General features: G+C 35.8%; 1 long non-coding RNA gene across 1 annotated transcript; it reads right to left on the bottom strand.

Moving 5' to 3' along the window:
- Positions 1-23573: 23573 nt before the first annotated feature.
- On the bottom strand, positions 23574-52947 carry LOC120226558. The gene is made up of 3 exons (XR_005527051.1): positions 52876-52947; positions 48678-48780; positions 23574-23641 (listed from the first exon to the last, which is right to left on the bottom strand). It is a non-coding gene; the product is annotated as an uncharacterized LOC120226558 (long non-coding RNA).
- Positions 52948-72089: the final 19142 nt, after the last annotated feature.

Here is a 72089-nt window from a genome sequence, read left to right as displayed (position 1 = left end):
GGAGGTGAGAAGCTCTTCTGTCCCCAAGCATGGGGATAGTCTTGATGCTTCCTGGGAATTCCTTTTGTACTTTTCCTGTCAGTGTGATTAAACAATCTCTCGGCCTCCACTCACGTGGATGTTAGAATGAAGAACACAAGCCACTTGACAATGGGCATGTCTTTGAGGGGAGCTCAAAATGTCTCTCTCTAAGCCAGTCTTAAAGCCACTCCATTGCTCTTGGGTGAAAGAAAGGCAGATGATTTAAAGCAGCCACTCTTGTTGCTATTGTATCTTTGATCTGGGTCATTTAGTAAAGAGGTGTTCACACATCTATGCCTCAGTATCCCCAAAGGCCACTTTAGTATCCTTCTCATTATAGCCATAAAGGTTTCTGAGCATAATCCTGGGTTACCAATGGAAACTAAAATGTTCTTAATATTTTCTATGTAAGGTGTCAGAGGTATATGTTACTGTTTCTCATAATGTTAAATTTTTAAACAAGTCCCTATGCTTGAGAAAACAGCTATTTTCTATTTTATACCAAATATATTTTAGAATGAGTACTTTTTATTTAAAGACAGGGTATGTGTTAAATATGTAACTGAATATATATGTATATATGTGTATACATATGTGTATACATATACACGTGTATATGTATATATGTGTATACATACACATGTGTATTTGTATATATGTGTATGTATGAAATACATACATATTTCAGATGTGCACATACACACAAAATTCAAATGTGTTTCTTGCCCTTAATCCCAAGATTCTCCACTTTGGTGCTTTGAATAATGTAGGGAGTGAGTACTTATGCCCAGCTCTTTGCTTTTGTAATAATCAAGTATGCCTCAGTCTCCAGAATCTGAGCATGCACTCTTAAGGTTTCTGTAGCCTCTAAGGTGTCTTTCTTCTGTGTGCACTATCTACATGCTACATAGTCACGAAATTTAGGAAGCAGCAGTGCTCAAGACGTCTATCTTTGCATTAACAGGTCATAAAGGGCTGGGGTCAGAATGTTATTTTTATTTGTTTTTTTTAAATTTAAAAAACATTTTTAATGTTTAGGGGTATCTGGGTGGTTCAGTCAGTTAACCATCCTACTTCAGCTCAGGTCATGATCTCACGGTCCATGGGTTCAAGCCCCTGTGTCTCCCCCTCTCTCTGCCCCTCCCTGCCTCAAGCTCTGTCTTTCTCTCAAAAATAAATAAACATTTTAAAAAGTTAAAAATATTTTAATGTTTATTCATTTTGGGGAGAGAGACAGAGCATGAGCAGGGGAGGAACACACACACACACAGAACCCAAAGCAGGCTCCAGGATCTGAGCTGTCAGCACAGAGCCCAAGGTGCTGGAACCTATGAATCATGATATCATGGCCTGAGCCAAAGTCAGACACCCAACTGACTGAGCCACCCAGGCATCTCCAGAATGTTCTTTTTATTTTTTTTATTAAATAGTTTATTGTCAAGTTGGTTTCCATATAACACCCAGTGCTCATCCCCACAAGTGTCCTCCTCAATGCCCATCACCCCCCTTCCCCTCTCCCCCACCCCCATCAGCCCTCAGTTTGTTCTCAGCATTCAAAAGTCTTTCATGGTTTGCATCCCTCCCTCTCCCCAACTATTTTCCCCCCTCTTCTCCAACATGGTCCTCCGTTAAGTTCCTCCTAATCCTCCTATATGTGCAAACATGATATCTGTCCTTCTCTGCCTGACTTATTTCACTCAGCATAACACCCTCAAGGTCCATCCATGTTGCTACACATGGCCAGATTTTATTCTTTCTCATTGCCATGTAGTATTCCATTGTATAGATAAACCGCATCTTCTTGATCCATTCGTTCATTGATGGACACTTAGGCTCTATCCATGTTTTGGCTATGGTTGAGAGTGCTGCTATGAACATTGGGGTACATGTGCCCGTATGCATCAGCACTCCTGTATTCCTTGGGTAAATTCCTAGNTCTATTGTTACTTTTTTGAGGAACCTCCACACTGTTTTCCAGAGGGGCTGTACCAGTTTACATTCCCACCAACAGTGTAGGAGGGTGTCCATTTCTCCACATCCTCGCCAGCATCTAGAGTTCTCTGATTTGCTCATTTTAGCCACTCTGACTGGCGTGAGGTGGTATCTCAGTGTGGTTTTGATTTGTATTTCCCTGATGAGGAGGGATGCTGAGCATCGTTTCATGTGTCTGTTGTCCATCTGGATGTCCTCTTTGGAGAAGTGTCTGTTCGTGTCTTCTGCCCATTTCTTCACTGGATTCTTTGTTTTTCAGGTGTGAAGTGGTGAGTTCCGTATAGATTTTGGATACTAGCCCTTTATCTGATATGTCATTTGCAACTATCTTTTCCCATTCCGTTGGTTGTCTATTAGTTCTATTGATTGCTTCCCTTGTCGTGCAGAAGCTTTTAATTTGATGATTAAATAGCTCATTTTTGCTCTTGATTCCCTTGCCTTTGAGGATGTGTCAAGTAAGAAAGTGCTGCATTTGAGGTCAAGGAGGTTGTTTCCTGCTTTCTCCTCTAGGATTTTGATGGTTTCCTGTCTCACATTCAGGTCCTTGATCCATTTTGAGTTTATTTTTCTGTATGGTGTGAAAAAATGATCTAGAAATTTGACTTCTTCTTTGCCAATTCTGATGCCTTTGATTTCCTTTTGTTGTCTGATGGCTGATGCTAGGGCTTCCAGCACTATGTTAAACAACAGTGGAGAGAGTGGACATCTCTGTCGTGTTCCTGATCTCAGGGGGAAAGCTCTCAGTTTTCCCCATTGAGGATGATGTTAGCTGAGGGCTTCTCATAGAAGGTTTTTATGATGTTTAAAGCAAGTTCCTTCTATCTCAACTTTCTTGAGGGTCTTTATAAGAATGGATGCTGTATTTTGTCAAATGCTTTTTCTGCATCTATTGACAGGATGATCTGGTTTTTATCTTTTTCTGTTGTTAATGTGATGTATCACATTGATTGATTTGTGAATATTGAACCAGCCCTGTAACCGAGGAATGAATCCCACTTGATCATGGTGGATCATTCTTTTTATGTGCTGTTGAATTCGATTTGCAGGTATCTTGTTGAGGAGTTTTGCATTTGTATTCATCAGGATATTATCCTGTAGTTCGTTCTCTCTCTCTCTCTCTCTCTCTCTCTTCTGGGTCTCTGTCTGGCTTGGGAATGAAAGTGATGCTGGCTTTGTGGAATGACTCTGGAAGTTTTCATTCAATTTCTATTTTTTGGAATTGCTTGAGAAGAATGGGTATTGATTTGGTTGAAAACTCTGGTAGAATTCCCCAGGGAAGCCATCGGGCCCAGGGCTCTTATTTATTGGGAGATTTTTGAGAACTGATTCAATTTCTTTACTAGTTATTGGTCTGTTCAGATTTTTTTAAGTTTATTTTTAACGTTTTATTTATTTCTGAGAGAGAAAGAGAGACAGTGTGAGCAGGGAGGGTCAGAGAAAGAGAGAGAGACACAGAATCTGAAGCAGGTTCCAGGCTCCAAGCTAGCTGTCAACACAGAGCCTGATGCAGGGTTGAACCCACGTACCATGTGATCATGATCTGAGCTGAAGTCAGAAGCTTAACTGACTAAGCCATCCAGGTGTCCCATGGGTCTGTTCAGATTTTTTATCTCTTCCCGTGTGAATTTTGGTAGTGTGTGTTTTAGAATTTGTCCATTTCTTATAAGTCGTCCAGTTTGTTGGCATATAATTTTTCATAGTATTCCCTGATAATTGCTTGTATTTCTGAGGGATTGGTTGTAATAAGTCCATTTTTGTTCATGATTTTGTCTCCTTGCGTGCTGTCTCCTTTCTCTTTGAGAAGCCTGGCTAGAGGTTTGTCAATTTTGTTTTATTTTCAAAAATCCAACGCTTGGTTTCATTCATGTGTTCAACTGTTTTTTTGTTTTGTTTTGTTTTTGTTTTTGTTTTTTTTGGATTCTATATTGTTTATTTCTGCCCTGATTTTTATTTTATTTTATTTTATTTTATTTTATTTTATTTTATTTTATCCTACTGGGTTTGGGGTGCTCTTGTTGCTCTCCTTCTAGTTCCTTTAGGTGCGCTGTTTCATTTTGTACTTGCGCTTTTTCTAATTTCTTCAAATAGGCCTGGAGGGCAATGTACTTTCCTCTTAGGACTGCCTTTGCCACATCCCATAGAATTTGAATTTTTGTGTTTTTCATTTTCATTTGTCTCCATATATTTTTTAATTTCTTCTCTAATTGCCTGATTGGCCCATTCGTCCCTTAGTAGGGTATTCTTTAACCTCCATATTTTTGGAGGTTTTCGAGACTTCTTCATGTGGTTGATTTCAAGTTTCATAGCATTGTGATCTGAAAGTGTGCATGGTCTGATCTCAATGTTTTTATATTTATTGGGGGCTGCTTTATGTCCCAGTATGTGATCTAGCTTGGAGAATGTGCCATGTGCACTGGAAGAAAGTGAATTCCATAGCCTCAGGATGTAGAGTTCTAAATATATCTGTCAGATCCATCTGGTCCATTGTGTCATTCAAGTCCATTATTTCTTTAGTGATTTTCTGTCTAGTGGATCTATCCATTGCTGTAAGTGGAGTAATAAAGTCCTCTGCTGTTAGCACATTCTTATCCATAAGATTGTTTCTGTTTGCGATTAATTGTTTTATGTATTTAGGAGCTTCCGTATTCGGTGCATAGACATTTATAATTGTTAGCTCTTCCTGATGGATAGACCCTGTGATTATTATATAATGGTCTTCTTCATCCCTTGTTACTGACTTTACTTTAAGTATATATATCAGTTCGTATATATATACATATATATATAAGTTTAAGTTTATATCAGTTCGTCTGATATAAGTATAGTTACTCCAGCTTTCTTTTGACTTCCAGTAGCATGATAGATATTTCTCCATCCCCTTACTTTAATCTGAAGGTGTCCTCAGGTCGAAAGTGATTTTCTTTTAGACAGCAAACAGATGGATTTTGTTTTTTAATTCATTCTGCTACCCTATGTCTTTTGATTGGAGCATTTAGTCCATTTACATTCAGTGTTATTACTGAAAAATATGGGGATAGAGTCATTGTGTTCTTTGTAGGATTCATGCTTGTGGTGGTGTCTCTGGTACCTTGCATTCTTTGTAATATTTCCCTCATAGAGTCCCCCTCAGGATTTCTTGTAGGGCTGGTTTAGTGGTGACGACTTCTTTCAATTTTTGTTTATTTGAAGAGATTTCTATCTCTCCTCGTATTCTTTTTTTTTTTTTTCTAGGAGAGAGAGAGAGAGAGACAGCGTGAGCAGGGGAGGGTCATAGAGGGAGCCACAGACTGAAACAGGCTCCAGGCTCCAAGCTGTCAGCACAGAGCCCGACACGGGGCTCGAACCCACGAACCGCGAGATCATGACCTAAGCGAAAGTCAGACGTTTAACCGACTAAGCCACCCAGGCGCCCCTCTCCTCTTGTATTCTGAATGACAGGCTTGCTTGATAGAGGATTCTTGGCTGCATATTTTTTCTGTTCATCACATTGAAGATTTCCTGCCATTCCTTTCTGGCCTTCCAAGTTTCAGTAGATAGGTCTGTAACCAGTCTGATAGGTTTCCCTTTGTATGTTAGGGCCCTTTTATCCCTAGCTGCTTTCAGAATTCTCTTTGTCCTTATATTTTGCCAGTTTCACTATGATATGTCGTGCAGAAGATCGATTCAAGTTATGTCTGAGGGGAGTTCTCTGTGCCTCTTGGATTTCAATGTCTGTTTTCTTCCCCAGATTGGGGTAGTTCTCAGCTATAATTTGTTTAAGAACTCCTTCAGCACCTTTCCCTCTCTCTTCCTTTTCTGGAATTCCTATGATATGGATATTTTTCCGTTTCATTGTATCACTCAGCTCTTGAAGTCTCATTTTGTATTCCTTGATCAATTTAACTCTCTTTTTCTCAGCTTTATCTTTTCCTATAATTGTGTTTCTAATTCACCTATTTTCCTCTCTGAGTTTTCAGTCTGTGCATTGGATGCTTCCATTTTATTATGCATCTTATGTATAGCATTTTTTAATTCATCACAACTATTTTTATGCTCCATAGTCTTTGTAGCAAAAGTTTCTCTGATATTTTCCATGCCTTTTTCAAGCCCAGCGATTAATTTTATGACTATTGTTCTAAATTCTTGTTCAGTTATGTTGCTTATATCTGTTTTGAACAGTTCTTTAGCTGTCATTTCTTCCTGGAACTTCTTTAGAGGAGAGTTATTGTCCTTCATTATTTTGGTTTGCTTTCTGTCTCTTGTTAGATTTAAAAGCTTGTTATGCACTCTGAACCTGTGAGTACTACTTTATTAAAGAAGGTCTTTGACTCTCCAGGGCCTTCCGTTCAGGAAGTGTTCTTTGAATGGTATTTCTTGGTCTCTCTTGTTGTGACTTTGGTTATTTTATTTCCCTCCTCATAGTGGTATTTGGGACTCTTCATCATGTGTACCTGGGCTTGTTTCTTGAGGTATCTCTGGAAAAGAAAACAGACAGACAAACACACTGGGAACAAAGGCACATAAACTCACAGACAAATCCAACAAACACGCAAACCAAAAGGGAAAAAGAAAAAGAAAAACAAAAAGAACAGAAAAAAAAGAGGAAGGAGGAAAAACAAATAATAAAAATAAACATAAATAAAAAATAAAAAAGAAGAGAAAAAAAAGAAAAGAAAAAACCCCAAAAGACAAAGGACAATCTAAAAGCATAAAACCAGAATTCCCAGTTACAAATAAAGAGCTTAGTGAATGTAGTGCTGATGAAAGAGCATATACAAAGAGAGAAATGACAAGGTGTGGAGGAAGTGAAATTGGAAGAGAAATGACCAGGCAGAGAGACTAAGAGGCTTAATTCAGAGAGAGTTAGAAGAGAATATGGTAAGAGGCGGGGAAAATGAAACGAAGATAATGTTACTCAGAGAAACTATATAGTCTGATTACTCCAGAGAGAGAGAGATAGAAAGGTAGCCGTGGAGGTGTAGAATATACACCTAGAGAATGGATTAAATGTGACTGTTTAAGCAAACCAGTGACCAGAGTGCTCAGTCCCACGGTGGGGGGGGGGGGGGGGGGATACAAATGAGACAAACAAAAAAATATCTGAATAGAAAGAATTGATCTAGAATTAATCATGGTAGTTCATTCATGTTGGTCTTGCCCAGGTCTCTGGTTAAAAAAAAAAAGAAAAGAAAAAGAAAAAGAAAAGAAAAGAAAAAGCAGCTCTCTAGCAGGGATGGGTGTCTTTTTGGTGTAGGTGGGTTTTAGCCTCCACTGGGTCCCGCAGGCCACTCCTTGAGGTCCCACCTTGGTGTTGTAGGGAGAAAAATGGCAGTGCTCCTGTCCCCATTTGAACCAAACATTGCAACTCACTCTTTGGGGTCCAATCTCCCTGTGCCATGGGCATAGCCAAGTTGGACCGTGCTCTTTGTGCCAAGCCATGCCTGGTTTCCAGATCTTAGTCCACGTGCTTCATTGATACCGCCTGAAATATAAACCCTCAGGCTGAGTCCCTCTGAGCAGTTTCAAGCCTCTCGCCTCCCCACTGGGAATCGAGCCGAGCCAGAAGAGCAGCAGAGCAGCTTCAGGAGTGCCGCTTCCCCTCCAGGTCGAGCTGGCAAACAGAGGAGAGATTTCTCCTGGCATCACCTGGGACTAGTGTGTCCCGCTCATGGTCAGCTGGACACCTGGAAACTGGATCCCTCTATGTCCCCAGCTGAAGTTTTTCTCTTCTCCAGGGACAGGATAGTTTCTTGAGCAGTTTTAGCCGCTCTTGCTCTTTCTCTTCCCCTCAACTCACCACTGCTCCCTGCAAAGGGGGCTCCCTCCCCACCTCCATGTCTCCGATCCTGGCCCGTTTTTATCTTCCCCAGTTTGGACTCACACTATAAGGTTTTCTCAGTGGACTCTGTCTCCTTTTCCTCCCAAACTCCTGGATTCTGTAAAGGTTCCTATGTCTTTAGGCCTTCTCCATTTGAGAGATGGGGGTGAGTGAAATGTACGGAGCTCCCTACTTCTCCACTATCTTGTCTCCTCCCCAGAATGTTCTTTTTAGCAGAGAATCAGAAAACCTCTATTTGTCATTAGATTTCAGGGCAGGAAAAACAAAAATGAAAAGGACAGTGGCTCCTATGCGGGACAAATTCATCATACATTTCCACTTACTGCCTCCATTTGTAGGAGTTGGTAGTTCCAATGGTATGACATTGGATGGTAGTTCCATCCAATCAAATGGTAGTTCCCTAGGCATGACAGGCACATATTTGTGTCTCTGCCACCGACTTCAGAAGTTATAGTGATAAAATATAATCTTTGAAGATTATAAGTAACTTATTAGTTATATTGCTTTTATCATCTTATTTGTGTTATCTACAGTTAATGCTAAAGAGCTTCCTCATATCTCCTTGTTCCCAAGATCTTATTTCCTCATTTTCCCTAATGTCTTAAGCTTTATAACTGTCCAGCTATACCAGTCCCCATCTGTCATTGTTGATGACAATTTCAATTTCTTGTACTGAGACTCTACTGGTCACTACAGACTTCTATAAGGTTTTGGGTTATTCTTTTTTTTTTTTTAATTTTTTTTTAATGTTTTATTTATTTCCAGGAGAGAGAGACAGCGTGAGCAGGGGAGAGTCAGAGAGAGAGGGAGTCACAGACTGAAACAGGCTCCAGGCTCTGAGCTGGCAGTCAGCACAGAGCCCGACGCGGAGCTCGAACCCATGAACCGCGAGATCATGACCTAAGCGAAAGTCAGACGCTTAACCAACTAAGCCACCCAGGCACCCCTGGTTTTGGGTTATTCTGAAATACTATTTTACTTAAATCTTGTATCAAGTTTGCTAACGGTATCCCATTACATTGTTCATTGTGTACTTGTCCCAGCTCTGGAATGAGATTATAAGCAAGATTATATATTTTACTTTCTTCATCATCATAACTCTATACCAGAGTTCTAAGAGTATGTCTGAATTGAATCAAATCAAACCCATTTGTGCATGAGAGTATAGGATTTGTGATTAGGGGTGATAAATAGAATCAAAGACTTCCATTAATACATTAAATTTTGATATGATACAAATAAGATGCTATTATGGTCACTCAATGCAGACATAGTACATATTGAAAATAGCAAATGAACTAATATCACTGAGTACCAAACTATGTGACACAGACATTCAGTCCTCTAGATTCTCCAAAAATTGAGGCTACTGAGGAAGACTGTTCACTGAAGGAGGAAGCTTAAACCTTAAGGACTCGATGATACTTTATTTAGGTTTATATGTAAATGGGCAACACCTTGCAGGCAGGCCTTTACCTTAGGGATTCTCTTTTTTAATGTATTTATTTAAATTCAAGTTAGTTAACACACAGTGTAGTATTGGTTTCAAGAGTAGAACCCATCGATTCATCACTTACATATAAAACCTGCAAGTGCTCATCCCAACAAGTTCCCTCCTTAATGCCCATCACCCATTTAGCCCATCCCCCACTCACCTCACTCCAGCAACCCTCTTTGTTCTCTGTCTTTCAGAGTCTCTTATGGTTTGCCTCTCTCTCTGTTTTTATCTTATTTTCTTCCCTTTCTCCATGTACATCTGTTTTGTTTCTTAAATTCCACATGAATGAAATCATATATTTGTCTTTCTCTGACTGACTTATTTCATTCAGCATAATACCCTCTAGTTCCATCCATGTTGTTCCAGATGGCAAGGTTTCATTCTCTTTGATCACTGAATAGTATTCCATTGTATATATACCACATCTTTATCCATTCATCAGTTGACGGACATTTGCACTCTTTCCATAATTTGACTATTATTGATAGGGCTGCTATAACCATTGGGGTGCATGTGCATCTTCGAATCTGCATCTTTGTATCCTTTGGATAAACATTTAATGTAATTGTTGGGTCTTAGGGTGTCTTAGAGATTCTTAAAAGCCCTATCCCTAACCTTTCCATGTGAGGCACTATTTTGGGTTGTTGGGAGTTTTATGATAGCAGTCAAAGAATGGTATGAATACAAGTTGCTGGCATTCGTTTCCACATTCGTTTTTGCTCTGTGATTTCACGTGTTTCACAGAAAGGGAAGAAATCATAATAGCTACATACTTGGGTGTTTTTGATATTCTGACTCTTGCTTAACCATATACACCAATTACTCTGTGATTAAAGGATAGAAATAGACACTAAATGATTTGTATCTGGTAAAAGAGATAAATAAAGCACAGCATCTATCCTCCAAGGATTTCCAGCTTCTAACAGAGGCCCAAAGGCAAATAACAAATTAAAAGCAATACACATGCACATTCACATAGACATGTAGGTAGTATGGATATAGTTAGAAAGGATATAAAGACACAGGAGAAGAATAGTTAACTGTTAGAGAATGTTTCACATGGGAGTGAGGTATAGGCTGTGCTATGTGGAATAAATAGGTAACAAGGTAGACATTATGGAAAAGAGCAAGCACAAAGGCATTTGTTCCTTGACAAAATTTTATTCAGTTCATGCTATATGTCAGAAACTTGCCTTTGAATTGGGGATATAACAGTGTGAACAAAACAGGGTCATTAGCCTGATGAGATCTATATTCTGGTGGGAAAGAAACAGAAAATATACACAAATATATTTTACACCAAGGATAACAGTGGTGCCAGCAAAGGTCTATGAAAAGATGTCTTTAGAGCAGGTAATGGAAGTGAGCCAACTAGGGTATATAGAAGAACCAACCAGGTAGAGGGAATAGCAAGAGCAAAGGCCCAAAAGTAAACTTATCAGTCATTCATGTTTTCAGCAGAAAAATAATTTAATTACATTTTGATTAAATAATAAAATTTCTACTTAATTAATAATTGTGATGTATATAAGTAAATAATGCCTTTGCATATTATATCTTCATAACAGTTCAAATAAACACATTATATTATCTGCATAGAAAAAATATCAAAACTGAATCTACTAATAACAGTATTATGTGCAATATTAGAAGTTATGCACACAGCCAGTACATACAACAATGCAGTAATAATGTCTCTTTTATATTGAAGTATAATTATGTATAGTATTATATTTGCTTCAGGTGTACAAAATACTAATTTAACTTTTTTGTACATTATAAAGTGATCACCACCACAAATGTAGCTGCCATCTCTCACCACACAAAGTTGTTACAATATTATTAACTATATTCCCTATTCTGTACATTGCATCCCCATGTCTTATTTTCTAACTGGAAGTCTGTACCTTTTAAATCCCCTCACCCCACTTGCTTCTAGCAACCTCAAGATTATTTTCTGTATCTATGAATCTGTTTCTGTTTTGCTTTGTTCTTTTGTTTTCTAGATTCCACATAAGTGAAATCATATGGTGTTTATCTTTTTCCATCTAACTTAGCATAATAACTTCTAGGTCTATTCATGTTGATATAAGTGGCAAGAGTTTGTTCTTTTGTTATGGCTGACTAATGTTTTATCATATATTTTGTGTATATATTTACACAAATAGGCAATATATATATATGCACCTATATACATACACATACATTTGATATATACACACCACATTCAGCTATCAGGGACACTTAGGATGCTTCTATATTGCGTTTATTATAAACAGTGCTGCAATAAACATAGGGATTCATATTTCTTTTCAAATTATTGATTTTGTTTTCTTCAAATAAACACCCAGAAATGGAATATTAGATTGTATGGTAGTTCTATTTTTAATTTTTTTGAGGGAGCTTTACAATGCTTTCCAGAGTGGTTGCACCAGTTTACGTTCCCAGCAACAGTGAACAATGATTCCTTTTTCTCCACATTCTTGTCAACATTTGTTATTTCTTGTATTTTTGACACTAACAATTCTAAATGGTATGAGGTAATATCTCTTTATAGTTTTCATTTGCATTTCCCTGATGATTAGCGATGTTCAGCATTTTTCATGGGTCCATTGGCCAACTTTATGTTTCTTTGGAGAAATATTTATTCAGGTTTTCTGCACATTTTTTAAAGAATTGGATTGTTTGGTTTTTGATACTGAGTTGTGTACATTCTTTATGTATTTTGAATACTAATTCCTTATTGGTTGTATCATTTGCAAATATTTTCTCCCATTCCCATTCTGGAAAACAATTTTCCATTTCATGATGGTTTCCTTTGCTATGAAAAGGAGCATTTATTTTAGGTTCATGCAGTCTTATTTGTTTACCTTTGTTTGTGTTACCCTTGCCTGAGGAAACATCCAAAAAAATATTGCTAACATTGATCACTAAGAGCCTACTTCCTATTTTCTATAAGTTTTATGGTTTCTTACATTTAAGTGTCATCCATTTTGGGTTTATTTTTATAGATGGTGTAAGAAAGTAATCCAGTTTTTTTTTTTTTTGCATGTAGTTGTCCAGTTTTATTAACACCATTTATTAAAAACTGTATTTTCCCCATTGTATAATCTTGCTTCCTACATTGAAGATTAATTGATCATATAAGGGTGGGTTTATTTCTGGATTCTACTCATTTCTATTGATCTATGTGTCTGTTTTTAAAAAAACGGCAGTGCCATGCTGTTTTTATTGCTATTGCTTTGTAGTATAGTTTGATATCAAGAAGCTTTGTTCCTTAAGATTGCTTTGGCAGGCCAGGGTCTTTGTGGTTCCATACAAATTTTACATATGGAAATTTTAGGGTTATTTGTTCCAGTTCTGTGAAAAATGCTATTAGTATTTTGACAGGGATTGCATTGAATCTATACATCATTTTGGCTACTACAGACATTTTAACAATGTAGATATTTTCAATCCATGAGCTAGGTATACCTTTACATTTATTTATGTCATCTTCAATTTCTGTCATTAGTGTTATAGTTTTTAGAGTACAAGTCTTTACCTCCTGGTTAAATTTATTACTAAGTATTTTATTCTCTGTGATGCAATTGTAAATGGATTATTGTCTTAATTTCTCTTTCTGATAGTTCATTATTTTTGTATAAAAATGCAACATGCTTATGTGTATTGATTTTATATCTTGCAACTTTATTGACTTATTATAATATTTTGGTGTATTCTTTAGGTTTTTCTACATATAGTATCTGCAAATAATAAGAGTTTTTCTTCTTATCCAATTTGTTTTTTTTTCTTCTTTGGTTGCTGTGGCTGTGACATCGAATACTATTTTGAATAAAACTGGTAAGAGTAGGCAATGTTATTTCTGATCTGAAAGGAGAACCTATCAGAATTTCACCTTTGAGTATAATGTTAGCTGTGGGTTTTTTATATATGGTCTTTATTATATTGAGGTTTTTTTCCCTCTATACTCACCTTGTTGAGAGTTGTTTTTATCATAAATTTATGTTAAATTCTATCATATATTTTTTCTACATCTATTGAGATGATCATATGATTTTTATTCTTCTTTCACATCTTGGTATCACATTAATTGATTTCCAGGTATTGAATCATTCCTGCATTCCAAACTAATACCACTTGATTATGATGTATGATCCATTTAAAGCATTGTTGAATTCGGTTTGCAAATATTTTGTTGAGAATTTTTCCATCTATGTTTATCAGGAATATTGGCTATAGTTTTTATATGTGCATGATGTCCTTTTCTTGTGTTGGTAGCAGGGTATGTTAGCCTCATAAAAATGTGTTTGGAAGCATTTCTTCCTCTCCTTTTTTGGTAATATTTTGATAAGGATATGTATTAACTTTTCTGTTTGTTTCTGTGTGTTGGGTAAATCAGCTATGTCTCCTGATCTTGAAGAAGTTGCTTAAGCAGAAGGTGTTCTGTGGGGCCTAGTAGTGCAATCTTCCCTGGTAACCTGAGCCAAGTGCCTCAAGGGTGTCACCTGAAGGACCCCGGTAGGAAGATTGCACCTTCCATTATGTTTGGACCATGATTAATGCAGACTCACTGGTATGCAGGGCTGCTCCCATGTGGCTGTCTATGAGGAATGGCCATGACTGCTATGGGGGCACTGGTGAGTGGGGCTGGCCCCCAACTTGCCTGGCTGAGAGACCTGGCTGTCATAGCTGTCGACATGCTGGGGAGGGGGACAGGCCTCTGGTGTGGCTGGCTGTGAAGTATACTATGACTACTATAGGTACTCTAGTGTTTGAGGCTAGATCCCTATGGTAGGGGCCACTTGAGAGGGTACTGGTGCTAGCTGAGGCTTCCCAATGGATGTGGCAGGGCAAGGTGGCACTTGGGAAGGATACCTAGCTGGGGTGGGTGGGTTGGGTTGGGTGAATCCACAGGAGGACACTTGGTAGTTGTGAGCGGTGCTAGTAAGGTAAATGGAGTGTGTCAAAAATGGTTCCCACCAGCACCAGCCAGCTAGGTAGAGAGGAAGAAAAATTGTACCAGCCAGTATCTCTGTTCCACAAGAAAGTTTCTACAGAGCCCTGTCTCTCTGGACATGCCCTAAAATTAGACAATAAATCCCCTTCATGTATGGCCCAGGCATGTTTCGAACTGCTATCTCTGTTGAATCTCAGAGCAGGTGAGTTTGTATGCAAGCCTTTTAAGAGCAGACTCTCAGTTTCCTATAGCACTCTAGACCTTCTGAAGTTAAGCCCCACTGATTTTTGAAGCCAGATAGTGCGGTGGCTTATTTTCTCAGTGCAGGTCCCCAGGGTGGGTGTGCCCAACATGGGATTTGAACTCTTTGGTCCTCAGAGAGGACCTTCATGTTCATAATATCTTCCCACCATGGGTTGACACATTGGATGTGGGTCCTGACTAGACTGTGTTTTGCCTCTCCTAATCATCTTAATGTGGATTTTTTATATCCTTGGTTGTGTAAGATTGGTTCTGCTGATACTTTATTCTCAGAGACAGTTGTTAATTCTTTTTTATGTGTAGTTGTCGATTTTGGTGTGTCTATGTAAGGAGGCAAGCTTAGGATCTTCCTACTCTGTCATCCTAATCCCCCTCACTATAATTATTTTCAAGGAACAACAAATAAGCAGGAGAGAATGTTTGGAAAATTATTGGAGATGAGGTCCAGGATAGTAGCCAGGGGCAAGTTCTTAGGCCACAGCTTAGACCTTTGCAAGATAATTGGCTCTACGGTGAGATAAATGGGAAGATGTGAGACTCAAAGAGATGAAGTACATGCTATACATTGTATTTAAACTGACCTCTCTTATTGTCCATCTGAGTAAAGGCTTTAGCAGAGATAAAAGTTTAATAGGGAGTTCAATTAGGCAAGGAAATACAAGAAAACATGGTGTGTGTGGAAAAACCAAGGCAACGGGACAAAGGCAATGAGGGAAGAATCATTGAAAGTCTTGATTTTGATAAATCTTGGGTGCTGTGCCAAAGAATTTGGACTTCTTTAAGCAGTGGAGATCACATACAGATTTTTAAGACAGGATATGAAATGCTTCTGTGGGCACTCTGACACATTAGAATGATATGTTTGTATTATATGTATCAATATCAGAGACAAAAAGATCAGTTAGAAAGTGAACGCAGTAATCTAGAAAAGTGATAAGAAGGGATTAAATGAGTTTAAGAAGAAGCAATGTGGAAGAAGAATCAGGGACTAACTTTAGAGACATTTAAAAACTTGAATTTTTATTATTTAGCTATTGAATAAAAAGAGTTAGAGAGAGTGAACAATGGAATTCTATTTAGGAGTTACCTTAAAGATTTCTCTTCTGACATCTTTGTATCCTGCCCTTAAGCCTCAATATTTATATGTGTTTAAGAGTCTAATGATTTTTGCATACTTTTAGAGTAAATTCCTGTCCCTGGGGTTCATCAGCAGCTAACACAGAGTGATGACTGCTGTACCTATTAGAAGTAGTTATGCAGAAGAAAAAAGTTAGAATGTATAGGAAGCTTTCTGCCTTTCACTCTTCAAACCTCAGTTACAGGCCTATTCTGATCATTTTCTGTCACATTTTAAAGCCAGCTTGGTATTACCCCTCCAGTTAGTTTCCTGTGCTATGTAGATGTTTCTCCTATAATCCTTTGGTTTGATGTATGAAGACACAGTTATTACTGCAGCGGGCTTTACTCACACCCCTTCCATCATAGTTATAGCTGCAACCTAACAGGAACTTCACTGGAAATGAATGTTAGAAATCATAATGGCATTTTGTTTCATGCAGTTTTATTTAGGGAAATGCTATTCGGGACATAAAAAATGGGGCTGACCTAGAAAGAAATAAACAACTGAGCCCCATAATGTCATGATTTGGTGTCAAGAATATTGTTTCCTGGGAAGATTCTGATGATGTTTTTATTTTATATTTCACCCCATCTTCTTTAATTTTGTTTAAAAATTAATTTACAGCCTTCATTACCAAGTTAAAGATTACTGGGGTGATTAAAGTCTTATATTTTATGTGTAAACAGAAGGAATCCTTATTATAGCATAAGGAATGATGCCAAAAGGATGACAACCTTCTTTTTTCTCAATTGAAGTCATTTCAATTCAATGCATATTTACAGAGCATGTTCTATTTGTAAGACATGAATGGTCACTTTATAGATTCAATAAGTAATGAGCCACAGTTCCTCTTAATATTTTACAACTGAGGTGAAACTTGTACAAAATATTACTATAATGAGAAAGAAGATGCATCAAGTGCCATGAGATACAAACCATGTGAACAGGAAGGAGTAAGAGAGTGGTCACTTCTAGTTGCACAAATGGAATAGATGTGAATGTCCCACAGGAATCAGTGGTTGGCTCATGGTATGCGTTGTTAGAGAGTTGCTAAAGATGAAAATCAAAACACTGATAGCTGAAATTGTGGAATCTGAGTCCTGAAACATTTAGTAAGTGGATTAAAGGAATTCCAATTAGTAAGAACCAGAGGTATAAAATTTTAAAAATAGGATCACCGCCACATATTTGAGAATTAAAGGATGTTGAGGAATGCAATGGATTCAGAGTGTGGAAAAGGGTAGTGGTATTACTTGGTGCTGGAGAAGCCAGCACCACACTTGGCAAGGTACTTTATATCTTTCTAAAGTGTGTGTATTTTATCAGCGATGGGAGTCACTGAATGCTTTAGAGTAGAGCATAGACTGGTGGCATAAGAGGGGAGAATGTCAGGGCAGAAGGTGGTGAAGAGATCAGGATGTTGATAAATGACTGGTAAGAGATGATGGGCCTTTTATCTGCAGTAGTGGCAGTAATAGAGGAATCAAAGGTAATATATTTTTGAGCTATTTCAGGAGTAAAATTAATAAGGCTCAGTAATTGCCTGGTTATAGAAACCAAGGGTGAAAATGGACTTGAAGAGGGTAGAGTCTATGGTTAGAAATTAGCAGTTGTTGATTCTTAGGAGAGAAAATCCACTTAGTGAACTAAAGCCCATTCATTTGATTGGTCAATTCATAAAATAGCTGCTCTCATGCATTTTAATACATTTGGAAAAGTGGATTTTAAGAAAATAATTCAAAGATCTCTTAAGGCATATTTCTCTTTATTTTGTCTCAAAATGTAGCATCAATGATGACAGGCTTTTAACCTTCTTTTTGGGGCTTAATAAGGTGTGCTGATGGACGAAATTTATTTGCCTATCAACTTTATAACTCCAAAGTGTTTCCTCCAGAAAGATAAACCAGAAACCCTTTTTAAAAAATAACAAAAATTATTGGCCCTATGGATATTGAGATTTCAGGTCTTTGAGGGGTAAACTGCAAAATCATCACTATAATCAGCTATTAGTGGCACTCTACAGTCAGTGTATTCATTCGATTGTTCTTGAGCAACTCTGATTAATCAGAAAAGACATTGATTCCACTTCATCTTAGCTCATAGAATTTAGGGTTATATATTTTAATTAGTTGGTACTAATACAAGGTTTTTAAAGCTTCTCTAGCTCATAAAGGAATTCTAATTTCTAATAGCACATGCAGTAGAAATAAAAATCAACCTCTCTATATAACATCTTCACTTTTACTTTTTGTAAGAGAAGCAAAGTAATTTTCCCTAGTAGATTAGATTTTTCAGATGAATAAATTCCTGTCAATATGTATCAGGAACAATCTCCTCCAATGCCATGGGATTCCTATTTATTTCACTTATTAAGTAATTGTGATTCCTTTAGCCTAAAGGTCCCTGCTCTTCTCTAAAAGACTGGCTTGTTCTCAGGAACCTGATTACTCTCAATGAACCCCTCCCTCTAGGCGTTCAAGGTAGCTCCCTTGTGAAACCAAAATTACGTTTTAACAATCCTTGGCACTTTAGAATTTACAAAGCACTTTGAAATATCTTGTCTCAATGTTATTCTCTTAATATTCTCTCAACCCTATGGTACAAAGCAAGTATCTATTATAGGAAAAGCATCTTTTTCAATAGGCTACTGAGGCAAAGAGCAATTTGAAAATTGAGGCCCTTATATGAACAATATTGATTCAGAATAGAAAATGCCTTGGGTGTATGACTGTGAGGGAAAAATAAAAATCTTTTGGAAAATAGGTCACGTGAAGAATTAGGGAATGGGTCCTGAGTAACACCATTTGCGTTCAAATTCTGGCTTGCCACTTACCAGTTGTATATCTTCTCAAGGCTTCCATGTCCTCAAGGGTATAATCATAGAATAACTGGATACACATACAAAGCTTAGAACAATGTTTCACACTCAGTTTTACAGTCCGCCCAGCCCCAAGGGGACCTCTGTAATTGCAAAATGCATGGGTGTTCACAAAGGAGGCTTTGTAATATTGTCACAATTCCTTCAAAACTAGTTCCTTGATATCTCTGTCCTCTCTAACTAATCCTCTAAGATTTTTCTTGAAACCCTGCTGACTGAAAACCTACCTCTCCAGATGTGCCCAGTCTTAGCCTTGGGTTTCTATTCTGCTCTGAGAAATCAACATTAAATTCCCAAACTTCTCTTCAGTCTTCATCTGTTCATGCTACTAAAGACTGTTTTATCTCCTGGAATTCTTTGATGTTTGCATAGTAATGGTTTATTCTATATAGCTTTGCTTCTATCTATTCTACCTGAAGATAACATACAGAAGTGAGGGGCGCCTGGGTGGCTTAGTCGGTTAAGCGTCCGACTTTCGCTTAGGTCATAATCTCGCACGGTTCGTGGCTTCGAGCCCCGCGTCGGGCTCTGTGCTGCCTGCCAGCTCAGAGCCTGGAGCCTATTTCAGAGTCTGTGTCTCCCTCTCTCTCTCTGACCCTCCCCTGCTCATGCTGTCTCTCTCTCTCTCCNACCCTCCCCTGCTCATGCTGTCTCTCTCTCTCTCCTAGAAATAAAAAAAAAAAAAAAAAGAAGAAGATAACGTACAGAAGTGAAAAACCACTAGATGAATTAACATATCTTTCTTTTGTTCTTAAATTTTTATCTTCTTAGGAGCACCTGGGTGGCTCAGTTGGTTGAGTGTTTGACTTTGTCTCAGGTCATGATCTCCTGGTTCCTGAGTTCAAGCCCCGAGTCAGGCTCTGTGCTGACAGCCTAGAGCCTGGAGCCTGCTTCAGATGTTGTGTCTCCCACTCTCTGCCCCTCCCCCACTTGCACTTTGTCTCTCTCTCTCTCTCTCAAACATAAATACAACATAATTTTTTAAAATTTATCTTCTTTATGTTATAATTTTCTGATTGGCTACAAGATGCTGCAATGTTCTTTTTAACTTAAAATATTGAACTGGTTACATGCCTGTAATAAGATAAGTAATGGACTAATTACATGTTCTTGTTCTTGTATAGGAGCTTTAGATAAATTCAAATAGATATGATATTCTGGATAGTTATGGAACTTTATGGCATCTTCTGGTGCCTATGTACAGTTTAAGCAAATGGAGGCTTCTCCTCCCCTATTGGCTGGAGGTGGAAGGGGCTGAGTGCATGGACATTTTTGGAGGAGAGATAGAGCAATAAAGACAACAGCAAGGAACACATGGTATCTGTTCCTCTTCTCAGTCTGAGTGACTTTGAGTTCTTATGGCAAGAAGGATGATAGCCACAGCAGGGCTACTGTAGGGACCCAAAAAGTTTGAACACAGACTTTAAGAGAGGACATTCTAACACATATCTCTGCCACTCAAATATATACACTCTATTAGAGACCAGAGTGTAGAGCCGGCACCCTGAAGATTCAAGAGCACACCAAAAGAGAAACAGGCACTTATTTAAAAAACTCTCCCAAGGAAAAAGATAGTGGAGAGTATGAATCTTTTTCTTGCTGAAGTCATTTGCAACCAGTTTCTCTTTTATCTTTTTTTTCCTCAGACTAACTTTAGATTTACAAAAGAAATGCAAAGATAGTACAGTTTCCCTCCATTCTTCACTTAGCTTCCTGTATGTATGTATGTGTGTGTGTGTGTTTGTGTGGCTGTCTGTGTGTATGTGTGGGTATTTGTGTTCATGCATTTATGCTGATGTCTCTGATTGTCTTCCAGCACTGCAAACTTCATTCTGTTTTTTTACCCTTTGTTTATTTGTAACTTCTTTCTCTGACAGAACCCTGACTCTCCTTATCTATAATTTAATTGTTTTTCAACTTCAGTATATATATATAGCTTTAGATATTTTAATCTGTATCCTAGTGAGAAACATATTTGCTAATTAGGATATAATGTGCATATGTACAGTAATTTTGGTCTCTAGGCAGTTTCTAGTAAAACATCAACTCCCTTTTTGTTTACCTTTTCAGTTGGTTATGTCATCCATTGATAATAAGATAGATTTTGTCACAGTGTACATATCCATCCTGGAATTCCCATAGCATTCCAGGGGCTGCTGTCCTAACAGTAAAACTCACTCTATATGGTGTAGAAGGTATGTGGGTTTTGATAAAGGTACCATCATATGTTCAAATCATATTAACATAGAAACTTATTTTAATCACTATAAAAGTTTCCTGTGTAGCCTCTTTGTAGTCAATTTTTCCCAATATTTGGCAACCACTGATTTGTTATGTCAATGGTTTCCCCCTTTCCAGATTATCACAACAGTGGAATCATGTAATATGTATCCTTTTAAGTCTTTTTCAGTTAGCAAAGTGTGTTTAAAATCCATAATTGTTTTGTTGATAAATATAATTCTATGCGATGGACATGCCACAGTTTATCCATTCACCTTTGAAGAAGATCTTGGCAGTTTCTAGTTTGGAGAGTTTATAAATTAAGTGCTTTAAACATTTATATACAAGTTTTTGTGAGAGCACACATATTTGATTCCCTTGGGTAAACCTCTAGAGGTATTATTACTGAATCCTATGTATCTTTAACTTGTAAGAAACTGGTAAGAGGTTTTACAAAGTGGCTCCACCATTTCTATCGATACTAGCAATGAAAAAAGAGGTCCTGTTGCTCTGCATCTGTACTGTTTGGTATTGACAGTTTTGTCTGTCTGTTTATTTTACCAGACACATGGTGGTTTCTCATTGTAGTTTTAATTTGAATTTGCCTAATGACTAAATACTGAGCATCTTTTTATATTTCTTTTCCATCCATATATATTTATTGAAGTATCTGCTTAGATCTCCATCATTTTTTATTGTTTTATTATTAAAATTGATTAGTCCTCATATGTTTGAGAGACAAATCCTTAATATTCTTGTCAGTGTGTAGCTTGTCTTTTTATTCTCCTAATAGTGTGTTTCATAGATCATAACTTTTTAATTCTGAAAAAATTCAATCTATAATAATTATTATTTACTTTATCAATTGTTTTTGATGTCATATTTAAAAATTTATTGCCAACCTCAAAGTCATACATATTTGTCCTACAGTTTCTTCTAGAAGTTTTATGGTTTTAAATTAAGGAAACCTCATGCTTTTTTGGTGGGGATGAAAACTGGTGGAGCCACTGTGGAAGACAGTATGGAGTTTCCAAAAAATTATAAAGAGAACTACCCTAAAACCCAGGAATTACACTACTGAGTATTTGTGAAGAATACTCATGTATCCCTTTGTTTATAGCAGCATTATTTACAATAGCCAAATTATGGAAGCAGCTCAAGTGTCCACTGATAGATGAATGGATAAAGAAGATGTAGTATATATGTATATGTGTAGTATACATATATTTATATAAAGAAGATGCCATATATATGTATATACATACATATACATAATTATATATATATATAATGGAATATTATTCAGCCATAAAAAAGAATAAAATCTTTCTATTTGCAACAACATTGATAGAGCTAGAGAGTATAATGTTAAGTGCAATAAGTCAGTTAGAAAAAGACAAATATCATATGATTTCATTCATATGTGGAATATAAGAAGACAAAATGAATGAACAGAGGAATAACAAAAAGAGATAAACCCAGAAACAAAATCTTAATTATAGAGAACAAACTGATGGTTATCAGAGAAGTGGTGGAGGGTTGAGTGAAAATAGGTGATGGGGTTTAAAGAGTACACTTACTATGATGAGCACTAAGTAATGTATAAAATTATTGATATATTTTACACCTGAAACTAATATAACACTGTATGTTAAGTATCCTGGAATTAAGATTAAAAACTTCAACAAATTTTACAGTTAGATCTGTTAATTTCAGTTATTTTTATGAAGATGTTTCATTTGTTTATACATAAAGATATTTGTTTTAGCACCACTTATTGAAAGATATTATTTCTAAATTGAATCGTCTTTTTAAAAAATTTTTTACAAATGTTCTATTTATTTCCGAGAGAGAGAGAGAGAGAGAGAGAGACAGACAGACAGGGTGAGCAGAGGAGGGTCAGAGAGAGAGGGAGACACAGAATCTGAAACAGGCTCCAGGCTCTGAGCTGGCTGTCAGCACAGAGCCGGATGTGGGGCTCAAACCCACGAACCACGAGATCATGACCTGAGCTGAAGTCGGACGCTTAACTGACTGAGTCACCCAGGTGCCCCAAATTGCCTCTTCTTTATCAAAAACTAAGTTTGTATGGGTCTATTTCTGTATTTTCTATTGTTTTCTATTTCTAATCTTTCAGCAATCCCATACTGTCTTAATTATTGTAAATTTATAGTAATATTGAAATTGGCACTGGGTCTTCTCCAGCATTTTGCTTCTTCAGAATTGTTTTTGGCTATTATAGTTCTATTTCTCCACATAAAGTTTTAAATTAGCTTAATAATATCTACAATATTAATGCTGAGATTCTGATCTGGATTGCATTGCATCTATAAAAACCACTAGGAAATTAATAATACTGAGTCTTCCAAACCACAAATGGGGTATATCTTTCCATTTATTTTTATCTGCTTTGTTTTCTCACTGTTTTTCAGTTTTCAATATTGAGAACTTGAACATATTTTGTTATATCTATACCTAATCATTTGAGGTATTGTGTTGTTATAAGTAGTGCTGGTTGTTTGATTTCAATTTCCAATTGTTCAAATTAATACATAAAAACAATATTGATTTTTGTATATTTACCTTGTATCCCACAACCCTCAAAGTGTCTGTAACCTTCACGATAAAATAGCCTGTTCGTTTATCAGCAAAATGAATTTATTTGGGAATAGCAGATGAATAGCAATTTGAGAGATGCAAACTACAGTGAACCATAGGCAAGACTAGACAACAAAGAAGAGGGGCTTGCTTTAGAGAGGAAAGGGAATTGGGAGATACTTGCAAATGAAAGTCAATTGGAGGAGAGCAAGTGTTCAGGTTGTGGCAACTTCTCATGTCCTGAATTGTAGTGGTTCTCATTGTCTGAGTTGTTACTGGGTAAAAAACAAAACAAAACAAAAATTAAGCTTCTTCCCATTGGGAAATACAGGATATACTTCTTGCTATTGGGATCTGCAAATGACAGTAGGTGGAAGTATGTGAGACCTCCCTCTTCAGAGCTTCCAGACTCCATTTTAAATGAGGCTTCTTTTATTCACCTTCATATTTCCCCCTTTTGATCAAGGTCTTTACTCAAAAGTACCGCTGAGCTAAAGTCAAGTTTTCTGCATTTAGTGGTTTCATCTCTTGATGATAGGAAGGACTTTTCCTGGTTGTCATGTTCCAGGTCAGAGGAAAAATACACAAATTGGAAACCATGGAGGCCACATTCAGTTTTGGAAATGTAGGAGGGATAATTCTCAGGCATTTCTCACCTGAAGTCTGTATCTTATCAGAGTTGTAAGCATTGGAGATTTTGAAGCACTGAGCTAGCATCACCCTATTGGGCACATCACTTATGCAGAGATTTGGCAGGCAAGAGCTACAGTACTTTAAAATAATTATGCAAAGCAGAGTCAAAAGCAATATAAGAATTATAGCTTGTACAATAGTTCTAAACCAGAGCCCACACCTGAAGTAATGAAAGAACCATGGATTGTTAGTTGAAATTTGTTGTAGCCAGTGTGCTCATTCCCTAATCTTATGTAATTAGGTTTCTACTTCCCTAGAGGAATCATCCATGTGTAAGAGGTGGTATTGACTATTGCACAAATTCCTCCTTGCTCAACAAATAGGTAACCAAGGGCTAAGCAATTGTAAAAACTAATGTAGTCAATGAGTCAAGTGATTGTTGTTGGGTTGCAATGCCTTGTCTGTGGAATCAGCAAGCTTTCCTAATGTTGGAAGACGTTTCTAATCATACATATATTGGCACTCACAACAACCCAAGGGAGAAAGTCTCTCTCTATGGAGGCAAACCCAAAAGCATATACACCTCTAAAGTTCCTATTTGAGGTGGCCATGGAAGTTTAATAGTATGGATCGATGGGAAGCTTATAATTTGTTATGGATGTTAATAGGGACAGTAAATGTCCCAATAAACATTAACTTCCAATTCACCAAACATTTTAGTATTCATATACCCATGGGAAATACTTTGTACTGAAGACAAAATTAAACCAGATGGAGAGCAGAGGACTCCAGCTAAGTTGTGATTATTGATAGATCGATAAGCTGGAATTTCCCAAATGATCCTTTCAAGCGAGGAATCAGTCATTTTGTGAGAGACCATCTTATTCTAAAGAGACCTTGTCTAAAAGTCTTACAGAGAGGAGTTAACCCATTTGTATTTTCCTTGAGTGCAAAGAGATCAATCACACTTATAGAAGAATCATAAGGGAGTAAAAATTGTATGATTAGCAGAGTTGGAAATACTTAGCTGAGTTGGTATGGTTATGATTGGGGAAAGGTTAAAACAAGGTAGGAGGACATCTGGCCATAATATCCTAACACAGTAGGCAACATCCATAAACTTACAGGTGTAATCAACAGTGGCATTTGGGATTAAGAAGAATTGGTTACAAGTAGAACCAAGAGGTCTTCAACTTCAACACTGTGAACAGATCAGTTTCTGGTGACAGGCCCAGCAGTCAGAAAGGTTTCCTCTGTGTGCAATAAATTGCAAAATGTTGTTAAGAGCATTGTCTTTCCATGAAAAAGAGGGAGAAAATAAGTTAAGAAATAACAGCAAGAAAAAGGCATACTCTTCCAGCTCTTGTCTGCTTCAACTCCTGGAAATCTTTACTTTCAGGCCACAAGCTGGTATGCAGGTCCAGTCAGGGTTTGGTGCTTTCTTTAGATGAAATACATGAAATCCGAGTCTAGTCTGTAGATTTGGGCAGCACAAGCATTGGCTATCTGATAGGGGCCTTTTCAGTGAGGTTGAAGAAAATCCTTTTGGGAGATCTTTCCCAGTAGTTGGTATCTCTGGGTTGCAAGGAATGAGGCTTAAGGTCTTCATCTCTCAAGAGCAGACTGTGGAAAGATTACTCTACTAACGCATGGTGATTTTTAATATACATTATTAGACCTTTGTAATTTGAAGTTTATCTCCTTTTACCAGCTGTGAATCAAATGAAGCAGCGGCTAGATGCATCAGGCATCCAGTAATTCGTTCAAAGACTGAGACTTTATGCATCTTAAAAGGGGCAGTGGTTTGGGACAAAATATTTGAAGATATTGTACAAGAAATTCTACAAATTTTGACAATTGAATCTTTTTTTTTCTTTTTACTTTAAATTTATTTATCTAAATTCAAGTTAGTTGACACACAGTGTAGTATTGGTTTCAGACCTTAGTAATTCATCACTCACATATAACATCTGGTGCCCGTCCCAAGTGTCCTTCTTAGTGCTCATCACCCATTTAGCCCATCCCAGCAACCCTCAGTTTGCTCTGTCTTTAAGAGTCTCTTACGGTTTTTCTCACTCTGTTTTTATATTATTTTTCCTTCCTTTTTCCTATCTTCATCTGTTTTGTTTCTTATATTCCACATGACTGAAATCATGATAGTTGTCTTTCCCTGACTGAATTATTTCTCTTAGTATAATTCACTCTAGTTCCATCCACACTGTTGCAAATGGCAAGATTTCAGTCCTCTTATCTCTGAGTAATATTCCATTGTATGTATATACCACATCTTCCTTGTATATTCATCAGAAAATGGACATTTGGGCTTTTTTTCATATTTGGGCCATTGTTGACTGTACTGCTATAAACATTGAGGTGTGTGTGTCCCTTTGAATCAGCATCTTTGTATCCTTTGGATGAATATCTTGTAGTGCAATTGCTGGGTCATATGGTAGCTCTATTTTTAATTGAGGAAACTCCATGCTATTTTCCAGAGTGACTGCACCAGTTTGCATTCCCACCAATTGAATCTTAATGATATTGTTAATGAATTTGACCAGCCCTGAGAACTGACAGTGCTAAGCATAATGAAAGTGTTGTAGAATCAACAAACAACACATATATGTCAAAGCACATGACTAGTGAAATGAGTTTCCCAGTCACTATGAGGTTTAAAGGCATTTCCCCAGGTAGGGATAATTTTTTCTAATAGAGTTTTGGCCACAGAAGAAACAGCACCTAGCCTACAAGGGAAAGCTCCAGTCCAATGAAGAAACATGCAAACCATCACCAAAACATGTTTATATGTATGAGATGGGGATATCTGTATGGAATCCATTTCTCAAAACTCGAATGTTCCACTGGGCAGTTTAAAGTTATTTGGAAGAGCACCGACAAGTTTTACTGAATTTTATTTTAGGCAGATAGAGCAAAGTAGATACTTTTTGTGGTCCTATTGATATTTCCTCACCAGTAATGATTAATAAAGCTTATTTTATGAATAGGCCAGTGATTTGATGCATATACAGTGATCATTAATGGGAATTTCAAAATCTCTGGCAGTACAGGATTGTTATTTGGCCCAAACCAGAGTTCTCTCTTTTGATCATACTGACAATTATTAGATTTTTAATGTTTTTCATCTTCTGTGACCAATTGTTGGGCATCTCTAGTCAGTTTTTCTAGATTGTCATTTGGGGAAACATCCCTTTGGACCATGACAGAAATTTGGTCTTGGTTTCTTTCAAAGCATCATTCTTGGCAAAAATATCAGTAAGTTTTGCTATCTTCAATCTTTAGGGAGTCAAGCTAAATGGAATGCTGAGGAGCCTCAAAAATAGCCAAAATGGCTGGTAAGAGTATGACATCTAATAAATTTTGGACGTAAGAACCATTTTTAGTTTTTTTTCCCCTGACTGGAAGTAAAAAGCCTTGATATTTACATATCATTCTCAAGTCATGAGCTACTTCAAAGTCTTACTATCAGTATAAATGTGATTTTGTCCTTAGAGTATAAGCTGAGTAAGAGCACATAACAGCATGTTGGACTGAGGTAGCCAAAGGCAAAGGTGAAACTTCAAAAATGTCATAAGGAGTTACAATAGCATACCTGGCACAGTATTTACCACTTTCACCCCTTAAATAAGAACCATTAATAAGCCATGTGAAGTCAGTATTATCCAAGTGAGTTTCTTATAAGTCATCATGGGGAGTCAGTCAAAAGGTGAACTGTCAAAGTCAACAGGCAGGAGGTGTGTCATCCATAAAGGAAGGAAGAAGTGTGGCAGGGTTAAGATTATCACAGTGAGAAAGAGTTATACGAAGGACAGTTAGCAGAAGGATTTCATAGGAGGTTAGGTGACTATCTAAAAGAGGTTGAGTATGATAAGAATTCAGTAGGGCTTCAGTATGGGGAACAAAGGTTGTTAAGAGAGATTCCATGACTACTCATGGGACAAAAGGACAGTGGAAAGAATGGTTCTGAGGCAAGGGAGGTATCCTTGTAGCACAGGGTCTAGCTGTTGGCTAGAATGTGCTATGGAAGTGATGACAGTTCCCAAGTGTTTAGATGAGTACTCCAAGGACATTTCCTTTTTCATATAGAAAAAGGAAAATGGGAAGTTCATTATTGAGATTTCCAAGGGCAGAGAGATTTCTTTAGCTTTCTTTTAAGTCCTTAAAGGCTAAGTCATCCTGATCTTCCCAAATATAAAGTCAGTTTTTTAAGTAAACCATATAGGGATTAGGCCATAAGAGAAGTCTGGAATCTAATTTCAGCACTAGCTGCTGGTCTGAAAAAACTTTACAACTGACATTTAGTTTTGGGTTTGGGGAGGTTTAAGATGTCATTAAGCCTATCTGTGTCTAAACATAGCTCTAGAGACTTTTCAAGATTATCCCAATTGACAGCCTTCATTCAGTGCTGGACCTGATCTTCACTGAAATATATGAACTAGCTCTGATATGTCAGAGAAACCAGGTTAACTTTGAATGACTATATTAAATTCCTCAGCAAATCTGTATGGACTCTTTGATTATTTGGGAAAATATTTACTTATAGCTCCTGGTCCAGCTCTAGTCCAGGATATATAAGAAATTAGGGGCTTAACATTTGGATCCTCAAAGAGTCTGATTTTTAAAGAGGCAGACTTTAAGAGGCTCAGGGAGGAGAAAGTAGGGAGAAATTCAGAGAAAAGGGGGAATTTAATGAGGTTTAGAATCAGGATGCAGAGGTTATAGAGGAAGTGGGTCAGCACAAAAGGCAAAAGGGAAAATGGTGCTAGTGGTGAAGCCTTGGCACAAAATGGTTGCCACACACCTGGAGACAGTGGAGACAAAGCAGACAGAAAAGACAAGATGGCACCCGAGACAAAAAGGATAGAGGAGAGAAGTACAGAGACTTAGAAGCTTTCTTATTTTCTTTCAATTATTTAACTTAGAAATGGCATTTTGTAAAGATACACCTTTAGAATTAAACAAGTTTAGAGCTTCAGCTTTCTAATTTAGTTCTGAGAAAGACAAGTGAAGGTCAAAAGTTCCCCATAATGACAATTGGAGTTCTAAATTACTTTTTTGTTAGGATGGTCCATTTAGTTATAAAATTTCATGAGGAGGGAAATAGTTTTTAAAAAACAAAACTTGCCAGAATTCTGGAAGGAGGGTACTCCTGATAGAATTTAGAGGATTTGGAGCCTATAATCTTAGTTTATAGCTCAGGAAATCAAATGACTACTTGTCAAAAGGATGATGCCTTCATGAAAAATAAAAACATACCCCAAATAAAGAGTTCAACCAAAGGAAGTGAGGCTGAATCTGAGAGGAGACTTATGAAAGTGAAAGGAAAAAGACAATTCACAGAAGCAGAGACTACAATCAGGGCTCAAGTGGGTAACTCACATGATTCCAAAGGTGGCTAGGTTCTCAGGGATTTGATGCCCTTAGATCCCATTTCTGACACCATGTAATATCAAGCTTAAAAATAGCCAGTTAGCTCACCAACAAAATGATTTTATTTAGGAACAATAAAGAGATTGCAATTCAGGACATGCAAACAATAGTGAACCATAGTGTCCTTTAGAGTACAAAAGGGAGGAGGGGACTTGTTTCTGTAGAGGAAAGGAGGAAGTTGAAAGGGGCGTTTTGGAATGAAAGTCCATTGAAAGAGAGTGACAGTTATGGGTTGTAGCAACTTCTCATTGGGTGTGTTGTGACAGTTCTCATTGCTTCGGTTGTTGCTGGGCAAGGAGATAATCTTCCCTCTTGCTGCTGGGGTTTAAAAAAAAAGTTTCTTCCTGTTGGGAAATGCAAGGTAATCTTCTTGCTAAACTCTGTAAATGGAGGTGCATGGTATTGTATGAGAGCTCTTCCTTCAGGGCTTTCTGACTCCATTTTAAATGTAGTTTTCTTTATTCATTTTCAGATTTCTTATTAATTTGTACATATAATTTTATTACTTCCTTTGTAACATGTATGCCTTTGATATTGTTTTATTACATTGGCTAAGATTTCTAGTGCAATTCTCAATAGGAGTAGTGAGGGTAAAATGCCTTGTCCTTTATCCAGACTTAGTGGGAATATGTTCAGTCCTTCCTTGTCAAGTTTGAAATTAGCTGAATTTTTGATGGATGACCTCTATCCACTTCAGAATCTTTCAGTTTCTAGTATTCTGAGAGTTTTTCTGATGAATAGTTTTGAATTTTGTCCAAAGTTTTCTTCTGCATCTATTGAGATAATCGTGTAGTGTTGAGTTTATTGATATGATAAATTAATTTTTTTCTTAAATATTTTATTGTCAAGTTGATTTCCATATAACACCCAGTGCTCATTCCAACAAGTGTCTTCCTCCATGTCCATATGATGAATTAATTTTTAAATGTCAATTCAACCTTACTTTCTCAGGTAAATTCCCACTGAGTTATGTATTTTTACTTTTAAGTATTGAATAATTTATAAAATATCTTATTATCAAGTTGAAGATCTTGGTGTCTGTGATCTCAAAGAATATTTGTGGAAGAGTTTTTGTAGAATTAGTATTGTTTCATCTTTAAATATCTAGTTGAATTTACCAGTAAAGTCATCTGAAACCTTGAGTGTTCAATTCTTCTCCTCCTCCACTTGCTCCTCCTCCACCTCTTTTATTCCTCCTTCTCCTCTTCTTCTCTCCCTCTTTCTAAATTGAATAGCTGACATACAATGTTACCTTAGTTCAAGTGATTCAAGAAGTTTATACGTTATACTATGCTCACCACGAGTGTAGCTACCATCTGTCACCATATGTTGCTATTATGATACTATTCACTATATTTCCTATGCTGTGCCCTGTATCCCCATGACTTATGCATTCCATAACTGGAATCCAGTATCTCTCACTCACCTGAACGCATTCCTCCCATGTCCTCACCCCCACCCCTCTGACAGCCACCAGTGTATTCTCTGTATTTGTGGTTCTCATCCTGCAATTTTTAAAAATATTTTTAGATCCCACGTAAGTGAAATCATATGGTATTTGTGTTTCTCTGATTTATTTCACATAGCATAATATTCTCTAGGTCCATCCATGTTGTTATTAAGTGGCAAGATCTCATTCTTATTATGGCTGAGTAATATTCTATTGCATATATATATCTATCAGTGGACATTTGGGTTTCTTCCATATCTTGGCTATTATAAATAATGCTGCAATAAACATATGGGAGCATTTATCCTCTCAGATTAGTGTTTTCATTTTCCTTGGGTAAATACCCAATATTGGAGTTACTGAATAATATGCTATTTTAATTTTTAATTTTTTAAATGTTTGTTTTTGAGAGAGAGAGAGAATGAGAGAGAGAGAGAGAGAGAGAATGAGAGGGAGGAAGAGGGGGAAGAGAGAGAGAGAGAAAAAGAGAAAGAGAGAAAGACAGAGGCAGAGCATGAGCAGAGGAAGGGGCAGAGAGAGAGAGAAGGAGACACAGAATCCAAAGTAGGCTTCTGGCTCTGAGCTTCAGCACAGAGCCTGATGCAGGGCTCAGGATCACAAACTGTGAGATCATGATCTGAGCCAAAGTTGGATAGTTAACCAACAGCCACCCAGGTGCCCAATTTTTAACTTTTAAAAGTTTTTGTTTGGGGCACCTGGGTGGCTCAGCTAGTTAAGCGTCTGACTTCAGCTCAGGTCATGATCTCACAGTCTGTGGCTTCAAGCCCCATCAGGCTCTGTGCTGACAGCTCAGAGCCTGGAGCCTGTTTCAGATTCTGGGTCTCCTTCCCCCTCTCACACTCTGTCTCTCTCCATCTCTCAAAAATAAATAAATGTTAAAAAAAATATAATAAATAAAAGTTTTTATTTATATTACAGTTAGCTAACATACAGTTTATTCTAGTTTCAGGTATACCCCTCATACTAATTTCCACACTGGCTGCACCAATTTATGTTTCCACCTACAGTGCATGAGTGTTCCTTTTTCTCCACATCCATGCCAACGTTTGTTACTCCTTGTCTTAATTCTAGCTATTTAACTGGTGTCAAGTGAAATCTTACTGTGATTTTGACTTGCATTCCCCTAAGGATTGGTGATTTTGAATATCTTTTCATGTGTGCACTGGTCATCTGTATGTCGTCTTCAGAAAAAATGCCTATACAAGTCCTCTTCCCTTGGTTTTTCTTTAAATTATTTATGTTTTTGGTGTTGAGATGTATAAATTCTTTATATATTTTGTGTATTAACCTCTTATTGGATATATCATTTGCAAATATCTTCTCCCATTCAGTAAGTTGCCTTTTCATTTTATTGTTGGTTTCCTTTACTTTGCAAAAGCGTTTTTGTTTTGCTGTAGTCCCAATAATTACTTTTTGCTTTTGTTTTCGTTGCCTGAGGAGATATATCTTTAAAAATGTTGCTAAGACTGAAGTAAAACAAAAAAATACTGTCTATGTTTTCTTTTATGAGTTTATGATTTTAGGTCTCAATTTTAGGTCTTCAATCCATTTTGAGTTTATTTTGTGTACAATGTAAGAAAGTGGTCCAATTTCATTCTTTTGCATAAAGCTGTTTTCTTATCCCATTTCTTGAAAATATGGTCTTTTCCCCATTGTATATTCTTGCCTCCTTTGTCATAGATTAATTGACCACATACGCATGAGTTTATTTCTGGGCCCTCCTGTTCTACTGATCTTATGTGTCTATTTTTGTCTCAGTAGTATAGCTTGAAGTCTGGATTTGTGATACCTCTAGTTTTGTTCTTTCTAAAGATTGCCTTGGCTATTTTGATTACATACAAATTTTAAGATTTCTTCCAGTTCTGTGAAAAATGATATTGCATTTTGATAGGAATTGCATTGACTATATAGACTGCTTTGAGTAGTACTGGAGATTTAAAACATATATATTAATTTATCTAATCCATGAACGTATAATATCTTTCCATTTGCATTGTCTTCACTTTCTTTTCATCAATATTTCATAGTTTTCAGCATGTAGGTCTTCAATCTCCTTAAGTTCATTCCTAGGTATTTTATTCTTTTTGGTGCAATTGTAAGTGGGATTGTTTTTCATTTTTCAAATTTTTAAAGTTTTTTCTGAGAGAGAGAGAGAGAGAGAGAGAGAGAGAGAGAGAATCTCAAGTAGGGTTCCTGCTGTCAGCACAGAGCCCAATATGGGGCTCAAACTCTCAAACCATGAGATCATGACCTGAGCCAAAACCCAGAGCTATATGCTTAACCAACTGAGCCACCTAGACACTCCATAATTGGTATTGTTTTTCTTAATTTCTCTTTCTGCTACTTTATTGTTAATGTATGGTACACAGTCAACTTCTATGTGTACTGATTTTGTAAACTCCAACTTTACTGAATTCTAACATTTTTTGTGAAGTTTGGGGGGTTTTATATGTAGAGTATATTATCTAGAAATAGTGACAGTTTTGTTTTTCCTTACTAACATGGATGAACTTTATTTCTTTTTCATGTCTAATTTCTGTGGCTAGATAGTGGAAGTTCTAGATGAATGCAAGTGTTGAGATTTGACATCCTTATCTTGTTCCTGATTTTAGACAAAAAGCTTTCAGTTTTTCACCATTGAGTATGATGTTAGCTGTGAGTTTTTCACATACGGCTTTTACTATGTTGAAGTATATTCTTTCTAAACCCACTCTGTTGAAAGTGTTTATCATGAACAAAGTTTGAATTTTGTAAGATGTTTTTTTCTGCATCTATAGAGGTGACCATATAATTTTTATCCTTCCATCTGTTAATATGATGTATCACATTGATTGATTTTTCAAATATTAAACTATCCTTACATCCCCAGAACAAATACCACTTGCTCACGGTGAATGATCCTTTTAACATATTATTGGATTCATTTATTAATATATTATTGAGGATTTTTATGTATATGTTCATCAGAGATCAGATTGTTGAGGTTATATATTTCATCTTCAGTGAGCATTGCTTATTTATACGAATATTTTTATAGTTGAGCAGTTTGTAATAGTCCAAAACTAAAGATAACTCAAATATCAATCACTACTAGAATGGATATATAAATTGTGGAATAATCATATGAAGGGATACTATTTAATAGAATATACCATTGTCATAGAAGATACATGCCTGAATATCCCAAACATAGCAATGAACAAAAGGCAAACAAAATAGTATATCTGTACTCTTCTATTTATATTAAGTTTAAAACTGTCAACACTAATTTATACTGTTAACTCTCAGGATATTATTTTTCTGGGGAAAGGAAGTGACTGTGAAAGGACATGAAGAATGCTTCTGGTGTCTGGTAATATATTTCTTGATTGTTTTTCTGGTTTTATAAATGTGCATAATTTTTGAAAATCATTGAATTGTACACTTACACTTTGAAAAATTACTCTATATACTTTAGTTTTTAATAATTACAAAGTAAATAATATAATTAGTATATTACTAAATATACTAAGTAAATAATTTTAAAGTAATCTTTAAAAAGTCTGTTTCCATGTGAATATAAGATAACCTTCAGACATCCCAAAAAGTTGCTGAATAAAAGTTGAGAGTACGATAAGGAAGAACTCCAAAAGCTGAGAATATGATTAAGGAAAAATGAACTCATTGTACACACATTAAATGGGATGGTCTAGGAGAATCGTTTATATAGATGCTTAAAGAAATTAATTTTTTATCATTTGATCAATTTATAATTTATCATCCCTCTCTCTCTCTCCATCTGTGTGTATGGGATTTTTTCCCACCCCTATCAAATGTCCAGAAATTTGGAGTCATACCATTATAGTCTTTCCTGATCTACCAATCAAAATTTCTATCCAACTATTTTTTATGTCTAATCATTTATTTTGGGAGAAAGTGAGAGCATACATGTGTAAATGAGGAATGGGAAGAAAGAGAGAGGGAGAGTTAGAATCCCAAGAAAGCTCCACACTGTTAGTGCAGACCCCAATGCAGGACTCCATCTTAGGAGCCATGAGATTGTGACCTGAGCTGAAATCAAGAGTCAGACATTTAACTGATTGAGCCACCCAGGTATCCTATCCAACTATTTTAGCCAGTAATGAAACAAGTTGGGAATAATCATGTTTTTCCAGAACCTAGGAAACTAATACTAATCACCCCCTCTTTCCTATCTAGCTATATGAATCTGTTCAGCAATTCAACCCAAGGTTATGCCAGGAGTTTTACTTATTGTGCTTCCTTCTTGTCCTAACAGTTTGTACTTTACAAAATCCAGTAACTTGTTCTGCCCACATTTTTTGGTATATGGGTATTTTGGCCCCTATATCAGTTTCCTGATACCAATTTTAATTTCTATAATTAATGAGGGATCTTTGGTCATATTTTTATAATTGCAGTTGCAAAATTTTTTGTCTAACATTTAACTAATTTGTTCTGGAAACCAAACTTACTTGAAGTTACTAAATAACCACTTACTCTCTGTTTGATTCTTAAGTCAGTAGTTATCATATTTATTTTATCTTATCTAATTAAAGGAGCCTCTTCCATGAGTGAGAGTACAGAAGATAAACTTGAAAGATGATTCTTATTCTGGTATTTATTAACATGGTACCATCTATTGCTAAATAGTAGACTTTATCTTTTATGTGTCCTTTCATTTATTCTACTTAGAAATTTGAGTGGGTTTCAGGAGCAGCCAATCAAAATGCCTTTCAGGAGGTGATAGATAAATAAATCCCAACAATAGAATATTGATCGGAGCTAAAAAGATATGAGGCACCAAGACTTAAAAAAACATGGAGGACATTTTGTTGCATGTTGCTAAATGAAAGAAGCCAACCTGTAATGGCTGCACACTGTGTGACTCCAAGGATGTAACATTCTCCAAAAAAAGGCAAATCTACTTAGACAATAAAAGAATCAGTGGTTGCAAGGGGCCAAGCATATGGAGGGATGGTCAGCTGGAGCACAGAGGTTTTATATGGCAGTGGAAGTGTTCTGTCTGATTCTAAAATGAACACATATCATTGTGTATTTCTTAAACCTGTTGAATGATCAATGTCAAGCGTGAGTCTTGCTGTTGTCCATACTTTAGTATGGACTTTGGGTGACAATGACTTGTCAGTGTTGGTTCATGGTTTATAACAAGTGACCACACTCATACTAGAGTTGAATGATGGGAAAAACAAGGTGGCAAAGAGGGTTGGTGTATTTGGGAACTCTGGAATTTCCACTAAATTATTCTGTGACAATAAAACTCCTCTAAATCAAAAAAATAAAATAAAATGCACATAATACATTAGCACTGTGGTAAACACATATAACTTATAAATAAATAAACATAATGGGGAAAAAGAAATTTGAGTGGTTTTTAAAAAATTACACTTATTATTTTCAGAAGCCCAAATTCATTTCTTTTTTTTTTTGTCTTCATGACAATTTACTACCATTTTATGTCATTCTTTTTTTGTGTCTTACATATATGTTGCTTTTCTTTCTAAGATATCTCTAGGTGATCATAAAATTGTATGTGAGAGGCAATAGTGTTTATAAAAAGAAAATAACTTTTTCAAGAGCAAGAGGTATAGTTATGAGACTTGGCTTTGTTACCCAATGACCTTGATTTGGTCCTTAATTTCTTTTAGAATCAATTACTCAATTACTTCATCATATACATATATATGTATATATGTATCTCAATCTACATATAAAGCATTGTATACTCTACTAATACAACATGTAGTGTGCATAATATATAATGTATACATACTTTATAAGAATAGTTTATGTAGTTTAAAAAATTTTTTAATGTCTATTTTTGAGAGAGAGACAGAGCATGAGTGGGGGGTGTAGCAGAGAAAGAGCCAGACACAGAATCTGAAGCAAGCAAGCTCTAGGCTCTGAGCTGTTAGCAAAGAGCCCAATGCAGTGCTCAAACCCATGAACCATGAGATCATGATTTGAGCCAAAGTCAGATGCTTAACATATTGAGCCACCAGGGCACTCCTTATGTATTTAACAATACACTAATTATTAAATTAAAATTTCCCCTTTCATGCCCTTATATTGGTAGCTATTTGCTTTCTCTTTCAGAGACCATGATCTATGTAGCTGTTTTCTTGACAGTACCAAACTGTCTTGATAACTACAGCATTGTAATACAGTTTGAAGTCCAGAATTGTGATGCTTCCAGCCTTGGTTTTCTTTTTCAACATTACTTTGGCAATGTGGGGTCTTTTCTGGTTCCATACAAGTTTTAGAATTACTTGTTCTAGTTCTGTGAAGAATGCTGGTAGTAATTGATAAGGATTGCATTGAATGTGTAGATTGCTTTGAGTAGTATAGACATTTTAACAATATTTACTCTTCTAATCCATGAGGATGTAATGATTTTCCATCTTTTTGTCTTCTTTCGTTTCCTTCAAAGCATTCTATAGTTTTCATGGTACAGATCTTTTACCTATTTGGTCAGGTTTATTTCTAGGTATTTTATGATTTTCAGTGCGATTATAAATGGGATCAATTTCTTGATTTTTCCTTCTGCTGCTTCATCTTTGGTGTGTATTTATCCAACAGATTTCTGTACATTGATTTTATATCCTGCGACTTTGCTGAATTGATGTATCACTTCTAACAAATTTTTCTTGGAGTCTTTCACATTTTCCACTTAGAGTATCATGTCATCTGCAAAGAGTGAAAGTTTGACTTCTTCCTTGATAATTTGTGTGCCTTTTTTTCTTTTTGTTGTCTGATTGCTGACAACAGTACTATGTTGAATAGTGGTGAGAGTGGATACCCCTGTTGTATTCCTGACATTAGGGAAAAACCTCTCTTTTTTCTCATTGAGGATGATAGTAGCTGTGTGTCTTTCATATACGGCATTTATAATGTTGAAGTATGTTCCTTCTATCCCTACTTTCATAAAGGTTTTTTATCAAGAATGGATACTGTATCTTGTCAAATGCTTTTTCTGCATCTATTAAGAGGGGTTGTGTGGTTCTTATCATTTCTTTTATTAATGCAGTGTATAACATTGATTGATTTGGGGCTATTGAACCACTCCTGCAGCCTAGGAATAAATCCTACTTGATCATGGTGAATAATTCTTTTAATGTATTGTTAGATTTGATTTACTAGGATCTTATTGAGAATTGTTGCATCCATGTTAATCAGGGAAATTGATGTGTAATTCTCCTTTATAGTGGGGTATTTGGTTCTAGTTTTAGAATCAAGGTAATGCTGGCCTCATAGAAGGAGTTTGAGAGTATTCCTTACATTTCTATTTTTTGGAACAGTTTGAGAATAGATATTAACCCTTCTTTAGAAATCCCCTGTGAAGTCACAGGCCCTGGACTCTTTTTGTTAAGAGATTTTGATTATTGATTCAATTTGTTTACTGGTTATGGTCTGTTCAAATTTTCACTTTCTTCCAGTTTCAATTTTGGATTTGAAATTTTGGGTCTTCCAGTTTATATAGTTTAGGAATTTATCCATTTCTTTCAGAATACAGAATTTGTTAGCATATAATTGCTCATAATAATCTTTTACTACTGTTTGCAGTGTTGGTTGTGATCTTTCTTCTTTCATTCTGATTTTATTTATTTGAGTCCTTTCCTTTTTCTTTTTGAGTTTAGCTAGAGGTTTATAAATTTTTTAATTATAACAATCTGCTCCTGGTTTCATTGATCCGTTCTGTTTTTGTTGTTGTTGTTATTATATATATATACACACACACACACACACTCACACATATATATACACACATATATATGTATAAATATATTTATTTATTTATTTATTTTTGCTCTAATCTTTAGTGTTTCCCTTCTGCTGCTGGCTTTACACTTTATCTGCTATTCATTTTCTAACTCCGTTAGGTATAAAATTAGGTTGTGTAATTGAGACATTTCTTCCTTCTTTAGGAAGGCCTAAATTGTTATATACTTCTCTCTTATGGTAGCTTTTTCACATTCCAAAGGTTTTGGACTGTCTTGTTTTCATTTTCATTGGCTTCAATGTACTTTTTATTTCCTCTTTAATATCTTGGTTAACCCATTCATTCATTAGTAGGATGTTCTTTAACCTCCAAGCATTTGTGACCTTTCCAAAATTTTTCTTGGGGTTTATTCCAAATGTATATAGTGCTGTGGTCTGAAATTATGCATGGTATGATCATCATCTTTTTTTTACTTATTGAGGGATGTTTTGTTACCCAGTGATCTATTCTGGAGAATATTCCATGTGCACTTGAGAAGAATGTGTATTCTACTTTAGAATGAAATGTTCTGAATATATCTGTTAAGTGCATTTAAAGCCTTTATTTCCTTGTTGATTTTCTGCTTAGATGATCTTTCCATTGCTGTAACTGGAGTATTAAAATGCCCTATTGTTGTATTTGTTATCAATGTGCATCTTTGTGTTTATTTATTGATTTATATATTCTTCCAAGTTCGGGACATAGTATTTACAATTGTTAGATCTTCTTGATGGATAGACCCCTTAATTATGATACAATGCCCTTCTTTATCTATTCTTACACTCTGGTTTAAAATAGTTTCTCTGATATAAGTATGGTTACTCCAGCTTTCTTTTGATGTCCATTAGCATGAGAGATGCTTCTCTATCCCTTCACTTTTAATCTACAACTGTCTTTATGTTTAAAATGAGTCTCTTGTAGGCAGCATATAGATGTACCTTTTTTTTTTTTAATCCACTGATACCCTTGTCTTTTGATTGGAAAGTTTAGTCCATTTATGTTCAGAGTGATGATTGAAAGATATGCATTTAGTGCCATATGTTGCCTGTAGAGTTGGAGTTTCTGGTGATGTTCTCTGGTCCTACGTAGTCTTTGTTGCTTTTGGTCTGTTTTGTTTTGTTTTGTTTCTGTATTCAAAGAGTCCCCCTTAAAATTTCTTGCGGGGCTGGTTTAGTGGTCACAACCTCTTAGTTTTTGTCTGTCTGGGAAACTCTTTCTCTCTCTTCTATTCTGAATGACAGGCTTGCTGGATAAAGAATTCTTGGCTTTGTATTTTTCTCATTCAACACACTGAATATATCCTGCCACTGCTTTCTGGCCTGCCAAATTTCTGTGGACAGATCTTCTGCAAATCTTATCTGTCTTCCCTTGTAGTTTAAGGATTTTTTTTTTTTTTTACCCCTTGCTTCTTTCATGATTCTTTCCTTGTCATGTATTTTGTGAATTTGACTATAATATGCCTTAGTGATGGTCGAATTTTGTTGAATATAGGAGTTCTCCATGCTTCCTGGATTTTGATATCTGTGTCCTTCCCCGGAGTAGGGAATTTTTCAGCTATAATTTCCTCACATAAACCTTCTGACCCCCTTCCCCCCTTTTTTTTCCCTCTCTTCATCTTCTGGGACTCCTGCAATACAAATATTATTTCTCTTTAATAGGTCACTGAGTTCTCCCTAAGTTTTGTATTGTAATTTTTTGCCTTTGTTTCCCACTTCTTTTCAACTTCATTATTTCTGATAAGTTTTTATTCCATATCACTGATTTGCTGCTCTGCTTCATCCATCCTTGCCATCATGGCATCCATTCAAGGTTGTATCTGGGTTTTAGCGTTTTTAATTTCACCCTAACTAGACTTTATTTCTTTTTATCTCTGCAGAAAGTGATTCTCTGGTGTCTTCTATTTTTTTTTAAACTCCAGCTAATATTCTTATAATCATGGTTTTAAATTTTAGTTGAGACATCTTACTTATATCTGTTTTGATTAAAGCCCTGACCATCATTTCTCCGTTATTTCTTTTTGAGTGAATTCCTCTTCCTTGTCATTTTGGAGGAAAGAAAAAAGATAATAAAATTAAATTAAAAGTTTAAGTTAAAAGGAAAACAAAACAAAAATAATGGAAGTTAGATCCTAGTTGTGTTTCAGTCTGCTTGTTAAGAGAAGCTTGAAAGAAAAAAAAAGAAATTTTAAAACAATTTTTTAAAAATTTAAAAAGAATTAAATATAAAAAGTTTGCTCTTTCTGTATCCAAGAAAGGGGAAAAAAAAACCACATAAAAACAGAAGCAAAATGAATGAAGAGACAAAAAAACAAATGAGGGCACTTGGGTTTTTCAGTCACTTTAGAGTCTGACTCTTGATATTTGCTCAGGTCATGATCTCACAGTTCCCGAGTTTGAGCCTGTGTTGGACTCTGAGCTGACAGTATGGTGCCTGGTTGGGATTCTGGCTCTTCCTCTGATTCTCCCACACTCAATTTCAATCTCTCTCTCTCTCTCTCATAAACCTTAAAAAAAATAAAATCCCAAATTAAAGTAGATCCAGTTTCCCCTAGAAATGAAACCTTGTAGCACAGTATAATCCATAGATTAAGCGGGTAGAAGGTATTTATATGGGTCTTCTGTGGGAGGAGCCTGTCGCACTGGGTCTTAGGTCAACTTGCTCTATTGGAGAAGTGTCTAGAGGTCACAGGTGGGCAGGGCTTGGTGTAGGCTCATTGTCCACTTGGTGGCACTGCTTAGCTTACTGGGATCAATTGATGTGGGTGGGCTAGAGGTGAAAATTGCCTCACCACACTCTAGTCTCTAGAGAGGGAATTTAGTGCCTCACAGACATGCCATCAATCATCCCTCCTTTGTCTCAGGCTTCTGTCTGCTCCCTGCCTTTACCCTGTCTGTGTCCAAGCTGTCCACCTGCTGAGAAAAACCTCCCTCCAGAGTTCTATCTCAGATGGGACTGTGTTTCAAAGTTCCACACTTCAGAGACCCTGTGACTTAGACCCATACTGATCCTCTGTGGGAGGCTCTTGTCAAGCAATGGCCGGGTACCGAAAATGTTCCAATTTTTTGTCCCAGAAAATGTTCATGTGACCACAAAACAGCAGAGGCTCAGAGTTTATGTTAAATCACAACACAAATGATGCCAGGGTTTGCTGTTCTCAGCTGGTGTCTTTGTTCCTATACTGGTAAAAATGGCAGCTCTTTGGAGCCAACCCGGACTTTGCCGGCAGACAGGCAGCATCATCTCCAACCAAATTCACTCAAGGAGGGAAACTGCTTCTCCCTGTGCAGCACAGGGAGACCCTACTGCCTGTTTGTAAGCATTCACCCTGCTTCCTCACCAGAGCACCACCTCATATGGAGCCCTGAAATTTCAGACTCTGTGCCTCACTGTTTATTAAATACTGGTGGTACTGAAACACTCCCCTTTTTATCTGTCAGTGGTTTTGGGTTTGCAGATATCTTATCCGGTGCCCTGCAAGTGTTTCACTCTCTCTAGCTACTTTCTGGAGGAGTACTTTTCTTGCATGATCCCAACATGCTTCACTCTCTCCTCCTTTCTCTTTCTCCCCTCTCCCTCACAAAATGGCTCCCTATCTTCCTTGCGACTGTGGCTTTTCTCTCCGTCAGTGCACCTCTCCACACCATGTACCTACCAAGATCTCTCATTCAAATTACACAGATGGTTGCATTAATCCTCAAATCAATTTCCTGGATGTTCAAAAACGGTTTAATGTTGATGGAGGTGTGTTTCAGGGATTAGAGAAGCTCAGGGTCCCCATACTACTCCACCATGTTAACTCCTCTCAATACATTTTCTTTATTCTATAATCAATAGTACTTAACTATTGTAAACAAGGCTGCAATGAACAAAAGTGTGCACATATCTCTTTGAATAGGTGTTTTTGTTTTCTTCAAATAAAGACCCAGAAATGGGATTGCTGGATTGTATAGTAGTTCTATTTTTAACTCTGAGAAGAATCTCTGCATTGTTTTCCAAAGTGGCTGCGCCAATTTACATTCCCACCAACAGCGCATAAAGTTTTTCTTTTCTCCACATCCTAGCCAACAGCTAATTTTGCCTTTTTGATAAAAGCCAATATGATATGTATGGGTGAGGTAACATCTCATTATGGTTTTTTTGCATTTTTCTGATTAGTGATGTTGAGCATCTTTTTATATGCCTGTTGGACATCTGTAGGTCTTCTTTGGAAAAATGTCTATTCAAATCCTCTGCCCATTTTTAATCCGTTTTTTATATTAAGTTGTGTAAGTTCTTTATTTTGAAAATTAAACCCTTATCTGATATATGATTTGCAAATATCTTCCACCCACTCAGTATGTTACCTTTTTATTTTGTTGATGGTTTCCTTCACTGTACATTAATTTAATGTAATCCCATTTGTTTATTTTAGATTTTACCTTCATGGTTTCAAGTCTTACATTTAGGTGTTTAAATAATTTTGAATTTATTTTAATATATGGTATAAGATAGTGATTCACTCACATTCTTCTACATGTAGCCATCTAATTTTACCAATATCATTTAATAAAGAGATTGTCTTTTCCCCCTTGTATATTCTTGCCTGACTTGTCAAAGGTTGATTGATCATATATGTATTGGTTTATTCCTAGGCTTTTTATTCAGTTCTGTTTACCTTTGTGTTGGATTTCATGCCAGAATCATACTGTTTTGATTACTATAGGTTTGTAGAATAATGCGAAATCAGGAAACTTGGCAACTTTAGCTTTTTTCTTAAGACTGATACACTCATCTGGGGAATTTTATGTTTCTATATAAATTTTAGGATTATTTGTTCCAGTTCTGCTGCACTGAGCCTGTAGATTGCTTTTGGTAGTATGAATATTTATTATATGAATTTGAATCCACGATCACAGTATAGCTTTCCATTTGTTTATGTCATCTTTAATTTCTTTCAAAATGTCTTACTATTTTCTCAGCACAGGTCTTTCACCTTCTAGATTAAGTTTGTTCTCAGCTATTGTTTTCGGTGCAATTGAAAATGTTTTTCTTTTTAATTTCTCTTTCTCCTGCTTCATTATTTGTGTATAGAAAGACAACAGGTTTCTGTACATTGATTTTGTCTCCTGCAGCTTTACTGAATTCACTTATCAATTATAATAACTTTTTGGTGGTATCTAGGGTTTTCTATAATAGTATCACGTCATTCGCTGATAGTGCCAGCTTTACCTCTTCTTTACTAATTTGGATAATTTTTATTTTTCTTGTCTGATTGCTGTGGCCAGGACATCCAATATTATGTTGAAGAAGAGTAGTGAGAGTGGACCTTGTCTTGTTCTTCATCTGGGAGAAAAAAACTGTTTTTCACCATTGAGTGTGATGTTAGTTGTGGATTTTTCATATATGGCTTAGGTATTTTCCTTCTATACCTACTTTGTTGAGAATTTTTATCATGAATGGGTATTGGGCTTTATCAAATGCTCTTTTCTGCACCTATTGAGATGATCATGGGCTTTTTGTTTTTATCTTTTATATTGTTAATGTGATGTATCCTGTTGCTTGATTTGCAAATATTAAGCTATCCTTGCATCCCAGGAATATATCCCACTTGATTATGGTCAATTATTTTTTTAATTTATTGTTGCATTCAGTTTGCTAATAGTTTATTGAAGATTTTTGTATGTATGTTTGTCAGAGATTTGGACTGGCAGTCTTCTTTTTGTAGTGTCTTCTAGTTTTGGTATCAGAGTAATGCTGGCTTTATAGAATGAATTTGAAAGCTTTCTTTCCTCTTCTAGTTTTTGGAATAATTTGAGAGGAATAATTTGAGAATAATAGGTATTAACTCTTCTTTAAATGTGTAGTAGAATTCATCTTTGAAGGCATCTGGTTCTGGAATTTTGTTTGTTGGGAGATTTTTGATTACTACTTAAACTTCATTGCTAGAAATTGCTCTGTTCAAATTTTCTTTTTCTACTTCAGTTTTGGTAGGTTATGTTTCTATGAATTTATCCACTTATTCTAGGCTTTCTGATTTGTCAGCATATAGATTTTCATAATATGCTCTTATAATCCTTAGTATTTCTGCGGCATTAGTTTTTATTTCTCCTTCTGATTTGATTTGGGTCATCCTGTTTTCTTGAGTCTGGCTAAAGGCTTATCAATTTTAGTGATCTACTCAAAGGTAGGGTTCACTGAACTTTTTTTTTTTTGTCTTTTTCATTTATTTCTTCTCTAATTTTTTAAAAATGTTTTCCTTCAACTAGCTTTAGGCTTTATTTATTCTTTTTCCCCCTAGCTCTTTTAAGTGGAAGGTTAGGTTGTTTATCTCAAAACTTTCCTTTTGAGGCAGGCCAGTATTGCTATAAATGTTTCTCTTGGAACTGCTTTTGCTGCATCCTGCAGATTTTGGAACAATTTTCTCTTTGATTTCTTGGTTGACCCTTTCATTACTTAGTAGCATGTTGCTAGTTTGCATGTATTTGTGTTATTTCCAGATTTATAAATTGTAATTTATTTCTAGTTTCCTACCATTGTGGTCAAAAAGGTCCTTGATATGATTTCAATTGGGACTTTTATCTTGGAGGAAGCTTTTAAATTACTGATTTAATTCATTACTTTTAATTTATTCTTTTTTGTTTTGTTTTGTAATTCAGTCTTGGAAGACTGTTTCTAGAAATTTGTCCATTTCTGCTAGATTTTCCAATTTGTTAGCAAACATTTGTAGTAGTTTCTTATGATCCTTTGTATTTCTATACTATCAATTGAAACTTCTTTCATTTAAGATTTTATTCATTTGGGACCTCTTGTTTTCTTTCTTAATGAGCCTGGCTAAAAGTTATCAATTTTCTTCGAACAATCATCTTTTAGTTTCTTGGATGTTTTCTATTGTTATTTAAATCTGTATTTTATTTATTTCTGCTCCAATCTTTTTATTTCCTTACTTCTACTTATTTTAGCCTTTGTCTTTTTCTGGTTCCTTTAGGTGTAAAGCTGGAATTCTCTTCCCCAGATTTTTCTTATTTCTTCAGTCAGGCTTGCATTGCTGTGAAGTTCCTTCTTAGAACTGTTTTTGCTGCATTCCACAGATTATGTTTCCATTTTAATTTGTCTCAAGGTAGTTTTTAATTTACTTCTTTGATTTCCTCATTGAACTATTGGTTTTTCAGTAATATGTTATTTATAGACCATGTTTTTGTTTTTTCGAGTTTCTTCTTGTGATTGTTTCATACTGTTGTTTGAAAAGATGCGTGATATTATTTCAGTCTTCTTGAATTTATTGACACTTGTTTTTTGTGCAAACATCATCTATCAGGCAGAATGTTCCATATGCATTGCAAAAAATGTATATTATGGAGATTGGAGATGAAAAGTTCTGTATAATAAATCTGTCTGGTCTAATGTGTATTTAAGGCTACAGTGTCCTCAGTGTTTTGGGTGTGAATGATTTATCCCATTGATTTAAGTGGAGTATTATAGTGAGTCCCTATATTATTGTCTTAACATCTATTTCTCCCTTTATTAATCTTTGTTCTATGTAATTAGGTTCTATTTTGGGTGCATTAATATTTACACATTTACCATCTTCTTTGATCTCTTTTTTATTATGTAATTTCCTTGTCTTTTATTATAATCCCTGTTTTATAGTCTATTTTTTCTTATATAAGTATTTTTAGCTTTCTGTTTCAATTTGCATGGAATACATTTTTCTATCTTTTCACTTTCAGTTGTTTTTTTAAATCTGAAGTATCTTTTAGATATCATATGAATGGTTCTTGTTTTTTTATTCACTTAGCAACTCTGTGCTTTTTGATGGGAACATTTAGTCCATTTACAATTCAAGTAATTTTTAACAAGTGTGTACTTATAGACATTTTTCTGTTTTGTTTTCCAGTTGTTTATGTAGTTCTTCTTTGGTCCTTTCTTCTCTTGGATTCTTCCCTTATGATTTGATGTGTTTCTTTATTTTTTATGTATTGAAGTTTTGGGTGTGGTTATCATTAGGTTCATATATATATTGACCTTTATCTGTGGCAGTATGTTTTAAGCTGATAGTTGCTTACGTTTGGTCACATTCTAAAGCACTACATTTTTACTCTCCCTAATATATTGTATGTTTTTGATGTCTTATATTACATCTTTTTATCATTCTTGATTGCCTCAAATGTATTTTTACTTCATTTATTGTATTTTTAAACTCTGATTGGTTCTTATATTTTTAAATTCTTTGTTGAAGTTCTCAGAGGCTTTATCCATTTTTCTTCCAAGTTCAATAAGCGTCTTTATAATACATTTAAAATGTTTGGTATAATTGACACACTATGTTAGTTTCAGGTGTACAACTTAGTAATTTGACAAGTTAATACATTATGCTATGCTCCCCCAAAATATAGCTACCATCTGTCTCATTACATCATTATTACAGTATCCTTGTCTCTATTTTTTATGCTCTGTTTTTTATTCTCATGACTTCTTCACAAATGGATCCCTGTATCTCCTCCCCTTGATTCATTTGTCCACTCCCCCCACCTTCTCAACTGGTAACTTTCAGTTCTCTGTATTTATAGTTCTGATTCTGCTTTTTGTTTATTAATTTTTTAAGATCCCATTCATGAGTGGAATCATATGGTATTTGTCTTTCTCAGAATTATTTTACTTGGCATAATACCCTCTAGGTCCATTCCACATTGTCTCAAATGGCATGAGGCCACCCTCTTTATAGGTGTGTAATATTCCATTGAATATGTGTACATAATTTCTTTATTCTTTATACATTTTCTTTATTCATCCATCTGTTGATGGACAACTAAGTTGCTTTCATTTCTTAGTTATTGTAAATAATTCTGCAATAAACATAGAGGTGCATATATCTTTTTGAGTTAGTGTTTTTATTTTTTCCTGATAAATACCCAATAGAAGAATTACTGTATCAGATGGTATTTATGTTCTTAATTTTTTGAGGAAACACCTTACTGTTTTCCACAATGACAGTACCAATTTGTACTCCCACCAACAGTGTATGAGGGTTCCATCAGTATGTCTTCTTTGATAAAACATCTATTCAGGTTTTCGGCCCATTTTCTGGTTGGAGTTTTTTGGTGTTAGGTTGTATTAGTTCTTTATATATTTTGGGTATTAACCCATTATTGGGTATATCTTTTCTCATTTAGTAGGTTGGACTTTTTTTTGTTGATGGTTTCCTTTGCTGTGCAAAGGATACATCTATTTTGATGTATCCCAAATATGTTTATTTTTGTTTTTGTTTCCCATGATTAGGAGATATATCTAGCATAATGCTGCTATGGCTGATGTAAGAGAAATCACTGCCTGTTTTCTTAAATTTTTAAAGTTTTATGGTATAGTTTAATCATTACTTTAAACTTTTTATTAGGTAAATTATCTTTTTCCTCCCTGTGGTTTTATCTTATTCTTTCATTTTGAGCATATTCATTTGTACCCTCATTTTATTTGAATTTCTCTATTTCCATCAATTAGGCAGAACATCTATCTTTCCTAACCTTTAAGAAATGGACTTAGGAGAATCCTGTTTAGAATGTGTGTGTCTGAAATATTTGGCTGGACTGTTGGACCTGGAATCAGTATGAGCTGTCCCATGGTACTATGGTGGCTCCAGAAGGCTGGCAAGAGTGGTATGATCTACAGACTGAGGCTTCACTTGGATGGCCCTAGCAGTCTAGCTATAGCACTTGGGTCCTGCTCCTATCCACATTATCAAAGTGGAGGAGGAAAGTAAATGTAATAAAAAGGCCTTTATCTGTGGCTTTGACCTCAGAAAGAGTTGTACTAGTTTCCTACCTGATTGGTGGATGGATTTCCTTTGTTTATAGTTTTCACTATTTAAACTACTTTTTTTTTCTGGGTTTGCACCTGGATGGGCAAGTTGTCACATCCTTGGGGGTGTTCCTATCATCTCTGTGTCTTTGTCTTTCCTACACTTTTCTATATGGTCCCTCTTTCATTTGTTGTACTAAAGCTATCTACTCACAACTCAGTTCTTCAGAAGAAATTGCTCTCTATATAGGTGTAGATTCGTTGTGTCCATGACAGGAGATTTCAGGGTTTTCTGTGCTGACATCTTGCACAATACCCTAGGAGCACAATTTATAAAAGTGTTAATTGGTGACTGCACATATGATCCTATATTATTTCACTTATTCCCCTTAACAACTTAACAAGATGGGTACTAATATTATACCCATTCTGCATTTGGAAAAACTAAGACCTAAGTTGGTCACAAAATTGACTATGTGGTCACCCATTTGACTAAACAAGTGCTGAACTGGGATCTGAACTCATGGACATTTCTCAAGCCCAGATAAAGAGCTGATGAAATTACCTGCCCATAATAATTACTACTATTTATTACTGTCAACTAGGATACATTTCAGGTTCCTTACAATTAAAACAGTTTAACTATATAGTCATCAGTGGGTTTGATAGTACACTTACATCTCAGTTACCCATGTCAGAAGCATTTCTAAATCTGAGGAGGAAATGACCATATTTTTTGTATATCTCATCCTTCTGGGTAGTAAAAATAACTCTGGTTTTCTTTGACATCGTTAAATTCTATTATTCTTTAGAATAAGAACAGCTGCATTCTCTTCAGCTTCAGATCTGTTTTACACCTCCTATGACTATGAATCTGTACTACTCATTCTCTCATGATGGGGTATCTTCCTTTTTGATCTTGACTGTAATCTCCCTCTCTCAAAATATTCCTGTTTTGCATTCTTATTTGGCATCTTCTTTTATATATTAGAATTCTTCTGGCTTCTTAATAAGCCAGAATATTTAAAAAATAGCTCTCAAATGTCTTCACTTGAGGGGAGATATCAGTGGTAGTTACAAAACGTGTTTTATTCCTAAACCTCTGAGATTTCAAGCATTGCTGTAGACATTTTTTGCATTAGAACTTTCTTGTGCCTAGGAAAACACATGAAGCAGAGGTAGAACACTGCTGAGTAATAGAAGTTAAATGTAGACAAAGCCATTACCCCATCACTAAAATTTGGATTCTCTGCTGATCAGTTTGGTTTTGATTTAATGGACCAGATTGGGAAACACAACAAGCCCATGAATCACTAGGAACTGAATGTTATTCTTCTCTCTTTGCCCCCATGGAATTCTGTCTCATAGCTCAGACAAGGTATAGAGGAGAATTCCTTCAAGGCTGCAAAGCAGTCCATTTAACTCTAGGCCCTGAGAGAGCCTTGAGTCAGCTTGCTGCAGATTCCACCAGTGAGCTTTGACTTCTCAGCAATCTCTCTCTTGAGAGGCTTCCCAGAAATCCATCCGTTCAGCTCACCCCTGAATGCACTTTGAGCAACTGGCTGCCTCTCCTGTAAGCACGTTATTAATGGTCTCTTTTCAAAAGCAGAGATAGTGCCCTGGAAAATGTGATATTGATTTTCCCCTCCTTTCTCACTGTTTCAATCACTGCTCGTTTGAATGGCTTTCATTTTTAGCAACAACAAGAGAATCTTCGAAGAAAAGTGGTTTATAGGATCAGCCTGAAATAAAATCACTGCTCAATTTAAGCTCTGAAAAATACTATTGATATTTTAATAGAAGTTTGGCGAGCCTATTGCCAGCTCAATAATAGCTACAAGGAGTTTATACACAGAAATCATACTTAGGGATCGTTTTATTTCTTAGGCAGTATGTGTTAACAGCAAATAACGGTTTAAACCTTCACTCACTTCCATACTGTATACATCAAGAGCCTCAAGAGTGTGGAAATGTTCAGAGTACTTCAAAAACGGGTGAAAGACTTTCTACAACTCAAATGATTTGTCTCTAATTGGCCCTTGTTGAGGAAACCTTGGTTGGTTTTCTCTTAAGCTCTTTATTTTCCTATGTTGGCATCAGGAAATCCCAACAATTTTATAGCTGAAAGACATAAGGATAGTGTCGTAAATGGGTTTGGTGTATGGATGAGAAAAGCAAAGCTCATTTCACGGTGTGATTTAATGGAGGTGGCACAGTCTCAAATTCCTGTCCAGGACTCCCTCTCTGTGGGCACCTGGAATTCTACCTACCTGAACTTTGTTATAGTTCTGACTTCTCTCCTCCATTTTCCTCCCATAGTCTCAAAAATACCCATGGATCTTCTCCATGTTTAATCCTCATATGCTGTACAAATATACTCACATATGAGACACACTAGTGATAAAATATTATTTGGTATATTACTTAGAATATTACCTTCAAGGATCATGTCAAGGACCACCTCTTCCAGGAGACTCATGTGTGACATCAGTCCCTATCAATGTCAGTCTTTTCTGTCAGCCCCTGTAAATCCTTGAAAATGCCTTGATTTGCCCTTAATTATTCTATGTGTGAACAAAGATTTCTATTGAGGTATTTAAAATAAACATTGATTGGGGCGCCTGGGTGGCTCAGTAGGTTAAGCATCCGACTTGGGCTCAGGTCATGATCTCACGGTTCGTGGGTTCGAGCCCCGCGTAGGCTCTGTGCTGACAGCCAGCTCAGAGCCTGGAGCCTGTTTCAGATTCTGTATCTACTTCTCTCTCTGATCCTCTCCTGCTCATGCTGCCTCTCTCTCTCTCTCTCTCTCAGAAATAAATAAAAAACATTTAAAAAAACTAAAAAAAATAATAAAATAAATATTGATTAAATGAATAGATTTACTATACACTATTTACTATGTGACTAATAAATGTGTAAGACACTATGCTGTGTGTTAAGAGGAATACAAGTAACAATAAAACATATTTTCCTCTATGTTTAATGCAGATGCATGTCTTAAATGTAGAAGAATTTTCACAGGAAGAGATTGGTATAGAAGATAGTAATCAGAAGGAAAAACAAGAGCAGAAGAATTTAGGGCTTGTCAATATAGTGGAATTAGGATATTTGGGAAAATGTAATGAGATTTAATTTCAAATATGTGATTAATGGAGAAGAAATAGGATGAGAAATAAAATGTTTCTGAGTTTGGAGGATCACAGCTATGCTTTTAGTATATTATACAGACAGGGGAAAAATCTTGATTAGGATATCCATTCATTCAGTCATGCAATAAATATTAATTGGGAACATCCTATATGTAAGGTACTATTCTAGGCTCCAGGGATACTTTGTTTTTGTGTTTTTTTTTAAATGTTTTATTTATTTCTAGGAGAGAGAGAGACAGTGTGAGCAGGGGAGGGTCAGAGAGAGAGGGAGTCACAGACTCTGAAACAGGCTCCAGGCTCTGAGCTGGCAGTCTGCACAGAGCCCGACGTGGGGCTCGAACCCACGAACTGCGAGATCATGACCTAAGTGAAAGTCGGACGCTTAACCGACTAAGCCACCCAGGCACCCCAAGGCTCCAGGGATACTTTGAAATGATAGGGTTAGGAAGCTATTACATCGAATAACAGACTAACATGATTGTTATGTAAATAAAGAGCAAGAGTTAGATTAATTAAATGTTGGAGAAATTGTGCCTGATTGAACATGAAAGCAAAAGAGCCAGTATTACATAAAACATTAGAATGTCATTAATAGGAGGGGCAATGAGAGGAATTTACTGGAGGTCTATGTAGGTAGAGGACAAACACTGGTGAATTATATTTGGGCCATGGTACTAGGGATAGGATATTGGATGGAAAATTTCTCTTTTAGGATTTTCCTTTTTATTCTTCCATAGAGTTGTTTGATTAGATAGGTCTGTAACCAAAGAAGCTGCCTGACCTGCTTTGTGCTGGCATTAATGCTTAACTTCTAGGAAGATGTAGAGAGCCACTGTCATCAGAAACCAGGCCAACTCCCATGGGAAAGGAAGTGCCTTAGTCTCATTAGAAAAAGTCTTGCAAGTTCCACATGGCCAAGCACCTCCTACCAGGAGCCTACACTGACTGAGGGGATATCCTTATAGTAACAAATGGTACAGGATTTGCCTGGCCTTTTCTTCTTTGTGCATATCTTTCTTGGGGACCATGAAGGAAAATAGTTCTGGCAACTAGTCAATCTCATTTTTTTTTCCCCAGCAAAGGGGAGCCTAATATAATCTGGCTATTAGAAGCAGGGTTCCTGCTTCCTGTTTCCATAGTTAGCCAGATCTGATACAGGACCTAAACAACTCACTATCAATAGGCCCCACAAAATTTTTTTCCACCCAGTAACTAGGTCAGTACCTAAAATGTGGACAAGTAATCATAGGATAAGTTTCTTACCTTTATGAAAACCACACCCTTGGTGTAACTTAATACACTGGTTGGGAGGAGATTTGATGGCTAGGAAGACCAACACAAATTTAGAATGGCCACTTCATTAATTACCTGAAAACAAACTGGAGGAAATATATTAAATCCAAACTATTCTCACCAATAGAAAATAAATTCAAATTACATTTCTTCCCTATTTGACATCTATGATTACAGACATTATGACATTGATTCATGAACCTGAGAAGTAGAATTTCTGTTGTTTTAAAGTCTCAGGACATGAACTCAGTATTGAATTTTTGAGCTTATTTTTGTTATTTTCCAAGATAAATATGAATAACCTCATTTTTAATTATTTTTAATTATACTTTTCTTCAGGGTATTGACTTATCCTTAAATGGATAGCTTCTCATTGCCTACAGAATTTGTTACAAACATCTTACTTTAACTGCATCAAAGGCCTTATAATATTTGAGCACGATCTGTATTTCACTTATTACTATGATAAATATTTATTGATGTAGATGTCATAAATATCTTTTCTCACAGACCTCAATAGAATCATTTCATCTTCAAACATTTTAAATATTGGGCTGGCTGTGGAGTAAATGGAAACTCTCTGCAATATTCTTGCAACTTTTCTGCAAACCTAAAACTATTCTAAGATATACAGCTTATTAGTATAAACTTAAAATATAAAATATAAAATTTATTAAATATTAAAAACAAAAACTGTATGAATTAACTTGAGGCAAGCAATCTGTTACAAAAGCAAAAATGTCCCTAACCAAATTTACTAAGCGTGTAAGGATATGATGATGTGTGTAATAGTCAAGACAGCCTAGGTTAGCAAACCAGCACCAAACCTTAATGCTTATTAGAAGAAAAGGACTTTAATATGTTCAAAATAAAGACAAAAATAAACAAATGGATTAAAAGAAACTACATTTCAATAGTAACTAATATCTATAGGAATAAGATATGTATTTTATAAGTGAAGAATATCATATATAAGATAAAAACCCTACAAATTGATCTCATGGCATGTTGGACACAGTAGGCATTTGAAAGTTAGTTTAATTAAAAACATCTAAAGTGAATTGCAGATAGGAAAACATAAAAGGAGAAAAAGAAACAAATGGAGGCATTAAACACATTCAAAATTTAAATCGTATATGAAATTGGAGTACTAAAAGTGAACAAGAATATGCAGAAGTAGTAAGCAAAATGGAAAATGACAGAATTTTTCAATGTTGATTAAGTATAATCTTGAGTCTTATTGAACCTCCCCCCGCAAAAGAATATAAAGAAAATCAGCAGGTGTACACATACACACACTCCTTAGTAAAACTGATGAAACCCAAAGGAAAATAAAACAGCATCTAGAGGTCAAACAAAAGGCACTTGTTTTCATGAGAATGTAATAAGTCTGTTAAGCCACAATAAGAGGGTTACATTATTAAAAGAATCATTGAAAGTATAAGACAGTTGATTAGCATCTTTAAAAGACTAAGAAGGAATAAAACCTGCTAACTTACACTTCTATATTTAAGGAAAATATAATTAAAATAATAAACAAATGGAAAATTTTAATAGTGGACCAGAAATAATGGTAACACTAAAATAAGTTTGTCAAACAGAAAGGATCCCAGGCAGAAAGATGGATGTACAAAATGGAGAACACAAATTAAATACATAGGTAAAAATATTAACTGCATAAAACCAAATTAAATAAATATAGGTGGAACTAAAATTCATGACAATATAAAGCTAAAGGAGGTGAACATGTGAGATTAAATTTTTATATATTATACATTATTTAAAAGGCAGTAAAAGTAAATACTCTATTAGGCAAAAAAAGTTAAAAGTATGTATTTTAAATTTTGGGTTAATCAACAGAAGAGTAATAATACCAGGTTTGAGAAACCCAGTCTTAAATGCAAATATTGGAAAATAAAGAAGGCTGAATGTCAATGTGAATTAGCAGCTAATTAAAAAGAAAATTAGAAGGAAAATGGGAAGGAATCAAACTGATAATGAAATAGAATATATTTCTATTTCAATAGGTTATAATAATGAGAATCAAGAGTCAAATATTGGTTCTTTGAAATGATTGATAAAATTGAAAACCTGCTATTAGGAGTGATCAAGAAAAATTTCAGATTATATACAAATAAAAAATATAACTAATTCTACGTACCTTAAATAAGAGGTTATGATGAATAGCATTTACTAATACATTTGATAATTTGGATAAAAGGAATACATTTCCCAATTAAGTGATCACACTTAATGATCACAGAAGAAAAAAACAGAAGATCTAAATAGCCCAATATCCATCAAAGAAACTAAAACCGTTATTTAAAATTTCAAAAAAATCCTAGGCTCAGATAACTTTAAAGGTGAATATTAAATATTTTAGGAAAAAAAATAACACTTGTATTACATAATTTCTTCCACAGCATAGGGGACTACATCATAACTTTTTATGATATAAGCATAACCTAGATATCAAAACTAGACAAACAGTAAAAGAAAGGCAAATTATATAACTGTCTCTTATAATCATAATTATAATCATAGATTCAAATATCCTAAAAATAATGTAAACACAAACAATTCAGAACTATAATAAATATATAACACATCATCAATTAAGCTTCATTTTAGAATTTTAAGGGTATACATGGGGGTGCCTGGGTGGCTCAGTCAGAAGCATCTAATTCTTGATTTTAGGTTACGTCATGATCTTGCATTTTCCGAGTTCAAGCCCAAGTCTCCTTGGGATTCTCTCTCTCTCAAAATAAACAAACATTAAAAAAAATAAAAAGACTTGTAAGGGTGTTTTAAATTCAAAATTAAGGTAATTCAGACACTAATATGAAAAGAGAATACTTGCATGATTATCTCTGTAGACTCATAAAGAAGACCTTTAGCTAAAATATCTATTTGTGATTTTAAAAACTTTACCAAAGAGAGGGAATATAATTAACTGATAAAGGACACAAAAATTTATGGTAGACCTATTTAATGATAAAATATTGATAGCTTTCCTCCTGAGATTGGAAATAAGATATGAACACAAATTATCCCTTCTCAATATGTTAAGACTTTCTAACAAAGTGATAAAACAACAACAAATGAAAGTCATGATGATTGGAAAGAAAAGTGTCAACAATTTGGACAAGGTAACTGCATATGTAAAATATTCGAGAATCTACAAAATACTATTAGAATTACTGATTTATCTAGCAACTTTGATAAATTCAAAGAATTGTACTCCTCAATATCAACAAAAAGAAAACCAAGTTAAAAACAATAATATAATTTATAATTACAGAAAAATCAACATCCCTATTCTGAAAACTATATTATAATAACGAGCAAGTCAAAGAAGACTTATATTAATACCATTTTCACTTCTTAGATAACTCAAAATGATAAAGTTGTCAGTCTCAGCCAATTTATAGCTTTAGAACAATCTCAATACAAAAAGAAAGAAAACTTGGAGTGACATAACAAGTTTTGAAAATTCATATGGAAATGCAGCGCCCAATAACTGGTGAAGCAATCTTAAAGAACAAAACTGGGCGAATTAAATACCAACATATCAAGATGTGTTATAAAACTAACTTCAACAAGGTAGTATTGGTGTTGGTTTAATTGAGTATAAGGTAAAAATGTATTTTGATCTCTACCTATACTCAAAAATTCCTTGTAGTTCAATCTCAAATTATAAGAGTTAAATCAAGAAATTTTTTAGAATAAAACATAGGAAAACATTTTATTGTTAGATTCAGAAGTTTTCCTTAAAGAGTGCATAGTATGTTCTCATTAATGGAAAATAAAGATTAATTGTGCTTTATTAAAATGTATATTCAACAAAAGATTTGAAGTTAGAGTACATAAAGGGATTCTACTTCTCAGGAAGAAAAAGAACAACCAAATAAATAGTGGGGAATACATTTTAAAATAGATTCTTCATAAAAGAGGACATTTAAATGTCCAACAACAAATTACAAAGTTGCTGAACTCCATTAGTCTTCGGAAAATGCAGATCAAAAGTACACTGAAATACCCCTGACACATGCACAGAATAATTAAAGTAAAAAAGGCAATTCTCTGTATTGAAGATAAGGAGCCCCAGAAATCTCATGCACTGCTAGTGAGACGGTAAATTGGTATACCCACTTTAGAAAACTCATTGATAGCATCTAAATACACACATTTTCTATAACAGTACAATTTAACTCCTGGTTATATTTTCAACAGAACAATGAACATTTGCTTAATAAAAGATATGCACAATAATGTACATAGCAGTGCTATTTATAACAACAACAAAAACTATAAACTACTAAATGCCCTTCAGCTGCAAAATGGATATGTCTATTTTGGCATATATATACAAACTAATAATATCCTAGAATAAATAAATATGTACATATACATAGAACTATAGATGAATCTCACAAACATAATGTTTAACAAAGGACTCTCAGGACAAATAGTATGTATGGTACAATTCATTTTACATGAAATACAGCAAATAGAAAAATTAATTTCTGGTATAAGAAGTCAGGATATTGGTTACACTGAGCAAGAGAACTTGTAGGATACTGGTACTATTTTCTTTGTTAATCAGGGAGCTAGTTTTTATGAATTTGTTCAATTTGGAGAATTATATTTTCTCTTTGCATGTTACACTTGAATAAATGTTAAAGGTATAATATAGTACACAGAAGGCAAAATATATATATATGGACAAATACCAAAAAAGAAATTAAAACAGACAAATTAAGCGGTGGCTGACTGGCTCAGTCAGAGCAAGTGGCTCTTGATCTTGGGGTTGTGAGTTTAGCACCACATTGGGTGTGGAGATTAATTAAAATAATTTAAAAAAACAGGCAAATTATATACTATGCAAATAAAAACAACAGTGGGATGTCTATATTTCTAACTTAAAATATGAGCAACAGTGTGAACAAAGATGAAAGTATTTCTTGTGGTGTGTGAGTGGCTCAGTCAATTAAGTGTCTGACCCTTGACCTCAGCTCAGGTCATGAACTCATGGTTCATGAGTTGAGCCCCACATTGGGCTCTGTGCTGACAGTGCAGAGCCTGGTTGGGATTCTTCCTTCTCTCTCTCTCTCTCTCTCTCCACCCTTCTCCCCGCTCACACACACACTGTCTCAAAAATAAATAAACTTAAAAAAATGTATTTCTTAATGTTAGAATCAATCAACCAATGGATCTACAGAGTATAATGCTAAGTAAAGTGGTAAAGAAAGGCAAATGATATCACTCAGATACAGAGAGCACACTGATAGTTACCAGAGGGGAGGTGGGTGAAATAGGTGAAGGGCTTTATTTAAAAGTATACTTACCATGATGCGTACTGAGTAATGTATAGAATTATTGAATCACAATATTGTACACCTGAAACTAGTATAATCACTATATGTTAGTTATACTGGAATTAAAAAATTAAAATAAATAAAAATCTACCAACCAAAAATGCATAATGGTTATAAATAGGTCTGTATCTAATAACAAATTCAAAATACATAAAACAAATATAAAAGAATAGAGAAATCCATAATCATAGCTGAAGACTTTAATGTGGCTCTCAGAGCTATTTATGTAAAATCTAGACCCAAAAAAAAATCATTTCAAGACAATCTGAATAATAGAAGCAGCTCCTTTAACAAAATTGATATTTATGGAACAGTACAACCTACAGGTGCAGATTACATATTTTTTAAGAGCACATGTAGCATTAACTAAGAGATGATCTGCTGCATTATAGAACAACTCAATTTTAAGAGAATAATATTATAGATTTGGTTCTCTTAAAACAATGAATTTAGAAAATTTTAAAAATTAATAAATGAATAAAAGCTTCATTTGTACCCCCACTCACCATCCTCATAGAATAACCCAGGAAAACCAGCAAGCAACCCAGCCCTGCTGCACCATCCCACAAGAATCAATGGGCCTGCTCAGCCCACACACACAGGGTGCACACCTTGAGTACCCGGCTTAAGTTGCCAAGGAAATTGTGTTTCTTGGACTCACAAGTTTGAAGCCATAGAAAAGACAGTACTAGAGACAATTCATAATTAAAGCAAGGTTAAACAATAAACTTTATGACCTAAACAAAGTTTAGGTCCCCTAAATCATAGATAATTGTTATGGAAAATACATGGAAACAGAGGAGTATGTTCCAAGTAAAGGAACAACATAAAGCCACAGGGGGAAAAAACAGAGTTAAGTAATGTATCTGGCATAGAGTTCAAAGTAATAGTCATAAAGGTGATCACCAAACTTGGGAGAAAATGGATGAATACAGTGAGAGCTTCAACAAAGAAGAAATATCAAAAAAGTATAACCAGAACTCATAGAACTGAAGAACACAATAAATAAAATGAAAACATACACTGGAGAGCTTTAACATGGAGCTTAGATGTTACAATAGAACAGATCACTTATCTGGGGGACAGAGTAATAGAAAACAGCCAAGCAGAACAGCAAAAAGAAAATAATTGTAAAAAAAAAAAATTAAGGATATTTTAAGAAAACTCTGAGAAATCAAGCATACTCACATTCACATGATAGGGGCCCAGAAAAAGAAAAGAGAAAGCAGAGAACTTATTTGAAGAAATAATGACTATAACTTACTTAACCTGGGAAACATCCAAGTCCAAGAATTACAGAGTCCCAAATGAAGTGAACACAACGAGATCTATACCAAGACATTATAAGTATAATGTCAAAAGTTAAATATAAAAGCAGCAAGAGAAAAACTTATAGTCAGACACAAGGAAAATCCCATAAGACTATCAGCTGATTTTATACCAGACACTTTGTTGTCCAGAAGGCACTGACAGGATATATTTAAAGTGCTGAAAGAGGAAAAAACAAACAAGAATACTCTAAGAAGGTTATTATTCAGAATTGAAGGAGAGATAAAGAGTTTCTCAGATAAGCAAAGGCTCAGGTAATTTATCATCACTACTCACCTGGCCTTACAAGAACGTTTAAAGGGACTTCTTTAAGCTAAAAGGAAAAGGCTATAAATAGATATAAGAAAATATATAAAAGAAACAAAACATTTTTATTTGGTCCATTGGAGCCTGAGTCTGGAAACACCCGTGAAGAACCATCCTACAGGGATGAGGAGTGACAACTGGTAAAATAGTCTCTGTGTCAGAAGAGCTGGCCATATATACAGAGTTAAAAACATTCACAGCTCAGAGTAGAAGGGAAGTGGAGTGCTTCCAGGTGTTTCTCCAGGGGTAAAAGCCCCTCCAGGGCTGCTGCTGACTGGGAGCTGCAGGACACCGAGGCTGGCGGGGAGGGAGGGAGGAGGTGCAGGAAGCTGGCCTCAGATGTCTGCAGGCAACTGGAGGGCTCTGGCCTGAAGGCAGCCTCAAGGGAGGGCAGCCGGGTGGCCAAGTGGCTGCTCAGCTCCCTGGGCTTCTGAGGTGGGGGAGGAGCAAGAGGGGCCTAGACAGGGAGCCTGCCAGAGATCTGAACACCCAACAGCAGGGCTGGACCTGGACCTGACCTCCAGCCCTGGGGGCATGGCTTTGATCCTGGCAGGCTCTCCAGAAATTGCATAGTGTCACCAGAGGGGCAGCTGGGACCCTCTCCATCCCTGGCCCTGAGCCCAGGGTCACCAGGCTCCTGGGCCACGCTGCTGGGACTTCAAGGACCCCTACTTGCCTTGTGGGGAATAGGGGCAGGGAAATGTGCTCTGGGGGTAAGCTGGGGCGAGAAGGCTCCAGAACTCATGTCCCATGAGGGGGTGATCCCTGCTTTCACCCCAGGATCCCAGCCTCTGACCCCCACAGAGGAGGGTGGTCCCTACTCACCGTGGAGTAATTACTTAATCACATTAATTAGGTAAAGGATACTCAAAATAAAATATGTGAAATGATGGGATGCTTGGGTGGCTCAGTTAAACATCTGACTCTTTTTAAATTTTTAAAGTTTGTTTGTTTATTTTGGGAAAGAGCAAGAGAGGGGCAGTGAGGGGGAGTGGAGAGAGAGAAGCAAGCTCAGTACTGTTAGCACAGAGCCCGATGCATTGTTCGAACTCAGGGAACTGAGTTTCCTCAGTGGAAACCAAGAGCCAGACACTTAAACAACTGAGCTACCAAGTCACCCCTATTGACCAACTTTTTATCTTGGCTCATGAATTTGATCTTTACATTGAGTTCTGCTCTGATGGCATGAAGCCTGCTTGGGTTTCTGTCTCTTCTCTACCCTTCACCTGCTTGTACTGTCCCTCTCTCTCTCTAAATAAATAATTTTTAAAAATATGTAAAATGACATCAAAAACATAAATGACTATCAAAAAATATGATTATTATAACGAACCTCATAGTAATCAAAAACTGAAAAAACTATCACGATACATTTAAGAGAGAGAGAATGGGATCTAACTATAACACTAAAGAAAATTATCAAACCACATTGGGAGAGAACTAGAAAAGAAGAAAGGAACAGAGAAAACAGACAAAAATAGCCATAAAACAATTGACAATAAATACATACCGATCAATACTTAATTTTAATATGAATAGATTAACTTCTCCAATCAAAAACTACAATGTGGCTGAATCAATTTGAAAAAAGATCACTACATACACTGTCTATAAGAGACTGACATCCCATCTAAAGACCAATGCAGACAGAAAGTGAAGGGATGGAAAAAGATATTCCATACAAATATTTATATCAGACAAAATAGATTTCAAAACAAAGATTATAAGACAGCCATTAAGTATTGATAAAGGGATCAATTCAAGAAGAGAATTACAGTTGTAAATGTTTATACACCTGACATAAGAACATGTAAATATACAAAACAAATATTAACAGATAGAGAGAAACGACGATACAAGAATAGTAGGGGACTTTAATACCCCACAATGGATAGATCATCTGAACAGAAAAACAGTAAGAAGCAGCACCAAAAAGAAAATACTACCTAGAAATAAATTTAACCAAGGTGGTCAAAGACCTATACTATGCAAACTGTAAGACATTAAGTGAAAGAAATTGAAGATGACGCAAAAGGAAATATATTCCATGCTCATAGATTGGATACATTGATATTTTTTTAAATGCCCATACTACCCAAAGAAATCTATGGATTTAATGCAATCTCTATCAAGATACCAATAACATTTTTTTTCAAAGAACAGAATAATCCTAAGACTTGTATGGAAAACAAAAGCTCCCATATAGCCAAAGTATTCTTGAGAAAAAAGAATGAAGGTGGAGGTATCACAATACCAGATTTCAAGATATACTACAAAGCTCTAGTAATCAAAACATCATGGTATAGACAAAAATAGATCAATGGAACAAGACAGAGAACCAGAAATAAGCCTACACTTATATCATCAATTAATCTCTGACAAGAGAGACATGAATATACAGTGAGAAAAAGACAATCTTCTCAATGGTGCTGGGAAAACTAGACAGCTATGTGCAAAAGAATGAAACTGGACTACTATCTTAAAACATATACAAAAATAAACTCAAAAAGGATTAAAGACATAAATGTGAAATCTAAAATCAGAAAACTCCTAAAAGGAAACATAAGCAATAATTTCTTGCACATTGGCCTTAAGAACCCACTTATGAATAGGTCACCTTGGACAAGGGTAACAAAAGCCAAAATAAACTACAGTGACATCAAAATAAAAAGCCCTTGCACAGCAAAGGAAACAATCACCAAAACAAAAACACAATCATTGAAAGAAGAAGAAATTGTTATCCAAATATTTTGGATATGTTAGGTTATTCAATATATATCCAATATATTATATATGTTACATATTTTATATAATATATCCCAATATATTATCCAATATTTTGGATAAATATCCACTAAGGGATTATTCAAAATATATAAAGAACTCCTACAACTCAACACCAAAAATATCCAATTAAAAACTGGGCAGAAGATCGGAGTAGACATTTTACCAAAGAGTACGTACAGATGGCCAAGAGATACATGATGCTAAACATCACTAATCATTAGGAAAATGCAAACCAATACCATTAGGTATGTATACTAGTCAGAATGTCTATTGTCAAAAACACAGAAATAACAAATATTACTAAGGATGTGGAGAAAAAGGAAATTTTATGTACTGTTAATGGAAATGTAAATGGTGAAATCACTGTTGAAAACATTACGGAGGTTCCTCAAGAAATTAAAAATAGAAATACCATATGATCCAGTAACTTCACTACTGAGGATTTAACAAAAAAAAAGTTAAAACAATAATTTGAAAAGATATATGCATTCCTATGTTTATTGCAGAATTATTTACAATAGCCAAGATATGGAAGTTCCTGTGTCCATCAAAAGTTGAGTGGATAAAAAAAGATGTGGGGTGTTGTGTGTATATGTTGTGTGCATATATACATATATGTGTGTATAATATATATAGAATCTATATAATATATAACCTATATGATATTCTAACATAACACATATGTTAGAATATTACTCAGCCATAAACCAGAATAAGATCTTGCTATTCATGACACTCTGGATGTACCTAAAGAGCATTATGTTAAATGAAATAAGAGAAAGACACATAACCTATAATTTATGTTGAATTTAGAAAAAAAACAAATGAAGAAATAAAAACAGTAACAGACCCATTAAAAAAAAAATTGGTGGTTGCCAATGGAATGGGCAAAATAGGTAAAGGGAATTAAGAGGTGCAAACGTCCAGTTATAAGTCACAGAGATGAAAAGTAAAGCATAGAGAATATAATCAATAATATTGTTATGTTGTATAGTGATAGATAACTACACTTATGACAGTGAGCATTACGTCATGTATAGAATTGTCAATCACCTTGTACACCTAAAATTAATATAACATTGTATGCCAACTATGTTTCAACAGAACTTTTTAATCACTGTATTTTATCATATTTATAGAGTAAAGAAAATGTATGTATTGATCTCAGTAGCTACAGAAAAACCACCTGATAAAATTCTCCAAACTCTCACTAAAAATCTATGAGTAATACATCAAGAAAGTAAAAGATTTAAATACTGAGAAGTAAAACTCTCCCTATTTGCATGATTGTCAATGTAGAAAATCCTACATCGTGTACAAAAGATCCATTAGAGGTAATAAATTATTAGCTACATCATAAAAGATGAATATACAAATGTCAATTGTCATTTTCATACAATAGCATACAATTGGAAAATAAAATAAATACAGTTCTATTTCCAACAGCATCGGATTAAATTCAGAAAGCCAAGCACCTTCTCTATACAGGAAACCGCAAATCACTAAAAGAGAATGAAACGTCAACCTAAAATTTCATAGTCAGAAGAAACTTTGAGAAATAAAGTAAAAGAAATTATTTTCTAGACAAATGAAAACAGTAGACATGACACAACAACAACAACACCCACACACACCTTAAATTGAGAATATTCTATTTATGCTAATATTCTCCTATGAAAATAATAACAAATTCGTATTTAATTTGAAGTATATGGAAACATGACAAAAGGCTGGTATTTGGAGTTATCATTTTTAAAGTCCTATTGTCTAGCAAGAGGGTAAGAGCCCCAGTTTGGCAGTGTTGAAGATGACAAGACATGAAGAGGGAATGAGGCACACTAACAGCAGTTAAGTCCCTAGCTCCTTAACTGATGCCTAGCTGTATCCTATCTCATAGTTTAAGTCTCAACCGCAGCAATTTCTTGCTTGACACATCCCCAAAGGCAAGGGAGTCAAGAGCAAACATGAACTACTGGGACCTCATCAAGATTAAAAGCTTCTGCACAGCAAAGGAAACAATCCATAAAACTAATAGGCAACCAACGGAATGGGAAAAGATAGTTGCAAGTGGCATATGAGATAAAGGCCTAGTATCCAAAATCTATAAGGAACTCAACAAACTCCACACCCAAAAAACAAAGAATCCATTGAAGAAATGGACAGAAGATGTGAACAGACACTTCTCCAAAGATGACATCCAGATGGCCAACAGACACATGAAATGATGCTCAGCATCCCTCCTCACCAGGGAAATACAAATCAAAACCACACTGAGTTATCACCTCATTCCAGTCAGAGTGGCTAAAATGAGCAAATTAGAGTACTCTAGATGCTGGCGAGGATGTGGAGAAACGGGCACCCTCCTACACTGTTGGTGTGTATGTAAACTGGTTCAGCCCCTCTGGAAAACAGTGTGGAGGTTCCTCAAAAAATTAACACTAGAACTCCCCTATGACCCAGCAATAGCACTGCTAGGAATTTACCCAAGGGATACAGGAGTGCTGATGCATAGGGTCACATGTGCCCCAATGTTCATAGCAGCACTCTCAACAATAGCCAAAACATGGATAGAGCCTAAATGTCCATCAACTGATGAATGGATCAAGAAGATGTGGTTTATCTATACAATGGAATGCTACATGGCAATGAGAAAGAATGAAATCTGGCCATGTATAGCAACATGGATGGAACTTGAGGGTGTTATGCTCAGCGAAATAAGTAAGGCAGAAGACAGATACCATGTTTGCACGTATAGGAGGATTAGGAGGAACTTAATGGAGGACCATGGGAGAGAAGGGGAAAAATAGTTGGGGAAAGGGAGGGAAGCAAACCATGAGAGACTCTTGAATGCTGAGAATAAATTGAGGGCTGGGACGCCTGGGTGGCTTAGTCTGTTAAGCGTTCGGTTTTCGCTTAGGTCATGATCTCACGGTTCGTGGGTTCGAGACCTGCGTCGGGCTCTGTGCTGACTGCCAGCTCAGAGCCTGGAGCCTATTTCAGAGTCTGTATCTCCCTCTCTCTCTCTGACCCTCCCCTGCTCACGCTGTCTCTCTCTCTCTCTCCTAGAAATGAAATAAAAATATTTAAAAAAACAAAAACAAAAACAAATTGAGGGCTGAAGGGGGTGGGGGGGTGGAGGAAGGTGGCTGATGGGCATTGAGGAGGGCACTTGTGGGGATGAGCACTGGGTGTTATATGGAAACCAACTTGACAATAAACTATATATCTTTTTAAGTTTAGGTCTCTTTTGAAAAAGCTGTTCCAAGTGAAGTTCCTACTACTTAAAATAATAGAAAATGTCTTATTATTACAAGTTTGGACCTTTTTTTAAAAAAATAATTAATGGAAGCTTAGAGTTTCTTAAGTTAATGACATAAAGAATTCCATACCTACTCTAAAAGATGCATCTTTAGGCATTAGATATAGTACGTGAAAACTAAGGTATTTTAACCATTATTATATAACACCTTTGTACTCAGCCAAAAGTCAGACGTAACTGTAATTCACTCTTTCCTCAACCAGGGGGAAATGAGATAAAAAATGTGTCCCTGGGAATGACCTAAAATTGTTTTTGTTGACTTCGGTCTCTGGCTATTTTATGACCTTGTCCTTTATTGAGGTTTGGAATAAATCTACTGGCACTTTAGATGACTCTACAAGTTGCTTAAATACCACCATGGGGTCTCCTATGAAGAGCTTTAAAGTTTGACTCTTACATATGGAATACAATTTACTTCAGTGTGTAAAATTCTCCTTGGGGGAAAAATTACTTTCTTGGAAATGCACAAAATGAATAAGAGAATTTTTGTGCTTCACTGTGGCAGAAAAGAAAGGGAAGAAATAGATGTGTGGGCACATGGATATCTGGATTCCCCTTTAGCAATGTATAATTCTATTCTCAAATTCTTAAATTTGATTTTACCTTAAAGTAATTGCCCAATTCCCACCCCCCCACACACAACTCTATATAAGCTATTTAAGTGTATATACTGAGAACTCTTAAGCCTTTAAAATAAATGAAAAAGAACAATTTGAGGTGCTATTTCAGTACAGGAAATATCCACATCTAATGGTTCTACAAGTGACTATTTTTGGAGCATCAATGTAGGAAATCTTAAACATTTTAGAAGGCAGAGCTCCAGGCCATCATGTTTAACCACTCTGATGTGCCAATTGAACTGAAAATCTGTTAAAAAGGAACTTCTGCAAGAAATACCAGGCTTGCACTATAATTGCATGGTTTCATAGCACATCAGAGTTGCTCAAATTTGACCCTGAATACTATGACTTCTAAGGATATGGATCATCTCCCCAATGTCATTCTGCCTCATCCACAGAATCTAAGTTGGATAAAGTCTTGGGTGTCATTCATGCCACCCATGCAGTGAACTTTCCTCCAACATTCCTGAGACGTGGTCTTCAGCTTTCAGCTTAAATGCCTTTAAGCGGCAAGCTGCTCATTTGTTTGACAAGGTAGATTGTTCCTTGGTTAGACAGCTTTAATTGTTGGAAAGTTCTTCCTCAAATTGCAGCAAAATCAACCTCCCTGTAATTTTCACCCAATGATCCTTGTCCTGTTTTCCAGAGCAATACAGAATGAATTGACTCCCATCAACCCTTCAAATGATAGCCTCTGCCCAGGCATACTGACTCCTTCAGTTGACTGCTCAGTGAAGGGGTAATGTAGCACTATGGTTCAGTCTGGAAACCTTGGGCCAATTATCTGGTATCAGTTTTGAAATTACTTGTCTCTCTGGGCCTCCATATCTAAGTCTGTATAATGGAGATAAAGGTAGATGAACTATATGTTTCCCTAGGTTTCTGCATGGATTATATTGAGAACATTTGTGGAATAACTATTTCAACTCTAATATACACTATAAATATAACGTATCATTACAGAGTCCAATTCACACTGAATAGTTCACTTTTGAAATTCTTCTTGGAGAAGTCAACTTTTATTGTTCTTGTATTTATTAGATTTTCTTTAGTGTGAGGGCTAAAGTCAGGTTCCTCCTAACCACCACTGGTCTGTTTAATATGGCTAGCTTTCTATCTAGCCCTGTAGAGGGCATTGAGAACTAAGTTGTTTCATCAAGCCAAGTGGTATACTGAAGTCTTTCCTCACTTTAGTTGTTTTGCTTACTCATCTAAACCTGACCCTATACATTTCATGGATGATATTCCACTTTTCTTATTCCTATTCAATATTAACAATTAATTTCAGTGTAAATAAGCTCATAGTATTAAGGTGTGAAATTTAAGCCAAAGAGACAATTGCCAAGAATTCAAAAAAACATTGGTTTAGTGATTACTTTCTTTAAATGTCCCAGAATTGATCTCTACCTAATGATTTATGGCCACAGCTTAAACACAGAAATATCTGCTTAAGAAATGGCTAAGCTGCCATTTAGATGTCTAATAACAATAATTGTTTTACAGTAAATGACTCATGACAGTAACTTAATCACAAGACTTATGATTTTCTTAAAATACATGAGGGTGTTCATTATTCTAAGGAAGCATGATTATTAAGTCTAATAATATTTGCAAATGTAAACTACTATAATTAGATGGAAATTTTCTAATTCTAAAGGGCATTCACCAGGGACACTTGGGTGGCTTAGTTGGTTAAGCGTCAGACTTTGGCTTAGGTCATGATCTCACAGTTTGTGAGACTGAGCCCCATATTGGGCTTTGTGCTGTTGGCTCAGAGCCTGTAGCCTGCTTCAGATTCTGTGTGCTATCTCTCTCTTTCTGCCCTTTCCCCACTCATGCTCTGTCTATCTCTCTCAAAAATAAACAAACTTTAAAAAAATAAAGGGCATTAACCAGAAGTATTGAGGAAGGTGAAACTGTCAGGTATAAGTTACATTGTATGATAGATGTAAATGAAAATGTTCAGTGTTTTATTTTGAATATATAACAAGGCGTAGAGCATAGGACACAGTGACAGGAAAAAATATTAATAGCAAGAGGGAGGCATAAAAGGAGACAGAAAGAAATGATGAATTTTAAAAAGGAAAATTAAATGTGGGAGAGACAACCCTAAACTCAAAAAAAAAAAAAAAAAAAAAGAAACTAAATGCTAGAAGTTACATATAAGAAATATCAATGGAGGGGTTCCTGGGTGACTCAGTCAGTTACGTGTCCGACTTCGGCTCAGGTCACGATCTCATGGATGAGTTCACACCCCACATCAGGCTGTGCTGACAGCTCAGAGCCTGGAGCCTGCTTCGGATTCTGTATCTCCCTCTATCTGCCCCTCCCGCACCCATGCTTTGTCTCTCTCTCTCTCTCTCTCTCTCTCTCTCAAAAATAAACAAACATTAAAAATAAAAAGAAGAAACATCAATGGAGTATCTCAAATAAACCACCAATACCCAAGGGTCAAAGGTGTATGTATTACTTTGTAACATACTTTACAGGCAGAAAAGGACATGGATCAAAACCAAGTATGTAAGTAAAAATGACAAAATCCCGGAAGTCAGGATAAATCGGGTAAGAAAAAGATGGCCAACAGAAAAAACACTAATATCCTGACACTAAAAGTTTTCCTGTTGGAAAGAGCCAAAATAAATACCACAGGATATAGGGACATAGAAATTGATCAACAAAAATGAATAAGGCCAGAAACAGATTAGCGTGCAGGGCAACTGTGGGGGACGCAGGAATTAGAGTAAGTTAAATTCATCAGTTAGAACTAGACTAAACTTCATAGAATAAAATCCAATATTTTTAAAGTAGCTTAAAAATAATATATCATTCACCAAATATGGGGCAATTCAGAACTATGGAAATCAACAAAATTATCAATTTGTTTCATCTAAACCTCCCTAGGAGAACAGCCTTGTCTTAATGGACTTAAATGACTCCTGGGCTTCATCCATCATACACGCATTTTAGGAAGCAAGATGGAAAAGGGGGTAAAGAATATTATTCCTCCTCCAGAAACTACACAAAAATGTCCATTTTCATTTCATTAAGCAAATGTAGTTATGTTGCCACACATTTGCAAGGTAAGCTGGAAAAATGTGCTTAGGTAAACTTAGAAAATAGATGTTAAGAGGAAATTAATTTGTCATACATTATTACATAAGAATAACAAACATAAAATTAACATTGAGTGTTCATTATGTGCCAAACTCTGTACAAAATATCTTACACATATTATTTCACAATAATCCTAAAGTTAAAAGCTAATATTTTCCCTACATTATGAATCAGAGACCAAAAAAAAAAAAGAGCTCAAAATCTAGTGCAAAGCCATAAACTTGGCAAAGGTGATAAAGCTTAAAATTTCAGTCTGCCACATTTCAGAATCTGAAGGCATAATCCTTATAACTCTGTTTCTCCAAGCATAAGGGAGAATAAAAGACTAAAATTCCCAACAGGACATCTTTGCTAATGGGGAAATATTCCTACTCAACCAAGTAGCTTATAAACATGTCCTGTGAAGCAGAGGGTTAATTTTTGAATATGAGCGTCCCAGAAACAGGAGAGAGAATTTGTATTAAAGAAAATGATGGAAAGAAAAACAAATATTGAACATCATAGAGAGTTGGAAGAGAAGGAATTAGTGAGGGACAAAGGTAAACTAGGAAAGAAGGAAGCGAGAAAAAAAAAACCATTCAAAGAATTTAAAAGCGAATGAGTATGTAAGAGGGAAAAGGAAGCAAGGTGAAAAAATACACATGCACCACTTTGCCTATGAAGGATTGCTGTCTTCAGCTCATTCTCTGTAACTATCCAAATCGCTAGAAATATTCTTCTTCTATAGGAAATGCATGAGTTTACATATGAGTTTAAAATGGAAATGACAATGGAAATTTTGTGATCTATTTAGAAAAGAAAATCCAAGCATTTCATTTCTTATGAAAAGGAGCACTCCAGCTCCCATGTCTTATGACCAGTGTCTTTGTGCTCTGGATCTGACCTCACAGTCTAACAGGAAGTTCTAAAATATGCAGTGGAGGAAGAAGGAAAGAAAGAATGAAAGAAATGGAGCAATCACATTTTTATCTCATGTAAAATCTGTAATAATCACTAATCTAAAAGCTTTTAGGTCCAACTTTTGTTTGATGGTTGGATTTGCACTGACACTTGTAAAGAAATGAGAAATAATACATCCTTCATGGTAATGGCTGGATGCAGAATAAAAATCTCAATTTCCACACTTTTGGTGCTCAGGTCTTGGGTAAATTAGTTGCAACATCTTAGACCATTACTATAATATGCAGTAATAGCAGACTTATGGCTGTAAAACTCACTGATAATTTTGTTTGTTTATTGCCATTCTGTAGTACCTAGAAATAGTTAAGGGAGGTAGTTAGAAAGGGCAACTAGTCGTTGTTTATCTATCTCTACTTTAATAAATCAGAGAGGATGAATTCCAACAAATGTCAGTGGTCTTACAATTTACTACTGTTGAGCTCTCTAGAAAAACTCATAGACAACCTTCTGTAGTTGGCATTTTTCTTAGAAGAATCTGAATGAGAAGTTTAAATTTTTTTAACGTTTATTCATTTTTGAGACAGAGAGAGACAGAGCATGTTGGGGGGGAGGGGCAGAGAGACAGGGAGACACAGAATCCAAAGCAGGCTCCAGGCTCTGAGCTGACAGCATAGGGCCCAATGTGGGACTCGAACTCACAGACTGCAAGATCATGACCTGAGCTGAAGTCGGACACTTAACCAACTGAGCCACCCAGGCATCCCTGAATGAGAAGTTTAAATACAACTTCTATTCAGACCCTAACTAAACAAAACTTTCTGGATGTGGAGGAAGTAGACATAATAGCCAATTGCCTTCTAATTTAAGGTCATACATTCAATACAAGTGTCTTAGTCCTTTCAGTGTTCTCTAACAAAATACCACAGATTCGATGGCTTTTAAGCAATAGAAATACTTTTCTCACAGTTCTGGAGGGTAGAAATCTGAGATCTGTGTGCCAGCATGGACAAGTGAAGGTCCTCTTCCTAAAGTTGCAAACTTTTTTTTATTGTAGTCTCATATGGAGGAAGGGGCTAGGGAGCTCAGTGAGGTATGTTTGATAGAGCACTAATCTCATGCATAAAGACTTCATCCTCATGATCTAATCATCTTCCAAAGTCCACCTCTGACAGCATCACATTGGATGTCAAGACTTGAACAAGTGAACTTCAGGGGGACACAAATATTCAGACCATAGCAAAGCATTTAAGGCCCAGTGATAAGTTCAGGCAAAACAACAGGTCAACAAACTGGACCTGTCTGGTCCCTGGCAAAGTACTTGCAGGGTTGCAAGACACATGGATGATCCAGGGTATAAGACGCCAAATAAAAGTATTGATATATGAATGGAAATATTGAGAATATATGGTTCTGTCCTCAACCAATCAAGGG

This window comes from Hyaena hyaena, unplaced genomic scaffold (assembly GCF_003009895.1).
Source record: "Hyaena hyaena isolate Hyena2069 unplaced genomic scaffold, ASM300989v1 scaffold_1755, whole genome shotgun sequence".
Classification (NCBI taxonomy): Eukaryota; Metazoa; Chordata; class Mammalia; order Carnivora; family Hyaenidae; genus Hyaena; species Hyaena hyaena.
The sequence above is the reverse complement of the archived record's forward strand: the minus strand, read 5'-3'. Positions and strand labels throughout refer to the sequence as shown.